Genomic DNA, 72089 nt, shown 5'->3' with positions numbered 1-72089 from the left:
GGTTACATCAGTGACTACAAATTGTATCACACTCATTGAGACGTAGCTGCCCAAATTTGAAATAAAAAAGATATCTGGCTTACCTGGATGCTTATGGAAACTAATGCAAACATTTGAATTAGTTTCCATAAGCATCCAGGTGGCTCATAATAAGGCAAAACTTAATTCCATTTCCCTACTAGTTAAGCAGAACCGGATAAAAGGATATGTCTTCCTCCTCTGTATGCTCCTGCTACCTATTATAAGCACTGATACAAAAGAATAACGTAATATATATTCCATAAGTGATCTGCTCATCCTTTAACTTTCAGAAGTGCTTTTCCAAGAGAGCTATAAGACAGAAGGCAGAAAGACAATCTTGCTTCACATTCAGTTGTTGTGTTTAGTCATTAACTTATGTTTGATGCTTTTGCAACCCCATGGACTGTAGCCCGCCAGGATCCTCTATCCATGGGATTTCCCAGGCAAGAATACTGGAGTGGGTTGCCATTTCCTTCTCCAGGGGATCTTCCCTATCCAGGGATTGAACTTGTGTCTCCTGCACTGGCAGGCACATTCTTAACCGCTGAACTACCAGGAAAGCCCCTCTCATTCAGCACCATAAGCTAAATATACCCATTATTTGAGTTGCACCTCCCAGGAATTGCCTGAGGTTAGGTGGCACAGTTGGTCAAGAATCTACCTGCCAGTGCAGGAGACACAAGAGATGTGGGTTCAGTCCCCGGGTCAGGAAGATCCCCCTGGAGAAGGAAACAGCAACCCACTCCAGTATGCTTGCCTGGGAAATTCCAAGGACAGAGGAGTCTGGCAGGCTGCAGTCTATGGGGTCACAAAGAGCCAGACATGGCTGAGTGAGTGAGCGACTGAGTCTGCACGTAGCAGCAGGGAAGGATTGGGTCTTGTGTTCTGAATATGCATCTCAATGTTTATGAGGAGGAGAACTCCGGGAGAACTGCTTGACAAGCAGCTGAAAGTTCTATTTCAATTACAACTGCTATCACTGAGTGTCAAACATGTGAGATATGCCTCTGGAGGTAGCGGACCCCTCACCTCCTCAAACATCAACAGCAGTGACAAGACAGATCAGAAAGAGGCAGTTGCTCTCAGTCTTTTAAAATACATAGGACAGTCACATTCATACCAAATGTTTAAAAAAAAAGATTAATGTTATTCAATTCAGCACCTGGAAATTAATCATTTCAGCAGTATTTTAGGGTTAACAAGACACTTTAGTGGAATCATTTGACAAAGACTATTCACATTAAATTGAGAGGAGAGGCACAGATGTCAAAAGCTAATTAGCAGTGAATGAATTCTACAAAGGATTATGAGCGAAGTCTTAGAAACAGACTTTTCGCTTTTGGAAATCTCTTTACATGACTTTATCTGGTCGTGGCCTTTCTTCTCTCAGTGAGCTATCAAAACCCAGCCAGAATATGTCATCTACCTTGATACTCCTATTTTATAAAAAGGTACATTAGGAATCCAATTAAAAAATCATTATCACAGATACAGTTTTTGAACAATTACAGTGTTATAGGAACTGTGCTTAGAACATTATATTACATTTTAATACCATTATTATCCCCATTTTTAGCTAAAGAAAATACAATGAAGAGAGGTAAAGTAATTTGCTCCAGATCTGGTTATTTAGGCAACAACTGGTTGCTTTCCTATTATAGATGAAAAATTTCACTTCTAATGCTATTTCAGCATTAGGACTGTGTGTACTCAGTAGCTTCTGAGTCTTTGCTACTCCATGGACTGCAGCCCACCAGGCTCCTCTGTATCCTTCTATTAAGACATATTCTATTTTCAGAGGACATCAAACTCAAGTTTCTCAAATAAAATACACAGTGAACCAGTAGGCAAGGTAATTTAATTTTGAGGAAAGAACCACATATTCATGAAATACTGTATTTCTCAGTTCTAGAATTTCCATTTTGTTGTTGTTCTTTTTTTTTTAATCATTGTTCTCTGCTGTGGTTTTCTGACTTTTGATTCATTATGAGCATATTTTTCTTTGTCTCACTGAGCAGTTATAATTGTTACATTAGTTATTGTCTTCTAACTTTAATGTTTAGATAATTTGGATAATTTGGCTTTTTTCCTGATTTTCTTAAACTGAGTATCTGTTTTCTTAAATTGAGTATTTGTTGTATATTTCTGTTTTTTTGTATGCTGAGTAATTTTGAATTATCTCATGGATATTATGGGTGTTATATGTTGGAGTTTCTGGATTCTGCTATGCTATCTGGATTCAGAAGAATGGTAACTTTGTGCTTTAGCAAGTACTTAACTTAGTTGGGATCAAAGTACAAAAGCTGTCTCTTGGACAAGTGAAAACTAATCTTAGTTCTTTTATCCTAATATTGGTTGCTTGGTGTCTGTTCCATTCAGGTATCCTTTGGGGAGGGAGCAGAGATTTGGATAGAAAATTAGCAGATTCTGCTGTCTCTCTCCTTCTCATACTTCACCCCCATTGCTGTTCCAAAACTTTCCAGAGTTTGTGAATGTCCCAAACTCTGTCCTCCAGTTTTTTAGGCAAGAAATACCATGGGTTTTCAATCACAGTTCTAGGTCATCCTCCATGACCCTGAATGTAAACTGCCCTTAGTTTAAAGAGAGAGAGCACATATTGAGTGCTATCCCCAAGTTTTGACTCCTTTCTAGAATATTTTTATTTTGTTCACTCTTAATGCCTTTAGGAAGTCATTTTTTGTATAGCGTCCAGAGTTTACAGTTGTATACGGGTGGGTAGGCACTTGTTTGGCCATACTAGGATTTCCCTTCGAGAACATAAACAAGTTCGAAAATTTTTCCTAATAAATATAAATATGTCCCATGCAAATGGGTATATATACTGACACATATACAACTTAGCAGGCAGTTCTTGGAAGTTAACTGCATCTCTGGAAAATGAACACATGGTAGATCTCAGGTCAAAATTCTCTGATAGGAGGCAGAGTCAAGATGGCAGAGTAGGAGGACATGCGGTTCATGTCTCCTCACAGCTTGCAAGGTCTTGGTTCCCAGGCAGGGGGTGGGGTCTGAGCCCCTGTGGTGTGAGCACCAAGTTTTACCACTGGACTAACAAGAGAACTTCAGACCCTGGGAACATTAATCAGTGTGACCTCTTCCAGAGGTCCTCCTCTTGGGACTGAGACTGGCTCCAACCAATTTCTTGCAAACTTCAGTGCTAGACGCCTCAGGCCAAACAACAGCCAAGACAGGAACACAGTCCCATTCATCAACAAAAATGAGACAACAGAGGAGTGTTTACAGACAAATGAGCCAAGTAAAAACCTACAAGACCAAACAGACCAAATAAATGAAGGGGAAATAAGCAATCTACCTGAAAAATAATTCATAACAATGATAGTAAAGATGATTAAAACATCTTAGAAATAGAATGGAGGCATGGACTGAGAAAATGTAAGAAATGTTTAACAAGGACCCAGAAGAACTAAAGAACAAGCAAACTGTGGTGAACGACACAATAACTGAAATGAAAAGTATACCAGAAGAAATCAATAGCAGAATAACTGAGGCAAAAGAACAAATAAGTGAGCTGGAAGACAGAATGCTGGAAATAACTACTGAGGAGCAGAATACACAGAAAAGAATGAAAAGAAATGAGGACAGTCTCAAAGACCTCTGGGACAACATTATATGCATCACCCTTCAAATTATAGAGGTCCCAGAAGAAGAAAAGAGAGAGGATCTGAAAAAATATTTGAAGAAATTATAGTCAAAAACATAACTAACATGTGAAAGGAAATAGCCACTCAAGTCTAAGGAAGCAGAGAGAGTCCCACACAGGATAAACCCAAGAAGAAACATGCCAAGACACATATTAATCAAACTAACTTCATCAAAAATTAAATTCAAAGAAAAAGTATTTAAAAGCAGTAAGGGAAAAGCAACAAATAGCATATAAGGGAAACCCCATAAGGTTATCAGGTGCTTTTTCTGCAGAAATACTTCAGGTCAGAAGAGAGTGGAAGGATATATTTAAAATGATGAAAGATGAAATCTACAACCAAGATTACTCTACCCAGTGAAGATCTTACTCAGATTCTACAGAGAAATCAAAAGCTTTACAGACAAGCAAAAGAGAACTCAGCACCACCAAATCAGCTTTACAGTAAATGCTAAAGGAACTTCTCTAGGTGGGAAACAGAAGAAAAAGACCTACAAAAACAAACCTAAAACAATTAAGAAAATAGTAATAGGAATATACATATCAGTAAGTGCCTTAAATGCTAATGGATTAATTACTCCAACCAAAAGACACAAGCTGGCTGAAAGGTTAAAAAAGTGAGACCCATATGTATGTTGTTCACAAGAGACCTCTTTCAGACCTAGGGATACACATAGACTGAAAGTGAGGGGAGGAAAAAGATATCCCATGTAAATGGAAATCAAAAGAAAGCAACACTCCTATCAGATAAAACAGACTTCAAAATAAAGATTGTTACAAGAGAAAAGGAAGGACACCAAATAATGATCAAGGGATCAATCCAAGAAGATATAACAGCTATAAATATTTCTACACCCAATGTAGCAATACCTCAATACATAAGCCAATTTCTAACAGCCATAAAAGGGTAAATCAACAGTCACACAGTAACAGTAGGGGACTTTAACACCACAGTTACACCAATGGACACATCATTCAGACAGAAAATTAACAAGGAAACACAAACATTAAATGACACATTAGACCAGAAAGACTTAACTGCTATTTATAGGACATTCCATCTGAAAGTAGGAGGATACACTTTCTTCTCAAGTGCACACAGAACATTCTGCAGGACAGATCACATCTTGGGTCACAAATCAAGCCCCAGTGAATTTAATAAATTGAGATAATATCAAAGATCTTTTCTGACCACAATGCTATATGAAACTAGATATCAAATGCAGGGGAAAAAATAGTAAAAAACACAAATACATGGAGGTTAAACATTATGCTACTAAATAACCAAGAGTTCCCTGAAGAAATTTAAAAATTACATAGAACCAAATGACAATAGAAACACGATGACCCAAAATCCATGCAATGCAGCAAAAGTTGTGAGTTCTAAAAGGAAAGTTTACAGCAATACAATTCCACCTCAACAAATGAGAAAAATCTCAAATAAACAATCAAACCTTACACCTAAAGCAGCCAGAGAAAGAACAAATAAAGCCCATAATTAGTAGAAGGAAAGAAAGAAAGAAAAAATAAAGCAGAAATAAATGAAACAGAAATGAAGAAAACAATGGCAAGGATCAATGAAACTAAAAGCTGGTTCTTTGAGAAGATAAATAAAACTGATAAACCTTTCACCAGACTCATCAAGAAAAAAGGGAGGAAACTCAAACCAATGAAATGAGAAATGAAAAAGGAGAAATTACAACTGATGCTACCAAAATACAAAGGATCATAAGAGACTCCTACAAGCAAATATATGCTAAAAAAATGGACAACCTGGAAGAAATGGACAAATTCTTAGAAAGGTATAACCTTCCAAGACTGAACCAGGAAGGAATAGAAAATATGAAACAGACCAAACACAAGGACTGAAATTGAAACTGTGATTTAAAAACTTACAGCAAACAAAGTCCAGGACCAGGTGGCTTCACAGGTGAATTCTAACAAACATTTAGAGAATAGTTGACACCTATCCTATGAAACTGTTCCAAAAACTGTAGAGGAATGAACACTCCCAAACTTATTGTACTACAACTCTGATACCAAAACCAGACAAAAATACTGCAAAAAAGGAAGATTACAGGCCAGTGTCACTGATGAACACGGATGCAAAAATCCTCAAAAGAATACTAGCAAACAGAATCCAACAATATAGTAAAAGGATCAAACACCATGATCAAGTGGGATTTATCCTAGGGATGCAAGGATTCTTCAGCATTTTATCTGCAAATCAATCGGTGTAATACAACACATCAACAAATTAACGAATAAAAACCATATGATAATCTCAACAGATGTGGGAAAAGCATTTAAATATTTTCAAGTATTTATGATAGTATAAATATTCATGATATTTTATTTATGATAGTATAGTTACCTATTTATGATAAAAACACTCTAGAAAGTGGGCATAGAGGGAATCTACTTCAACACAATAAAGGTCATATATGACAAGCACACAGCTGACGTCATAATGGTGAAAAGTTAAAAGCATTTCTTCTAAGACTTGTTCCTCTAAGGAACGAGTCAAGGATATCTACTCTCACCACTTTTATTCAACATAGCTTTGGAAGAAATAGCCACAGCAATCTAAGAAGAAACAGAAATAAAAGAAATACCAATTGGAAAAGAAGCAAAACTTTTACTGTTTGCAGATGACATCATACTATTCATAGAAAATCCTAAAGATGCCACCAGAAAACTACTGGTGCTCATAAATGAATTTGATAAAATTGTAGGATACAAAATTAATGAGTAGCAATTTCTTATATTCCTGTATACTAGCAACAAAAGATCAGAAAGAAAAATTAAGGAAACAACCTCATTTAACACTGAAACAAAAAGAATAAAATACCTAAGAATAAATCTAGATTATCAGGCAAAAGATCTGTACTCAGAAAACTCTAAGATATTGATGAGAGAAATCAAAGATGATGCAAACAGATGGAGAAATACACCATGTTCCTGGGTTGGAGGAATCAAGATTGTGAAAATGACTGTATTACCCAAAGCAATCTTTTTTTTCCCCTCTTAAAAAAAATGAGCTTTATTGAGATGCAATTTAAATATAGCAAAATTTACTGTACAAACACAAATTTTCATTTAATCCTTGGAATAATTAGGAAAAAAACCAAATCACTCAAGTATTTCCCTGTTACACTTTAGAAAACTGAGTCTCCCACGGTCTTGCTAAGACATGGGGGCAAGCCAAGACTAGAAATCCCAAATCTAATGGAATCAGTTCAGTTCAGTCGCTCAGTCAGGTCCAACTCTTTGCGACCCCATGGACTGCAGCATGACATGCTTCCCTGTTAATCACCAACTCCTGGAGCTTACTCAAACTCATGTCCATCGAGTCAGTGATGCCATCCAACAATCTCATCCTCTGTCATCCCCTTCTCCTCCTGCCTTTAATCTTTCCTGGCACCAGGGTCTTTTCCAGTGAGTCAGTTCTTCACGTTAGGTGGCCAAAGTATTGCAGTTTCAGCTTCAGCCTCAGTCCTTCCAATGAATATTCAGGACTGATTTCCTTTAGGATGGACTATTTGGATCTCCTTGCAGTCCAAGGGCCTCTCAAGAGTCTTCTGCAACACCACAGTTCAAAAGCATGAATTCTTTGGTGCTCAGCTTTCTTTATAGTCCAACTCTCACATCCATACATGACAACTACTAGAAAAACCATAGCTTTGACTAGACAGACTTTTGTGGCAAAGTAATGTCTCTGCTTTTTAATATGATGTCTAGGTTGGTCATAGCTTTTCTGCCAAGGAGCAAGCGTCTTTTAATTTCATGGCTGCAGTCACCATCTGCAGTGATTTTGGAGTCCAAGAAAATAAAGTCTGTCACTGTTTCTATTGTTTCCCCGTCTATTTACCATGAAGTGATGGGACCGGATGCCATGATTTTAGTTTTCTGAATGTTAGGTTTTAAGCCAACTTTTTCACTCTCCTCTTTCACTTTCATTGAGAGGCTCTTTAGTTCTTCTTCACTTTCTGCTATAAGGGTGGTATTATCTGCATATCTGAGATGATATCTGATATTTCTCCTGGCAATCTTGATTCCAGCTTGTGCTTCATTCAGCCTGGAATTTTGCATCATGCACTCTGAATGTAAGTTAAATAAGCAGGATTATAATATACAGCCTTGATGTACTCCTTTCCTGATTTGGAACCAGTCTGTTTTTCCATATCCAGTTCTAACTGTTGCTTCTTGACCTGCACTCAAATTTCTCAGGAGGCTAATGGAATAGACTGTCTCAAAGTAACATCTTCCCATCTCTAGATGTATACATGCATACAACCAAAGGACCAGCTATCAGAACTGTTGGCCAAAATATTCTAAAACTTCTTCCAAATCTAACCATTGAGAAATGCCATGAAAAGATTCAGTAATGAACAGTCCTCTAGAACAGAAGTCTCATGAGGGCATGGACCCTGTCTGTCTTCATTGCTACATTCCATTCCCTAAAACAGTATCTAGCATATAATACTTGCTCCATAAATATTTGCTAAATACAAACAATCCTAAGTACACATATCACTGCTCTGTAATAAATATAAAATATATGTAGCACTATTAGATAACAAAGGACCTCACCAAAGTATCCAGCAACTAAAAAGCCCAATAAACAGAAAATCCATTCTTAAAATTGCATCATACAGTTAAAATTGCTACCTAAAGCACCAAAATTTTGATCAGTCAAAGATAAATTCATCTGCAAAAAATGCAAATCTTTTTGGCAAACATATTTTAATTAAAATAAAATATAAACACTTGCAAGATATAGATATGGTAGATATGGTGAAATGAGTTTTCAATGTTGATATTCTTTGCTTAAGGCATCAACTAGCACTGAAAGTGTGCTCGAACCCTGCAAGAATGAAGAGATTTATACAGCTCTTTTGATTTAAAGACAAACACACACAAATCTCTACTCATATCACATCTTCACAAACACTACAGTGATACTTCAAAGAGATCTAATTTTATAGGTATGTATATTGTATGGAGATTCAACATGACTGTGCTTAGAGGTACTCTTAGCTGCTTGGTATTACTGAAAAGTAAGACTAATAGGGAAAAAATGCAAATATTTTGTAATACCCTAAACTATAATGCCTAGAATTTCTAGATATCAAAAGAAAGTTAAGAACCTGCAATATCCTCAAAAGTGACTTTTATTTCATTTTGCTTAATAAATATCTACTAATGCACACACTTTTTTGGGAGAAAAGTATTATATAACAGATAACGACTACATAAAAGATTTACTCCATTTCACTAGAGTAAATTAAACCTTTCAAAGACATCTGAACAAAGATCCTGATACTTAAAGTCTAGTTAACTTTAAAGTGTGAATACTAATTTAAAGTAATAGCAGTGCTTCCCTGTGGCCTAGTGGTTGGGAATCCGCTGGCCACTGCAGGACTGCAGGGGACACAGGTTTGACCTCTGGTTCACGAAGATCCCACATGCCATGGAGCAACTAAGCCTGTGAGCCATAATTACTGAGCCTGTGCTCTAGAGCCCATGAGCTGCAACTACTGAAGCCCATGTACATAGAGCCATGCTCTGGAACAAGAAAAACTACTGCCATGAGAAACCTGTGCACCACAATGAAAAGCAGACTCACTCACCGCAACTAGAGAAAGACTGCATGAAGCACAGAAAAAATAATATAAATAAGTAAATCTTTAAAAAAGTAAAAGCAAATAGTATCTTAATGTAAGAGACATCCAATACTAAACCATTCACTTAGTCATTATACTGCATTATACCAACTGAACTGTACTTATATTACCTTATTAGCAACTGTGTGTCATCACTAACACAGAAGCCATAATCTTGTCAACTTTTTTCAACTTTTAAAACATGACTTTGGAAGATCATGTAAAAAACTACTCCACACAAGAATACCATAAAGTGGGTTTCTTCCTTACCTTCAGAATTTAGAACCATAAGCTTCCACATCAGTTTTTTCACATATTGAAAGAATGAACTTTATGCAAAGGGTGCTTTTCCCATCACTGCACTAATCATATGCAACATTTGAGACCCACATCTAACTCTGATGTCAGTTCCCGGTGCCAAAGCAATCTCTAGAAAGAAAAATGGAGGTGGAGGTATCAGGCTCCCTGACCTCAGAGTATACTACAAAGCTACAGTAATCAAGATAGTATGGTATTGCCAGAAAAAAAACAGAAATGTACATCAATGGAATAGGATAGAAAGCCAGAGATAAAATCGTGCACATACGGTCACCTAACCTGTGAGAAAGGAGGCAAAGGAGAAAAGACAAGTCTCTTTAATAAGTGGTGCTGGAAAAACTGGAGAGCTACATGTAAAAGAACACTTCCTAACACCATACACAAAAATAAACTCACAATGGATTAAAGAGCTAAAGGTAAGGCTGGATACTACAAAGATCTTAGAGGAAAGGATAGGCAGAACACTCCTTGACATAAATTTCAGCAGATCTTTTTTAACCCACTTCCTAGAGTAATGAAAATAAAAGCAAAACTAAACAAATGGGACCTAATTAAACTTGAAAGCTTTTGCACAGCAAAGGAAACCATAAGCAAGATGAAAAGAAGACCATCAGAATGGGAGAAAATACATGCAAACAGAAGCAATGGACAAGAGATTAATCTCCAAAGTACACAAACAGCTCATGGAGCTTATCATCAAAACAAACAAACAAAAAAACAATCAAACAATGGGTGGAAGACCTAAATAGACATCTCTTCAAAGCAGACATACAGATGGCCAAAATACACTTAAAAGATGCTCCACATCACTAATTATTAAAGACATGCAAATGAAAATTACAATGAGGTAGCTACCACCTCACACTGGTCAGAATGACCATCATCACAAAACCTACAAACAAAAAATAATGGAGAGGGCGTGGAGAAAAGAAAACCCTTTACGCTGTTGGTGGGAAAGAGATGGGAATACCAGACCACCTGACCTGCCTCCTGAGGAATCTGTATGCAGGTCAAGAAGCAACAGTTAGAACTGGACATGGAACAACAGATTGGTTCCAAATCAGGAAAGGAGTACATCAAGGTTGTATATTGTCATCCTGCTTATTTAAATTATATGCAGAGTACGCCATGAGAAATAACCAGGCTGGATGAAGCACAAGCTGGAATCAAGATTGCTGGGAGAAATATCAATAACTTCAGATATGCAGATGACACCACCCTTATAGCAGAAAGTGAAGAAGAACTAAAGAGTCTCTCGATGAAAGTGAAAAGAGAGTGAAAAAGTTGGCTTAAAGCTCAACATTCAGAAAACTAAGATCATGGCATCTGCTCCCATCACTTCATGGCAAATAGATGGTGAAACAAAGGAAACAGTGTCAGACTTTATTTTTTTGGGCTCCAAAATCACTGCAGATGGTGACTGCAGCCATGAAATTAAAAGACGCTTGCTCCTTGGCAGAAAAGCTATGACCAACCCAGACATTTTAAAAATTAGAGACACTACCTTGCCAAAAAAAGTCCATCTAGTCAAAGCTATGGTTTTTCCAGTAGTCATGTATGGATGTGAGAGTTGGACTATAAAGAAAGCTGAGCACCAAAGAATTGATGCTTTTGAACTGTGGTGGTGAAGACTCTTGAGAGTCCCTTGGACTGCAAGGAGATCCAACCAGTCCATTCTAAAGGAAATCAGTCCTGAATATTCACTGGAAGGACTGAGGCTGAAACTGAAACTCCAATACTTTGGCCACCTGATGTGAAGAACTGACTCACTGGGAAAGACCCTGATGCTGGGAAAGGCTGAAGGCAGGAGGAGAAGGGGATGACAGAGGATGAGATGGTGGGATGGTATAATCAACTCGTTGGACATGAGTTTGAATAAGCTCGGGGAGTTGGTGATGTACAGGGAAGCATGGCATGCTATAGTCCATGGGGTCGCAAAGAGTTGGACACAACTGAGCGATTTAACCAAACTGAGCACCCACTATGGAGAACAGTATGGGGATTCCTTAAAAAACTAAAACAGAACTACTATATGGCCCAGCAACCCCATTCCTGGGCATATACCCAGAGAAAACCATAATTCAAAAAGATATATGTACCCCAGTGATCACAGCAGTACTATTTACATGAGTCAGGAAGCAACCCAAATTTCTATCAACAGATAAACTGATAAAGACGTGGTACATATAAACAATGGAATAGTATTTAGTCATAAAAAGGAACGAAATTGTGTAATTTGCAGAAACATGGATGAACCTATAGACTGTCATGCAGAGTGAAGTCAGTCAGAAAATGAAAAATAAATTTTGTATATTAATGCATATATGGAATCTAGAAACATAATACAGATGATCCTACTTGCAAAGCACAAATAGTGACACAGGCGTAGAGAAAAAAAATGTAGAGAGCAAACATATGGACACCAAGAGAGAAAAGGGTGTATGGGATAAATTTTGAGTGACATATATACACTACTATGTGTAAAACAGATCACTAATGAGAACCTACTGTATAGCATGGTGGCGGGAGGTGGGGTAGGGGGGACGATACTATTTATTTCTAGGATATATATTAAGTCTTACCTTTAAAATGCATTCCAATTTACATTAGGTATAGATAAATATGGTTTGATTTCACTTAAACGAAATACCTAGAATAGTCAAATTTAGAGGGTCAGAAAGTAGATGCCAGGGGCTGGGGGTAGGTGGGGTGGGTGACTGGGGAGTTACTGTGTAATGGAAACAGAGTTTCAGTTTAAGAAGGTGAAAAATCTGAGGGATGGATGATCCAGAGAGTTCCACAACTATGTGAATGTACTTAGTGGCACTGAACTGAACAGTTAAATATGGTTAAAACAGTATGCTGTCTATTACATGACTTTTATCATAATTTAAAAAAAAATTTAAAAAGGATTTCCTGATGGCCATGCTTGATACTAAGATCACAAAAATAGACCAAGATGTAGTCTCTGCTCTCAGAGTCCTTGTTCTTGACCATGTGAGTGCTCACTCAGTCATGTCTGACTCTCTGCATGCCAGTCTCCTCTGTTTATGGGATTTTCTAGGCAAGAATACTGGAGTGGGTTGCCATTTCCTCCTCCAGGGGATCTTCCTGATCCAGGGATTGAACCCGGGTCTCCTGGACTCCTGCACTGCAGGCAAATTCTTTACTGCTAAGCCACGGGGTCAGAAAAGCAGCAAACTTTTTTTTAAACAGCAAGATGGTAAAAATGTTAGAATTGGGGGTTGGTCATTTGACCTCTGTCACCACTTCTTAACACTGTCATTACAATGTAAAAGCAGCCATAGACAATGTATAAATAGTGGCCATGGTATATTCCAGTAGGATTTTTCAACAGAAAAACAGGCTACAAGCTAATGGGCAATAAATAGTTCACTGGTCCCTTTTCTAGAAGAGAGAGGGAATACAAAGAAAAATCATAAGAGATTAAGTGTTAATGAGAAATACAAAATAATAAAGCAAGAGACACTAACTATTGGAGGAGGATGCTGACATTGTATCCTAGTTAAAAAAGTGAAAGAAAATAGCAGAAACTTCATTTAAAAATGTTTTATCTCCTTAGAGGCAAGACCCAGACATCAAACAATCAACTCTCCCCTGGTTTACGTACAGAAGTCACATCTTCATCAGTTCTGCAAAACTCAAACTCCAAATCTAGTTGTGAATTAGCTTTGACATTCAATTTCTCAGTGTTTGTAGCTATTAATTGACAGTCCTTTTTCCCACTGGAACATGGGTTTATGGTAAGGGTGCAGGGTGACTTGTCATTTACTAATTTGCTTATGTGGCCTTATATTCAGTGTGATAATCACATAGTACTCACTAAATATAGAAAATAACTTACTAATAAATTAATATCCATACTGCAGGGTAGTAATCACTTCTTAAAAGACATACACAGTGCATTAATGTTTCACTAGGATGAAAATCACAAGATCATGCCTAAGCATAAGTACAAATTCCATTGGGAAAAAATATTTGTTTTGTTCTGAAGGATGGATAGATTAAAAAAAAAACATCATTTTTATTTTCTTCTCTGTCAATTAAAAGGGCACATGTTTACATGGGGAAGAAGATTCCTCAATTCTGTCTTTATAACCCAAAAATATTTCTATTCTTTGTTGACTTCTGTTTTTCTCATCTCTCATTCCACTCAAGGAAGAGGAAATAATAATTGGATGTGCGAGCTAAGCTGCTCAGTCATGTCTGACTCTTTGCAGCCCTATGGACTGTAGCCTGCCAGGCTTATCTGTCCATGGGATTCTCCCAGCAAGAATACTGGAGGGGATGCCATGCCTTCCTCCAGGGTATCTTCCCGACCCAGGGATCAAACCTGTGTCTCTTGTCTCCCCTGCACTGCAGGCAAGTTCTTTACCACTAGCGCCACCTGGGAAGCCCCATAGACATCTACCATGTATTAGTATCATCCAACTGTGGAGCTTCTACTAGGGCTACTTTGAACCTGTAGCAGTCACCATGGAGCATCTTTAAATAACAGTGTGGGAAAACTCCACAGAAAATTTAAACAATAAGAAAATGGTGGGAATCACAGAAGCAAAATTTTCAATGTAAAACTTACTCTAAATTTACTAGAAGTCTCTTGAAAAATCATTAGTTGTATGCATGAGAATATGTATGCAATAGATCAGCAATCACATCTTCCCTAGCAGCAGATAAGGCTGTATAAAGAACAGTCTGAGAAACTCAAAGAGATTTGGCTTCTCTCTCTCTCTTTTTTTTTATCTCCTGGAGACTAGAAAAGTAAGTATATCAGCTAAGATATAAGAAGTACCGAGAAATGAGTCCCTTTCAGAGAAAACAACTGATTTTCATAAGATCTGGGGAAATATCAGCTTGTTACAACCTTAAATCCAAATACTCTTGCATTTCTAGCAGTCGAAGTATTCAGTGACAAGAAGTTTGGTGATATTTTGTAAGAGTTACTGAAAGTCAATGCTAACTTCTCTCCCGATTCTAGTCCATAAAAGGCTTATACATACTTTGATCAGTTGATCAAACTGTGGTGTATGAATTGCCTGCATCTGAGATACTTGTTAAAAACGCTGACATCTATTTGTCATCCTAGTCCTCCTGAATAAAATCTCAAGGTGGAGGTGCAGTGTATAAGAATCCAAACATTTTAACAAGCATAGGAGAGGATTTTAAAACCTAGGAACACTGGCAGCAACTGTTTAGACCTGTGCTTACACTTTGTCAGTTTTGTTGCACCATATATTCTCGAAAAATCATTGGAATACAGGTTAATGTATTAAGCTTGGGCTAATAAGGTGTTGTAACCAACTGGAATCTAGAGAAATGTTAAATCTAAAGCATGTTAAAGAAATTAAAGCTTTCTTTTCTTTTCTCTGCCCAAGATAAAACATGTAGCATTGTAAAATATAAGTTTTTGTTTCATTAAATGTAAAATGGGTGTCTTGTATAGCAAGCTTATTTTATTGTCAAATAATCGCCAATTTGAAGCTGCAAGTAAGCAAGTGGGAACGTGCAGCACCGTCTGCAGGAAGATGACAACCTAAAAATTTAATCATCTCACATGATGACATCCATTAATACCACTGTGGTGATATCATTGCTTATTGGGATGTCTGTATAAATATGGTGTGGTGAATACTTCTGCAAGTCTTAAAGCTCCCATTTAACTTTGCCTTGGCAGAATAAAATAGGAACTTACAACATCTGATACAAATGCACTTAGAGTTTGATAACACACTTTTAAACATGACTGTCAAAGAATCAAATGAGAGTATAGATAAGTGACTTTATGGTGGTACCTGCAAAGGCAAATTAAAGTGGGAGGGAGTGAGAATTTTCTGAATAATTTAGTCAAGTGAGAGAAATATATAGTTTGGGTTCTGAATTATTTATTCAGCTTTCTATGTTGATCTAATTTATCATGGTTATTGCTCAATTCTACTTTTCCTATGGTATATTCCTTCTAGTATGATTCACAGTTAATGGTGTGATTGGATATTCCTGAGCGCCTCATTTGTATGCAGTGATAATTATGGTCGTAGTAAACAGTTATTGAAACGTTAATGTGACAATCATAGCTCTCATTACTTTACTTCCCATTCATCCTTTGTAACAGTTCTATAAGGTGTATATTAATTTTTCTATTTTAGAGATTTATGAAAGGAACTAAGGCACAGAGCATTTAAATAACTTGCACATCGAGCAAGTAGAAGATCCAAGACCAAAACTGCTCCTCTAATTATAAAGACTTGCTTCTGTCAACTACACTAGGCTGAGAGCTTTGAAAAAGAGGTTTGAGTCAAAGGCAACCTTGATATTGCTTTTGCTTCCCATTGTATGGCTTGATTAATAACAACCAGAATGTAAGAGAAAAAGACTGGGACAAAATACAAAATACTGGGTATGGGATCTAGTTTCCTGAGAGACCTCAGAGGAAGACACTTTGCAAATATGTGAGGAATGGAGGAGGTGGAAGGAACCAAGCAGATTAATTTCCCTTCCTTTCTATCTACCATGGATGATGTCCTGAAGAAAGTGCATGGGGCAAGCAAACATATTTGACTGTCCTGCTGATCTCTTAGCAACCTGTAGTGAAGTGGTCCCTGGCATTTCACATCATTTTCTTTGCTTACCAAGGTTCTTTTTTCAACCTCACCCTCACTGTCCTGGCTTTACAGTTCACAAATGAAATATCAACATCTGAATGGGGCCACTTAATAGCTTGACTCAGGTAACGCTTCTTAGAGGTGCTGGGTTAAAACAATGGTCAATATATTCATAGACTTTCCATGTGCCAGACTCTGTTCTCAATGCTTCAGACACTTTAACTCATTTAATCTTGGCAACCACGCAGTGAGATATTATCATCACCATTTTACAGTTAAGGAAATCAAGATAAAGCAAGATTAAGTCCTTCTATGGGATCCTGCTTTAAAAAAAAAAAAGGTTCTGTACATGTTTGTCACACATGAATACATAAATGAGTAAATGAATGTAAACTTGCTTAAGAGAAATGAAATAATTTGGAAATTTTCCCTTTTAATATTCACTGGGTGTTGCCACCTACATTATTCTACTTGTTGGAAAAATAATTTCCGCCACGCATCTAGCAAAATGCATTGTACAAGACAGATATTCAACATTTATTTGTTAAAGTAATATATTCAGTATTTCCTAGTTCAGGGTTGTGTTTTTTTTTTTTTTGACAACATGCAAAAATATTTCTCTATGCACAAACATTAAGGAAATTGAATAGCCATGCTGTTGTATGGTTCAAGGAGCTCAGAATACGAGGAAAAATAATAGTTTGCAAACTCACTTGGGAAATACCTTGCCACACCATTGTTTTACCTGAAATAGAGCCAAGGTGCTGGAATTCCAAGTTTCTTAGCGTTTCAAGACCAATGATAAATAAATTATAAATTAAAGATACTGCCATGAAAATCAGTGTGGTACCCAGAAAAATGAACAGCCAAGAAATGAGCATGTATTTTGTGCTCCATGAATCTCCTAGGCATGAACTGATTTTTGTTAATGGTATTTGATTCTTCATTGTGACTGCTTATGGTGCAGCAGCTTCTGTTCGACTATCGGCAAGAGTTTCAAGACACTGGAAAAAGGTAAAAGATTTGATGAGGACTAGGGGACTGGAATGGAGAAAGCAACGGCACCCCACTCCAGTACTCTTGCCTGGAAAATCCCAGGGACAGAGGAGCCTAGTAGGCTGCAGTCCATGGGGTCGCTAGGAGTCGGACACGACTGAACGACTTCACTTTCCCTTTTCACTTTCATGCATTTGAGAAGGAAATGGCAACCCACTCCAGTGTTCTTGCCTGGAGAATCCCAGGGACAGGGGAGCCAGGTGGGCTGCCGTCTATGGGGTCGCACAGAGTCGGACACAACTGAAGCGACTTAGCAGCAGCAGCTGGGGACGGGAATGCAAAAGTAGGAAGTCAAGAAACACCTGGAGTAACAGGCAAATTTGGCCTTGGAGTACGGAATGAAGCAGGGCAAAGGCTAGTAGAGTTTTGCCAAGAGAACACACTGGTCATAGCAAACACCCTCTTCCAACAACATAAGGGAAGACTCTACACATGAACATCACCGGATGGTCAACACCGAAATCAGATTGATTATATTCTTTGCAGCCAAAGATGGAGAAGCTCTATACAGTCAGTAAAAAAAAGACCAGGAGCTGGCTGTGTGCTCATCATGAACTCCTTATTGCCAAATTCAGACTTAATCTGAAAAAGGAGGGAAAACCACTAGACCATTCAGGTATGACCTAAATCAAATCCCTTATGACTATACAGTGGAAGTGAGAAATAGATTTAAGGGACTAGATCTGATAGACAGAGTGCCTATTGAACTATCGACAGAGGTTCATGACATTGTACAGGAGACAGGGATCAAGACCATCCCCATGGAAAAGAAATGCAAAAAGGCAAAATGATTGTCTGAGGAGGCCTTACAAATAGCTGTGCAAAGAACAGAAGTGAAAAGCAAAGGAGAAAAGGAAACATATTCCCATTTGAATGCAGAGTTCCAAAGAATAGCAAGGAGAGATAAGAAAGCCTTCCTCAGAGATCAATGCAAAGAAGTAGAGGAAAACAGCAGAATGGGAAAGACTAGAGATCTCTTCAAGAAAATTAGAGATACCAAGGGAACATTTCATGCAAAGATGGGTTCGATAAAGGACAGAAATGGTATGGACCTAACAGAAGCAGAAGATATTAAGAAGAGGTGGCAAGAATACACAGAAGAACTGTACAAAAAAGATCTTCATGACCCAGATAATCACAATGGTATGATCACTCACCTAGAGCCAGACATCCTGGAATGTGAAGTCATGTAGGCCTTAAAAAGCATCACTATGAACAAAGCTAGTGGATGTGATGGAATTCCAGTTGAGCTATTTCAAATCCCGAAAGATGATGCTGTGAAAGTGCTGCACTCAGTATGCCAGCAAATTTGGAAAGCTCAGCAGTGGCCACAGGACTGGAAAAAGTCAGTTTTCATTCCAATCCCTAAGAAAGGCAATCCCAAAGAATGCTCGAACTACCACACAATTGCACTCATCTTACACGCTAGTAAAGTAATGCTCAAAGTTCTCCAAGCCAGGTTTCAGCAAAACGTGAACTGTGAACTTCCAGATCTTCAAGCTGGTTTTCGAAAAGGCAGAGGAACCAGAGATCAAATTACCAACATCTGCTGGATCATGGAAAAAGCAAAAGAGTTCCAGAAAAACATCTATTTCTGCTTTATTGACTATGCCAAAGCCTTTGACTGTGTGGGTCACAATAAAATTCTGAAAGGGATGGGCAGACCACCTGACCTGCCTCTTGAGAAACCTGTATGCAGGTCAGGAAGCAGTATTAGAATTGGACATGGAACAACAGACTGGTTCCAAATAGGAAAAGGAGTGCATCAAGGTTGTATATTGTCACCTTGCTTATTTAACTTATATGCAGAGCACATCATGAGAAATGTTAGGCTGGAGGAAGCACAAACTGGAATCAAGATTGCCAGGAGAAATATCAATAACCTCAGATATGCAGATGACACCACCCTTATGGCAGAAAGTGAAGAGGAACTAAAAAGCCTCTTGGTGAAAGTGAAAGAGGAGAGTGAAAAAGTTGGCTTAAAGCTCAACATTCAGAAAACTAAGATCATGGCATCTGGTCCCATCACTTCATGGGAAATAGATGGGGAGACAGTGGAAACAGTGTCAGACTTTATTTTTTGGGGCTCCAAAATCACTGCAGATGGTGACTGCAGCCATGAAATTAAAAGACGCTTACTCCTTGGAAGAAAATCTATGACCAACCTAAACAGCATATTAAAAAGCAGAGACATTACTTTGCCAACAAAGGTCCATCTGGTCAAGGCTGAGGTTTTTCCAGTGGTCATGTATGGATGTGAGAGTTGGACTGTGAAGAAGTCTGAGCGCCGAAAAATTGATGCTTTTGAACTATGGTGTTCGAGAAGACTCTTGAGAGTCCCTTGGACTGCAAGGAGATCCAACCAGTCCATCCTAAAGGAGATCAGTCCTGGGTGTTCATTGGAAGGACTGATGCTGAAGCTGAAACTCCAGTACTTTGGCCACCTCATGCGAAGAGCTGACTCATTGGAAAAGACCCTGATGCTGGGAGGGATTGGGGGCAGGAGGAGAAGGGGATGACAGAGGATGAGATGGCTGGATGGCATCACCAACTCGATGCACATGGGTTTGAGTAAACTCCAGGAGTTGGTGATGGACAGGGAGGCCTGGCGTGCTGCAGTTCATGGTGTCACAAAGAGTCGGACACAACTGAGAGACTGAACTGACTGACTGATTGAACTGAGAAACAAATAACTAATGAATTAAAATGTTACAACACTGTGGATTTTTAACCCAAAGATCTGGGTCTCTAAAATGGATGGTGTCTCAGATTTCCTTAAGTATTTCTGCATTTTTCTTCCTTTTTCCAGGTATAGATATTTTTGAAACAGCAAACTGGTCTATAAATAAATTGATTTTATGTGAAGAATAGAACAGCAGAGTTTGGTATTCATTAAGCTCCATTTATTTCACTATACTATAGACTGTTTCTTGAAAAATCTTTACAGCCTAATATTAAAGTTTCAAAATCACACTATTTTTGATTGCAGGTCTTCACAAGTGGCTTAATGGTAAAGAATCTACCTGCCAAGCAGAAGATATGGTTTCGATCCGTAGGTCGGGAAGATCACCTGGAGGAAGAAATGGCAACCCACTCCAGTATCTTGCCTGGGAAAGCCCATGGACAGAAAGCCTGGTGGGCTATACAGTTCATGGAGTTGCAAAGAGTCAGACACGATTTAGCAACTAAATAACAACAACATTTTTCACTGCACTGTAATCAAACATCCAACTGACAACCACTTCTACCCTGATGTGTATGGGAAACTTTGAGTGTTTTCGTTTTACTTTTGGGGAGCTCTCACATACATCTATTATTAACTTTCAGTTGTATCTTATAGTTTTAACACAGGAATATGAATGTGAGTGGGGGTGATCTATAAGTCTTTGGATGATTACAACAAACTTCCTCACCCCTTCTTGGAATGTTTGAGAAATGGCTTACCTACTGATAATGGTGATAGTAGTTGTAACTCCTTCAACTGACTGCTACAGTCTGGTTCCAGGGACCGATACGAGGCTTATTTGTGTGACTGCATTATTCCATTGTTCTGGTGACTGATTTGACAATTGGCAAACATCCAAAATTACAAGCCATCATAGCCTAACTGCTATTATTCTGCTCAAGTTAGTAGAAAAGGCTGTAGAATATTCTTATAACCATATGTCCATCCTTGAATTCAGTCATCTGTCATTAAAATTTTCCCATTTATTCAGGCAATTTCTCTTATTTCTATTTGTCTAGGTATTTATTTTATTCAAGTTTCAAATTGGTTGGCATACATGGTTCAAATTATTTCTTATTATTTTTAATGTCTGCAGGATCTGTAGTTGTGCTTTTCTTTCAGTACCCATAGCATTTAAATACACCTCCCTACTCTCTTTTCTGATTTTGAAACAGAAATTTGTTAATTTCAATTGTCGTTGTAAAGAACCAAATTTTGGCTTTGTTGAGAATTTTATCACTTTGTATACCATTTCCATGCTCTAAATTCTGTTACTTTTTATTTTTACTTTTACTAGTTTTATGCAATATCTTATTTGGTAACATTTGCATGGATACTTAATATATTTATATTTAGGTCTTTTTATTTTCTACAGTACATAAAGCTAAAGATTTATCTCTAAGCACAGACTAACATGACATCATTTTTTCTATGCTATTAACATGCAGTGAAATTTTTTCTGATTTCCATTATGATTTCTTATTTAGCTTATTAATTACCTAAAGACTGATTCTTAATTTCCAAAACTACATATTTTTCCAAGTTTCATTTTTTTGGTTGATATTTTGTTTATATTGCCATTTACATGTGTGAGTGTATAATATGTTAATGATTTAAGTGTGTTTTAAAAGAATATATATATATACACTGTTACTTTAGTTCTGTGTCCACCATTTATATTTCCATAAAACAAGGGTTTTAACTGAGTTGTTCAAATCTTATGTATCTTTTTTCTTCTTTTTGGTTTTCTTGTTCTAGCAGTTATTAATAGAAATGAGAAAAAGCTTTCCACTATGATGGTGGATTTGCCTAGTCTATATTTTAACTTTTTATTTTAAAATAATTATAGGTTCACAGGAAGTTGCAAAAATAGAATAGAGAGATCCCACCTATACTTGACCCAGTTTCCTCGATGGTTACATTTTCATAACTATAGAATATTATCAGAACCAGAAAACAGACTGTGGTGCAAGATGTGCATAAAGACCTATGGTGTACAATCACATGTATAGATTCCTGTAACATTGATTCCACTGCAATCAAGTTACAAAACTATCTTAGCACAACTTAACTCTCTGCCTTAAGAAACTAGAAAAAGAACAAACGGAGACCAAAGTTAGTGTAACAAAAGAAAAACTAACAAATTTTCAGCCTTACTAACCAAGAAGGAGAGGACTCAAACCAACAAAATAATAAATAAAAAAGGAGAAATTACAACTAATATCACAGAAATACAAAGGGTAATAAGATACCATGAACTTCTATGTGCCAACAAATTGGATAATAGAAGAAATGGAAAAACAAATTCTTAGAAATATACAACCTACCAAGACTGAAACAGGAAGAAATACAAAACCTAAACAGACTAGTTACTAGTAAGAAGATGGAATCAATAATCAGACACCTCTCAAGAAAGAAAAGCCCAAGACCAGGTGATTTTAGTGATGAATTTTACTTAATATTTAAAGCTATCTACAGATTCAATGAAATTCCTATTGAACTACCAATGGCATTTTTCATTGAATTAGAACAAAATTTTTACAATCTGTATAAAAACACAAGAGATCCTGATTATCCAAAGCCGTCTTGAGACAGAAAAGCAGAGCTGGAGGAGTCAGGTGCCCTGACTTCAGACTATACTACAAAGCTACCATCATCAAGACAGTATGATACTGGAGGAAAAACAGAAACATAGATTTGGTTTTGGTACAGGATAGAAAGAGCAGAGATAAACACATGCACTTATGGTCACCTGATCTGTGACAAAGGAGGCAAGAAGCTACAACAGAGAAATGACAATCCCTTCAATAAGTGGTTCTGGGAAAACCAGAGAGCTTCATGTAAAATAATGAAATTAGAAGACTTCCTGGGCTTCCCAGGTGGCACTAGTGGTAAAAGAATCTGCCTGCCAGTGCAAGAAATGGAAGAGATGTGGGTTCAATCTCTGGGTCGGAAAGATCCTCTGGAAAAGAAAATGGCAATCCATTCTAGTATTCTTGCCTGTGAAATTCCATGGACAGAGGAGCCTAGTGGGCTACAGTCCATGGGGCTGCAAAGAGTCAGACATGACTGACTGACTCAGTACACACACACACAGAACAATTCCTAACACCATACACAAAAATAAACTCAAAATGGATTAAAGGCCTAAATGTCAGACTGGACACTATAAAACTATGACAGGAAAGCAGGAAAAACATTCTTTGACATGAATCATAGCAACGACTTTTTTTACTCACCTCCTAGAAAAAAATAGACAGATGAGACTTAATTAAACTTAAAAGCTTCGGCACAGTGAAGGAAACCATAAACAAGATGAAAATACAACCCACAGAACTAAAGAAAATATTTGCAAACAAAGCAACTGACAAGTGATTGATCTCCAAAATATACAAACAACTCATGCAACTCAATATCAAAACAACAAAACACCCAGTCAAAAAATGGGTGAAACACCTAAATAGATATTTCTCCAAACAAGACATACAGATGGCCAACATGCACAAGAAAATATGCTAAACATCCCTACTTATCAGAGAAAGGCAAATCAAAACTACAATGAAGTATCACCTTACATTGGTCAGAATGGTCATCATCAAAAAATCTGCAAATAAGTGCTGGAGAGGGTGTGGAGAAAAGGGAAGCTTCTTATACTGCTGGTGGGAATGTAAATTGATACAGGCACTATGAAGAATAGTATGGAGGCTCCTTTAAAAAATAAAAATAGACTTGCCATATGACCCAGAAATCTCACTATGGGGAATATACCCTGGGAAAACCATAACAGAAAAATACACATGTACACCAATGTTCATTGCAGCACTATTTACAATAGCCAGCACACAGAAGCAACCTAGCTGTCCATCAACAGAAGATTGGATAAAGATGTGATACATGTATACAATGGAATATTACTCAGCCATAAAAAGGAAGGGACTTGAGACAATTGTGGGGATTGGATGGACCTAGAGTCTGTCATACAGACTGAAGTCAGTCAGTGAAAAACAATCATCATATATTAACTCACACATCTGGAATCTAGAAAAGTGGTACAGACGAACTTATCTGCAGGGCAGGAATAGAGATGCAAGTGTAGATAATGGGCATGTGGATAAAGGTGGGGGAGAGGAGGGTGAGACCAACTGGGAGACAAGGACTGACATATACATACTACCACGTGTATGTGGGATGGGTAGTGGGACCCCGCTGTAAAGTGCAGTGAGCTCAGCTCAGTGCTCTGTGAGGACCTGGAGGGATGGGAAGGCGGTCCAAGAGGGAGGGGACACATGTGTACATACTGCTGATTCACTTCTTTGTACAGCAGAAACTAATGCAACATCATAAAGCAATTACACTCTGATAAAATTAATTTCTTAAAAAGAACAGTAATGCCAGTCCTTTTCAAACTTCCAAAAAATTGAAGAAGTGGGATGATGATGATGAAGGTTGCTCAGTCGTGTCTGACTCTTTGCGACCCACGGACTATATAGTCCATGGAATTCTCCAGGCCAGAACACTGGAGTGGGTAGCCTTTCTTTTCTCCAGGGGATCTTCCCAACCCAGAGATAGAACCCAGGTCTCCTGCATTGCAGGCAGATTCTTTACCAGCTGAGCCACAAGGTAAGAGGTTGGAGTACTCCAAAATTCACTATATAGGCTAAAACACTTCCATGATATCAAAGCCAGAAAAGGCCATTATCCCAAAGAACTACAGGCCAACATCCCTAATGAATATAGATGCATAAATTCTCAATAAAATACTGCAAACTCACTTTAGCAGCACAGTAAAAGGATCATTCACCATGATCTCCAGAATGCAAGAATGGTTTAACAAATATAAATCAATAAATATGATATTCATGGGTCCCCAACCTCTGGGCTGTGGACCAGTATCTCCTGTCTCCTGTCAGATCAGAGATGACATTAGATTAGAAATAAAGTGCATGCTAAATGCTATGTGCTTGAATTATCCTGAACCCTCCCACCCCAGTTCCTGGAAAAACTGTCTTCCATGAAATTTGTATCTGGTGCCAAAAAGGTTGGGGGCCACTGTAATATATCACATTATTAGAATTAAGGAAAAAAATCTTATGATTATCTCAATATATTCAGAAAAAGCATTTGACAAAATTCCAAATTTCTTTATGATAAAAAAAATTCTCTTAACAAATTAGGTACAGAAGGAGGATAACTCAACATAATAAAGGTCACATATGACAAGGCCACAGCTAACATACTCACAGGTAAAAAGCTGAAAAGCTTTTACTCTATGATCAAAAACAACAAAAGTGTACCCACTCTCTCTCCTCCTATTTTCCATAGTACTGGAAGTTTTGCCATAACGGGTAAGAAAAAAGAAACAAAGGCATAAGCAAATTGGAAAGTAAAACTGTCTTAATTTGTAACTGAGAGGATTTTATATATAGAAGATAGGTAAAAACTCCAAAAAACCTGATAGATATAACCAATGAATTCAGTAAAGTTGCAGTACACAAAATTGCAGTACACAAAATATAAAAATCGGTAGCATCTCTTCATGAGAACAACAAATTGTCTGAAAAAGAAATACGGAAAACTATCCCACTTACAATAGATCAAAACCAACAAAATGCATAGGGAAAATTTCATCAAGGACTGGACAAGATCTACTCTGAAAAGTAGACATTGATTAAAGAAATCAAAGAATAAACAAATAAATGCAAAAATCTCATGTTCATGGATTGCTAGAAATATTTTTAAAATGTCCTCACTAATTAAGCCACCTATAGATTCAATGTGATCCTTATCAAGATATCGATGGCACTTTTTTATAGCAATACAACAAACCATCCTAAAATCTATATGAAACCACAAAAGACCCCAAACAACCAAAACAGTCTTGAGAAACAACAAAACCAGAGTCATCACAATTTCTGATTTCAACCTATATTACTATACAGCAATAATAATCAAAACAATGTGGTGCTGGTATAAAAACAGACACATAGACCTGTGGAACAGATCATTAGCCAGAAATAAGCCCAAGCATATGTGGTCAACTAATATTTGACAAAGGAGCCAAGAACACTGTATGGAGAAAAAATGTCCTCAATAAATGTACCAGGAGAATTGGATATTTACATCTTAAAGGACGAAACTAGGCCCCCATATTATGCCACTCGTAAAAATTAACTTGAAATTGATTAAAAACTTAAGTGTAACACCAGAAACTATGAAACTCCTAGAAAAAAGCTAAGGGAAAAAAATCCTTAACATGGGTCTTGGTAATGATTTTTTGGACATAACAGCAAAATATAAGCAATGAAATATAAAATACATTAGCTGTATTATATCCAACTAAAAAGCTTCTGCACGGCAAAAAAATTATCAGCAAAAATGAGAAAGCAGCCTATGGAATGGGAGAAAATTTTGCAAATCACATATAGGATAAGGGACTAATATCAAAAATACATAAACAACTCATACAACTCAACAGCAAAGAAACAAAATATCCAATTTAAAAATGGGCAGAGGAATAAACATTCTTTGAAAGAAGATATACAAATGGGCAACAGGTAAATAAGAGGACGCTCAGCATCATTATTCATCAGGGAAATGCAAATCAAAACCATAACAAAATACCACCTCATGCCCATTAGACTGGCCATTATCAAGAAGACAAGAAATAACAAACCTTGAGGATGTGGAGGAAAGGTAACTCTTGAGCATTCTTGGTAGGACTGTAGATTGGCACAGCTACTATGGAAAACAGTATGAAGGGTCCTTGAAAAATTAAATGTAGATCCAGTAGTTCCATTTCTGATAACATACCTGAAAGAAACAAAAATACTATGTTGAAAAGATAACCAAACACTCACAGTCATGACCTTATTATTTAGAACAGCCAAGGCATGGAAACAGCTAAGTGTCCATCAATGGATGAATAGATACATACAATGGAAAACTACTCACTCATAAAAAGACGAAAGTTTGCTACTTGTGATAGTGAAAGTCACTCAGTCGTGTCTGACTCTTTGCGACCCCATGGACTATATAGTCCATGGAATTCTCCAGGCCAGAATACTGGAGTGGGTAACCTTTCCCTTCTCCAGGGTATCTTCCCAACCCAGGGATCGAACCCAGCTCTCTCACATTGCAGGCAGAGTCTTTTACCAGCGTTGAGATAGTATGGATGGATTCTAAGGGAACTTTAAGTGAAGTTGGACAGGGAAAGACAAATTCCGTAAGATCTCACTTGTTTGTGAAATTTAAAACAAAAACAAACCAGACTCATACAAAAACAGATCAGATTCAGTGGTTGTCAAAGTCAGGATTGGGGGAAAGGGTAATTAGAAGGGGTCGTCAAAAGGCACAAACTTATAAGAGAAATATGTACTAAGGACATAATGTACATGATGACTACAGTCACACTGGTATAAGACACATACAAAAAAATTTTGAGTAAATTGTAAGAATTCTTATCACAAGGAAAAATACATCTCTGTAATTATATCTATATGAGATGTTGGTTGATAACTAAATTTATTATGGCAATCATTTCATAATACATGTAAATCAGATTTTCATGCTGTACATACTAAACTTATTAAGTGTCATGTATCATTTCAATAAATCTGGAAAAAAGAAAAACTTTTATTACTACTAAGATCTTTCCCCTGCTATTCCTTTATAGACAAGCCAACCCTAACCCCTGGCAACCAGTAAACTGTTTTCTAATCTAAACAATTTTTTCCATTTTGAGAATGTTGTACAGCTTGAATCTTAAAGTACACAACATTAAGAGATTAGCTTTTTAAATTCAGCTTAATGTCTCTGAGGTCCAACCAAATTGAATGAATTAACACTGCTATTTTTCTGCTGAGTAGTATTTTTTGGTGAGGATTTATTACATTTTGTTTAACCATGCAAGTATTGAGGAGCATGCTGTCAGTTTTTGACTGTTCCAACTAGAGCTATTATGAGTATTTGTGTGAATCTTTTTGTATGAATATACATTTCTTTCTGATAAATGCCCAGAATTGTGATTACTGGATTATATGATAGTTTTTAAAGAAACTATATAGTTTCTATAGTTTCCAAAGAAACTGTCAAAATATTTTCCAGAGTATAGTTTCATTTTGCATTCCATGAGAAAATGGATGAGAGATCCAATTTCTTAGTATCATTCTCATAATTTTATATTGTCAATATTTTTAAGTTTAGCTGTTCAAATTAAATCTAATCATGGCCTTTAACATATAGTGACATTTAACATTTGTTTCATGTGCTCATTTGCCATTTGTATAACCTCTTTGGTGAAATATCTCTTCATGTTATCTGTTGATGTTCTAATTGGATTGTTTGATTTTTACTGCTGAGTCTCAAGAATTCTTTATATGTTCTAGACATGAGTTCTTTGTCAGATATATAGACCATATGTAGTTTCTTCCAGTCTGTACCTTATCTTTTCATCCTCTTAATATGGTCTTTGGAAGGTCAGATTTTTAAAATTTTGATGAAATACAATTTTTAAACTTTTTTCTTTCTTTTATGGAAGATATTTTTGTTTCTATGGCTAAGAATTCCTCACTGCACTATAGGTCTCAAAGATTTTTTTCCATGTTTTCCTCTAGTAACATTATAGTTTAGTTTGACATAAAGATCTGTAATCCATTCTGAATTAATTTTGCAATAATGTGTGGGTTTCAGATTGAGAGTTTTTGTTTGTTTGCCTATAGATATACAACTGCTCCAGTTCAGTTCAGTTGCTCAGTCATGTCCGACTCTTTTCGACCCCGTGAATCTCAGCACGCCAGGCCTCCCTGTCCATCACCAACTCCTGGAGTTTACTCAAACTCATGTCCATCGAGTTGGTGACGCCATCCAACCATCTCATCCTCTGTCGTCCCTTCCTCCTCCTGCCCCAATCCCTCCCAGCATCAGGGCTCTTTCCAATGAGTCAACTCTTCGCATGAGGTGGCCAAAGTACTGGAGTTTCAGTTTCAGCATCAGTCCTTCCAATGAACACCTAGGACTGATCTCCTTTAGGATGGACTGGTTGGATCTCCTTGCAGTCCAAGGGACTCTCAAGAGTCTTCTCCAACACCATAGTTCAAAAGCATCAATTTTTCAGCGCTCAGCTTGCTCCAGTACCAGCTGTTAAAAAGACCATTCCTCCACTGAATTGCTTTCGCATCTCTTCGAAAAATCAGTTGGTTTTACTTGTGTGGGTCTCTTCTGGGTTTTCTTGTTATAATTCCATTAATTTTGGCTTTAATATATTTGAAGGTAGATTTGGAATTGTTATGTCATCCTATGTAATTACCCATTTTCTTCCATATACTAGTCACTGTCTTAATTTCAGATATTTTTTGTTTTAATGTTCAATTTGTTTTATAGTGATATAGGTATTTTAGCATTTTAAGTTTTATGCTTTCTCAATAAATCTTTCTCCTTTTCTTAGTTAATAACTTTTGTTTCTAATTAGTTTAGATCTGCATCTTATAAACACATGTGTGCACGTGCTCAGTCATGTCTGAATCTACAACCCTATGGACTGTAGCCCACCAGGCTCCTCTGTCCAGGGGATTTTCCCGGCAAGAAAACTGGAGTGGGTTGCCATTTTCTTCTCCAGGTGATCTTCCTGACCTAGGGATCGAAGGCGCATCCCTGGTGTCTTCCGCATTCCAGGCAGATTCTTTACTATGAGCCACTTGAAATCCCCTATAAACACCATGCTTCCCTGGTAGCTCAGCTGGTAAAGAATCTACCTGCAATGCAGGAGACCCTGGTTTGATTCCTGGATTGGTAAGATCCCCTGGAGAAGGGATAGGCTACCCACTCCAGTATTCTTGGACTTCTCTGGTGGCTCAGACGGTGAAGAACCTGCCTGCAATTCAGGAGACCTGGGTTATATCCCTGGGTTGGGAAGAACCCCTGGAGAAGGGCATGGCAACCCACTCCAGTATTCTTACCTGGAGAATCCCCAGTGGACAGAGGAGCCTGACAGGCTACAGTCCATGGGGATCACAAAGAGCCAGAAATAACTGAGTGACTAACACTTTTCATTTGCATAAACACCATACAACCAAATTTTTTTTTTATTAATTCACTTGGACAATCTGTGTTTTTAAACTAAAACATTTAATCCATTTATAAATTGCTGATATTTGAGGATTTTTTTCTATGATCTTATTTTACATTTTCTACTTTGCCTTACATTTTGTTTTCAATTCTTGTTTTCTTTGCCTTCTTTTATATTGAATTTTCTTTCCTGATTTAATTTTTCCTTCTACTTGTTTGCAAGTTAAAAGTTTTCATTCTGTTACTCTATAGATTTTAACATCTACACTAGTTCATTAAACATTAAGGTCATGATTATCTTTACCCCTTCCCCCAAACACTAAGTCCTTAGAACATTTAAACAATTTTTTTCTCTCTCAATTTACACACTATTGCTTCATTTTGCTATTATTTTTTAACTATATAAGATTTTATTGCATACAATCAATGCTTTGTTTAGATTTATTTGCTATTTACATCATTCATTACTCACAATTTCTATAGTACAGTACATTTTTGTGAATTCTCCTGAATACAGGTTTGCAGGTAGCAAACTCATCTTTTTATCCATTTCAAAAGATGTTGGTTTCATCTATGTTTAAAATATGTTTTTCCTTAATTGAAGTATAGCTGACTTAAAATATTATGTTAATTTCGGGTGTACAAGACAGTGATCCGATTTTATACATTACAAAATTATCACCACTGTGTGTCTAGGTAAAATCTGTCACCACACAGTTATTGCAGTAGTATTGACTATATTCCTTACACTGTATTTTACATCTCCATGACTCATTTATTTTATAAATGTAAGTCTGTACCTCTTAATCCCCCTCATCTATTCGAATCTCTCTACTCCCTTCCTAACAACCACCTCTTTGTGAGTCTGTTCGTTTCACTTATTTTGCTTTTCAGTTTTCACATATAAGTGAAATCATATGGTACTTGTATTTGTCTGACTCATTTCACTTAGCATAATACCCTCTAGGTCCATCCACATTGTCACAAATTTCTATATCCTGGCTATTGTAAATAATGCTGCAATGAAGACATATCTTTTTGAATTAGTGTTTTGGTTTCTTTGGAAAAATACCAAAAGTGGGCTTCCTGGATCATACGGTAGTCCTATTTTTAATTTTTTGAGGAGTCTCCATACTGTTTTCTACAGTGGCTGTACCAGTTTACATTTCCACCAACAGTACAAGGTTTCCCTTTGTTCCACATCCTCACCAGCACTGATTTTCTTTTTTTTCTTTTTTACAACAGCCATCCTGACAGGCGTGAAGTGATACCTCACTGTGGTTTTGATTTGCTTTTCTCTAATGAGTAGAGATACTGAGCATTTCTCAGGTATCTGTTGGGCATTTGTATTCATTCTTGGAGGAAAAAATGTCTTTTCAGATCTTCTGTCCATTTTTAAATTGGATTAAAAATTTGTTTTTGCCATTGAGTCTTACAAATTATTTATATATTAATATGTGGGACATTAGCACCTTATAAGATACATGATTTCCAAATATTTCATTGCATGCAACAGGTCATCTTTCATTCTGTTGATAGTGTTCCTCATTGTTAAAAAGCTTTTTAGTCTGATGTAGTCACAAAACTTTATTATTGCTTCTATTTTTCTTTCCAGATGAGACATACCCTCCCCCTCCAAATATTGCTAAGACTAATGTCAAAGAGAGAGCTGCCTATGTCAACTTTTAGCAACTCTACAGTTTCAGGTCTTACACTTAAATATTTAATCTATTTTCAGTTTATTTTTATATATGATGAGAAAGTAGTCCAGTTTGACATTTTTGCATAATAGCTGTTCTGTTTTCCCAACACCATCTATTGAACAGCCTGTTTTCTTTTTTCCCAGTGTATATTTCTTACCTCTTTTGTTGTAGACTAACTAACCAGATAACTGTGGGTTTATTTCTGGGATCTCTATTCTGTTGTATTGATTTATGTATCTGTTTTGTGCTAGTACCATACTGTTCTGATTGCTGTAGCTTTGAGTATAATTCCAAACCAGGGAGCTACATGCCTTCAGGTTTGCTCCTTTTTCTCAAAATTGCTTTGGCTATTCAGGATTTTTCATGTTTCCATACAGATTTCATAATTATTTGTTCCAGTTCTGGGAAAAAATCTCACTAGTATTTTAATAGGAATTACATTTCCACTGTAGGTTGCCTTGAGGAGTATGGTTATTTTAACATTATTTCACCACACGAGCAGGGCATATCTTTCCATTTGTTTCGTCTTCAACTTCTTTCACTCTGGCTTCTATTTTCCCAGGTATAGGTCTTTTTACCTCCTTTGTTATATTCTTCCTAGGTATTCTTGATGTAACTGAATTGGAAGGTTTTCTTAATTTCTCTATAGTTTGTTGTTAGTATACCAAAATGTAACAGTGTTGAAGATGTGGAGAAAATAAAGCCCTTGGTCACTGTTGATGGGCTTGTCAGTTGATGCAACCACTATGGAAAACAATATGAAGGCTTTTTAAAACTTAAAACAGAACTACCATTTGACCAGCAATTCTACTTCTGGCAACGTATCTGAAGGATGTGAAAACACTACGCTGAAGACATTATCTGAATCAGCCCATGTTCATAGCCGAGACATGGAAACACCCTAAGTGTTCATTGATGGATGAATGGATAAAGAAGATATGGTATGTATACCTAAACACATATACATACGCGTGTGTGTGTATATACATATAATGTGTATATATGTATGTATATTCATACATGCATATGCATACAATGGAATATTATTCAGCCCTAAGAAAGAAGGAAGTTATGCCATTTGCAATGACATGGATGGACCTTCAGATCATTATGCTAAGAAAGTAAAGTACGGGATCATCTCATTTATATATGGAATATAAAACAAAAACAAAACAAGCATAATGAGCAGAGACAAAAGCAAAGCAGCTCATGGATATAGGGAATGCATACGTGGTTACTAGAAGTTGCAGGGTAGAGATTACGGGTGGGTGAAGAGTATTTAAAAGTAAGAACTCCCAGGTACAAAACATAATCCATGTTAATGTAAAGAATAGCATGGGGATTACTATTAATAATAGTCCTACATTATTGAAAGTTTTTAAGAGAGTAGATTTGAAAAGACTGCATCACAAGAAAAGAACTGCAACTACATATGTTGATAGATGGAAACTAGATTTGTTACGGTGACTATTCCACAATATACACAAATATCAAAGCATTATGTTGTACATGTGAAACTCATTTAATGTTACAAGTCAAGTATATCTAAAAAAAAGGCATTTTTGATGAACATACCATTCTAACTACTCTCTAAATATTCATTCTGAAGATATTATTACACTCCTTCTAGGTTCCTTCTTTGCTTCCAAGATATATCAACTGCTAGTTCAATTGCCATTCATTGAAAATGTGTCTTTTCTCTCTAACTGAATTAGGTGCTTCTCTTTGTCTTTGCATTCTGCAATTTTCAATATGATGTATAAACAGATGTGGACTCTATTAAATATTTTTCTTTCTTTTTTTGGCATTATAGAATCAATTGTCTTTTGTTTAGTCTGAAAAATTATTTGCTATAATCTCCTCTAATATTGTCTTTTTCATCATCCTTTACCTCCTCTCCTTTTGGAACTCTGATGAAATGTAATTTATATATTTCAATTCAAATATTTGGTCCTCTTTTTAATTATTTTCTATTACCAAAAATTCTATTAGGTTCTGTTTTTTTTTCTCAAAAATTAAACTTTCTGAGGTCTCTTATACTGACTCATTTTCAGTTTCTTACTTCATTCAGCATATTTATCATTCTCTTTTATTATCTATATTTTGTCATTGCAATACAGGTTTCTGCTGGTTCTTGTTCTAGTGCGATCCTTCCTGTTTCATGATCTTTCCTCAACTTTATGAAAGCTTTTGAAGCTTTAGTTGAAAGTGAATCATCTTAGAAAATTCGAATTTGTTTCATAAAAGTACCTGGATAGCACCAATAGCCTAGGACAATTTTAAATCAAGTTTTAGACTTGAGGATTTTAGGATCAAGCAGGAGGTAAAAACTGGGCTTCAAATTCACACGGGTCTAAGTTGGGTAAATAAAACGTCAGCGTGAATTTCTTTCTCTCCAATACTTTGCAGTTCATTTTAAAATGGGCAGTTTTCTTTGCGGCCCCCTGCAGAGTTAGGCCAATTTCACCTTGACCCCAATAGGAGGGCTACAGCTTAATAAAGAAGGCTTCTTTTAGATTTTGCTTTGTTCTAATTACTTAGATGGGGCTTATTCTGTCCTGTTAATCTGAGAGGCTGGGACACTTGAATCTCAGGTTCACCAAGTTTAGTAAAAGACCCTTAAGTTTAAAGTCAACTTTTGGTCTCTGCTTTTATTTAGATTTTGGTCTTTTGAATATTCTTTACTTTGTTTCAGTTTATTGATACCTTTTTAAAGGTTTTATTAAAGTATTTGATCACTACTTCAAAAACTGGAAACAACCCAAGTACCCTTCACCAAAGGAATGGATAAATACACTGTTGTATACATACAATATAAACACACCATTAACAATGAAAAGGAATTAACCATGCACAACAGTCAATTACACACAGCAACAAAGAGTAATTTTACATTTTGTTCAGTGGGGAAAACAAACCCTGAACACAAAGAGTATGTACTGCATAATTCTACTTATATGACATCCAAGAGCAGGCAAAAGGAATCAGTGTTAATAGAAGCCACATTAGTAGTTAGTAGGATTAGGTAGATTGGTATTAGTCACTCAGTCCAACTCTTTACAGCTTCTTGGACTGCAGCCAGCCAAGCTTACCTGTCGATTGAATTATCCAGGCAAGAATACTAGAGGGGGTTCCCACTCCCTTCTCCAGGGGCTTTTCCTGACCCAGGGATCGAACCTGGGTCTTCTGCATTGCAGGCAGATTCTTTACCATCTGAGACACCAGGGAAACCCTTTGGGGGTTGTGGGGCTGGTTATTGACTAGAGAGGGCTATGAAGGGACTTTGTGGCGCTCTGGAAATGTTCCATATCTAGATCTGGGTGGTGATTACACAGGGATTAAAAACTCATCTAGCCCAAGATTAGTGCATTTTACATGCTGCAATGTATGCACGTTACACCTCAATAAAGTAAAATTATCCTCCAATTTTAGTTGCTTGGGCCAGGGTACCTCACCTGTCTTACTACTGCAAATAAAAACCCAAGTGCTTTACAAATATATAAGGGATTTATATTCATTACCTACATTACCAGCGTGAAGTAGAAGGTCGGGCAGTTATTTAGAGAAGGCAATGAAAATATAAAACTGCCACTTCTCCCTGTTTGCCAATAAGGTTTTAAATTTTTTTTATCATAACTTAAACTCCACATTTCATATTGCTTTTATAGTCAGTATCTGAATGAGTGGAAACATCTCATAGAGAAAATGTATTGGAACAAAATATTAAGTAATATAATTGCAGATATAATTTCTAAGGGTATACTAAAACTATCATTTTTGTAACAAAAGTCCTGAAAATAAATGTGCTTTTAATTCTTTAATAAACACCACCATGAAGACCATGAAGTTAGATCTGAAGGATTGTGATCAATTTCTCTAGTGTCTCACTTCTAGACTTCTAGATACCTATATCATTTTTAGCACTGCACACTCGGGGCGTGTTTTTCATGTCTAAGTGCAATTCAACTATAAACTACATTTGCGCATAGAAGTTTATTAATAGAGAAGATTTATTTTATTAGCAAAAGGAAAGAGGTAGTGAAATGGATGTATTTATGCTTTAATAGCCACTGTTTACATATTTACTAACAGAATCATTGTCTTTGCAAATGAAGAGAATGAAGTGGATAACAAATTACAGATGACTCAAGATATTTATCCTCCACATAGTGAATTTTGCAATTAACATTGTACTGATGGAATGACTCCTATGTCTTTATACATCTTTGCTTTCTCCAGCAAGTTTAGCCAAGCCCTAACATAAAACAGGATCCCACCAATATTTGTCAGATAAATAAACAATAATGATGACTTACCCCTCTTTTTAAATCACATTAAAACAACCATATCCTCATTCTTTAATTCCTCTCAAGTAAGTTTCACAGTACTGTGATGGGAAAAAGAGTAATACTGTAACCATTGTTCTGACGAGTTTGCTATATTTTTCTCTAATACAAAAAATGCTTCAGTGGGTATGAGAGAATGTGTATAATGATTGGAAACTAATTGTTAACCACTTGATTCCTAAGCATCAAAAACTGAAATAAATAAATATCCACTAAGTGCAATATTCACAAGGTACTCCCCTGGAATGGGTAGATCCTAAAACTCCTAAGACATTACCTCAATCTACTTGGGAACTGGCTCCTTGATATTAAATGCTTTGAAGCACACTTTTGGTGTGATGCTTTAAGGGGACCCTAGAAAAAACAGATGAAGCTCTTTGATTTAGCAATTAGATGGCTAGGACAGACCCCAAGGACTTCTGCAAATGTGTTAATGGAAGTATTCAGTATTTTCCCCCTTAATTTGTTTACTTCTCTTTGGTTATTTCCTCACACTACTCCAGGCAAACAGGGCTATCCTTTGTGTTTTGCTACATAATTTCTTCATATTCCATTCATTCCTCAGAAGCCAAAGATGGATATGGTACCTGCCCGGTGAAAACTTAGAAGTACTGGTTCTGATGTAGTAGAAGGACTCACTGTGTTCAAGCAGAACACATCAAACGACCATTCATAAGACATAATTTGTGGGACTTCTCTGGTGGTACAGAGATTAAGCATCCGCCTTACAATGCAAGAGAACTAAGGTCCCACATGCTGCAGAGTGATAAGCCCATGGGCTGCAGCTACTGAGCCCACACACTCTGCAACCAGAGTGCCACAACTAAAGCCCAAACTGTATTAATTTTTATTTCTACATCCCTTGGTATTCATCATCTAATATTAAAAATTTGGGTTGACAACAGTATTGATCTCGCAGAGTAGTTATTCTAATGGAACAAGATTATAATCTTTGTCAAGTATCGTGCACTTTGCTTGAAACACACACACGCAAAATGCCAAACACACATTGCCTATCATCGCTATTGTCTTTCTCTTCATCATCATTTATATTATTAAGTACTGGTTAAAGGAAAGGCAAAAGAATGCTCAAACTACCGCAGAATTGCACTCATCTCACATGCCAGTAAAGTAATGCTCAAAATTCTCCAAACCAGGCTGCAGCAATATGTGAACCGTGAACTTCCAGATGTTCAAGCTTGTTGTAGAAAAGGCAGAGGAACCAGAGATCAAATTGCCAACATCCTCTGGATCATCGAAAAAGCAAGAGAGTTCCAGAAAAATATCTATTTCTGCTTTATTGACTAGGCCAAAGCCTTTGACTGTGTGGATCACAACAAACTGTGGAAAATTCTGAAAGAGATGGGAATACCAGAATACCTGACCTGCCTCTTGAGAAACCTGTATGCAGGTCAGGAAGCAACAGTTAGAACTGGACATGGAACAACAGACTGGTTCCAAATAGGAAAAGGAGTACGTAAAGGCTGTATATTGTCACCCTGCTTATTTAACTTATATGCAGAGTATGCCATGAGAAATGCTGGGCTGGAAGAAGCACAAGCTGGAATCAAGATTGCCGGGAGAAATATCAATAACCACAGATATGCAGATGACACCACTCTTACAGCAGAAAGCGAAGAGGAACTAAAAAGCCTCTTGAGAAAAGTGAAAGAGGAGAGTGGAAAAGTTGGCTTAAAGCTCAACAATCAGAAAACTATCATGGCATCTGGTCCCATCACTTCATGGGAAATAGATGGGGAAACAGTGGAAACAGTGGCTGACTTTATTTTTCTGGGCTCCAAAAATCACTGCAGATGGTGATTGCAGCCATGAAGTTAAAAGATGCTTACTCCTTGGAAGGAAAGTTATGACCAACCTGGATAGCATATTAAAAAGCAGAGACATTACTTTGCCAACAAAGGTCCGTCTAGTCAAGGCTATGGTTTTTCCAGTGGTCATGTATGGATGTGAGAGTTGGACTGTGAAGAAAGCTGAGTGCCAAAGAACTGATGATTTTGAACTGTGGTGTTGCAGAAGACTCTTGAGAGTCCCTTGGACTGCAAGGAGATCCAACCAGTCCATCCTAAAGATCAGTACTGGGTATTCATTGGAAGGACTGATGTTGAAGCTGAAACTCCAATACTTTGGCCACCTGATGTGAAGATCTGACTCATTGGAAAAGACCCTGATGCTGGGAAAGATTGAGGGCAGGAGGAGAAGGGGATGACAGAGGATGAGACGGTTAGATGGCATCACCAACTCGATGGACATGGGTTTGGGTGGACTCCGGGAGTTGGTGATGGACAGGGAGGCCTGGCATGCTGCGGTTCATGGGGTCGCATAGAGTTGGACACGACTGAGTGACTGAACTGAGCTACTTGGAAGAAAAGTTATGACCAACCTAGACAGCATATTAAAAAGCAGAGACATCACTTTGCCAACAAAGGTCTGTCTAGTCAAGGCCTGCCACAGAGTAACTGTCTAATCAATGTACATGATGATCATGCCATCTCTCTACAGGACGGTATCTCCAGGGCACACTATTCACCTCTATTATACGGTTTATGTGTGATTTCACAAGGCAAGGCACTGATGAAGAGATTTAGAAGGGATATGAAATGTGAGACAGCATTTTTTATCATAGGAGCAGACTTTAACATCAAGGAAATAAGGGAAGGAGAGGAGGCGAGAGCTTGATTTGAGTGACAGGGCCTTGTAAAGGATTATTTATTATGACTTTTTCTAGTCCAAGGAAGCATTGCAGGGTCCTTCACTAGAGGAGTTTCCCAAATCAGCCAGGCTTAGAAAATATTAGTGATAAATTCAATTTCAGTAGCTTGTTGGAAAAACATACCTAAGGATCAATACATCTGTGAGGCCATTTTATTTTTTTATTTTATTTTTTTTTGCACTTCTTTTTTTTTCCATTTATTTTTATTAGTTGGAGGCTAATTACTTTACAATATTGTAGTAGTTTTTGTCATACATTGATATGAATCAGTCATGGATTTACATGTATTCCCCATCCCGATCCCCTCTCCCACCTCCCTCTCTACCAGATCCTTCTGGGTCTTCCCAGAGCACCAGGCCCATTTTAAATTCAAGAGTAACTTAGCTTGAATTACCTAGATATCTGCCCTAGTATCTCACTTAAAATCTCCACATTCTGGATGAGAGCCCTGTGAACTAGCTAAGCATAAGTGTACTTTGAACCTGCGGAAATACTGGCACTGAAGACTCTGCCAAAGGCAACAGAAAAACAAGGAATAATGAACTCAAATCCGTGGATTCAGTCATTCCTGCCAGTCCCCAGTCTTTCATTATCCTAGCAAAAGGCAATTTACATAAAATTTTAGTTGTCCTTTTTGTTTACATTCTTTGCTTGAAACTATTCCCCAGTAAAGAATCTTCTGGGTTTTTGTCTTGATGGCAAAATGCCCTCTTCAGTGGCTTTAATAACCCTCCTGTCTTTTATTCCTCTAAATATGCTTCCATTTTCCTCTCACTCTACTTGTTTGATAGCCGGCAGCTTTGCAGACAATTTCAGGTGGTCATGCAAATAGGATTACTCCTGCCTTATCCCCAAACATGCAAGAATAAACTCGACAGGACACTGAGCAATGAGGAGGAGAGATTCATTCTTGGAGGGCTGAATTCTCTTATCCGTGTCAATATCCTTCCCTGATTTACAGGTTTTTCCTCCCTCCTCGCTGTCACATTTTCTCATGTACAAAGGCAAACCTGAAAAGAGACACACTATCGAGGGTGTCTCACTATCCTGTGTAGGTGATCTTTTTGAAGAAATTAAATCACTTGGAAAATGAGTGGAGAGGAACAGCAGTCATTCTGCAACTCCTGAAAGCATCGTGCACCCTAGGCATTTTGTTCTGGGGGGAAAATGGGTTACACAAATTAAAGCACTTTTTTTTTTCCTTTTTACTACTTGACTGCTGAATGCTTCACAGCTTTGTAATTTGGAAAGAGTGGTTCAACTCTTTTTGTGCCTTACTTTATCATGCTATATAATTACATCTGCTAGAGCCCAGAATCTAATTCTGCTTTTCAAGTATGCGTACCATGTATCATTGCAAACGACATTTCTTTTAGATGTTGCTGGTTGCTTAGCTCTTTCATTTTGTATTTTTTATATCAGTACCAACTCCAGTTAACAGTTTTACAAGGCATCTTCTCATTGTGACTTGCCTTACTTCCACAGAGAAAAAATTACTGCAGATAATACATTATTAAGTCTGTATACAGAGGTTTCAAACCAATTGTTCATTTCCTGTCTTCTGTCCTTCCTTCCTCACTCCCTCCTGTATGCTTTATACATAATAAATTTGAACTAGTGGCCAACATTTTGAAATCAGGACATTTCAGCTGGACCTGAGTAGAGATGATTCTATAAGATGGGGATGGACAGGGCAGATAGTGCTTTCACACTCCATTTTTTGTATAGTTTCTATTTCTTCTTACAGGCTCCCTGATAACCTTGCTTGATTAATCTGCACTCCCTGCAAGAACTATGAGGGCATAGTGTGATCCCTACTATATAAAGAGATGAGAATTGCTGTTCCTGTGAGTTTTCCTCAAGCTGAGGAACCACCATACATGCTTGCTATCCTCAAACAGTTGAAACTCAACTGACAGACTTCATGCTTTCCTTAACAGTGCGATTCAACCTTAAGTTGAAATCATTGTACTCTGCTCTGTGACCAGGGAAGTAAATTACCTGGCATTTTGGAAGACAAAATAATATTACAGAGTCACAACCATAAGGGGTGGTTGGTTTGATTGGTACAGATAACCTACCCCAAAGAACTTGAAGCATGAATTCAAAATCAAAAATATATAGATAAAAAGATACTCATTGGAATGTCCATTTAAGCCAGGAAAATTTCAAAATGCTAATTAGGAAGACTGTATTGAAACATGAAAAACATGTTAAGCAAAAAATGGCAAATGCAAAATGGCATACACACTGTTACTAAGCCTCTAGAGATATATGAAAATACAGGGCAGCCATGTACAACTTTAGGAACTGTTGCTTTTTAAAATAAATTGTCACAAAATGTATCAATTATTTAGTGAAACAACCTTGAATTAACATATTTTATCAAAGGAGAAATATGCTTCTTAGAGTCATTTCCATCTTGGAAAATTTGGCATAATAATATTTATGTTTTAAAGAGAAATTCAGACCTTGGTAACTTTCATCTCCTCAGTTGGACCCCTCTTTCTTCGTACCTTCTCTCCTTACCCCAAAGACAGGGAAAGCCCTGTGTCTAAATGAAACCACTCAGTGATCACCAAGCCTATAATTCTTCACCCAGAAACCACTTCACTTTGTCACTTCTTTGAACATGGATATGCAATTGCTTTATGTCAAAAGAAAATTGCAGGAGATCTAAATGTAAAAAATGCTCCAAGAGAATTGGAAACTGCAGAAGCCCTCTGAATCTTACCCACCAAATTCATACAAGTAGATTGGTAAGCATGGGATCTCTCATCCTATAAGTCTTGGCATCCCAGAGGATACTGTGTAGATTGGCATTTTCGAATTGTAAATGTACTCAAGACTTTCACAGAATGGAAAAACAAGGAAATTTTATATAATCACCTTAATAGATGTGTAAAATATATTTGATAAAATTCAACATCTGTTCATGATAAAAACTTTTAACAAATTATGTATAGATGGACCATACTTCAACGTGATAAAGGCTTTAAGTGTAAAACAAAAAGCTAACATCATACTCAATGGTGAAAGGGTTGAGAGTTTTTCCTCTAACATCAGGAATGCGACAGGATGTCCCCTTTCACTAGTGCTACACAACACAGTACTGGTAGTCCTAGCTGAAGCATTCAGATGGTAATAAGAAATAAAAGGCATCAGAATTTGAAAGGAAGAAGTAAAACTGTCCCAATTTGCAGATGACAATTTTATGTATAGGAAATAATCAACAAATTCAGTAAGGTTGCAGGATACAAAATTAACATACAAAAATCGGTAGCATGTCTACACAAAAACCACACCTGATCTGAAAAATAAATAAGGACAACAATCTCATTCACAATAGCATAAAAAATAATATAATATTTAGGAGTAAATTTAACCAAGGAGGTGAAGGATCTATACTGAAAACTATAAAACACTGATGAAAGACTGAAGAAGATACAAATAAATGGAAATATATCCATGTTCATGTACTGTAAAAATTAATGTTGTTAAAGTGTTCATCTATAGGTCAATGCAACCCCTATCAAGATTCCAATGGCGTTTTTTTTTTTTTTACAGAAATAGGAAAAATAATTCTAAAATTTATATGGAACTATCAAAGACCCGCAAATAGTCAAAGCAATCTGGAGAAAGAAAAATAAAGCAGGAGACATTACACTTCCTGATTTCAAACTATACTATAAAGCTACAGTAATCAGTAAACAGTACAATACTGGCATTAAAGAGACACATAGACCAATGGAAAAGAATGAAGAGCTGAGAAATAAACCCATACATATCAAGTTAACTAATATTTGGCAAAGAATACTCATTGAGGAAAAGATAGTCTCTTTAAAAAATGTGCTGGGAAAATTGGATTTTCACATGTAAAATAATGAAACTGAACTCCTACTTTATACCACTCACAAAAGTTAACTCAAAATGTATGAAAGAATTAAACATAAGTCCAGAAACCATAAAACTCCTAGAATAAAATCTAACAAAAATCTTATCGACATGGGTCTTAGCAATGCTTTTTTGGATATAACCCCTAAAGTGTAAGCAACAAAATAAGAATTAAACAAGTGAGACTACATCAAAATGAAAGGTTCTGCAGAGCAAACTACATGATCAATGAGAAAAAAAAGATAACCAATGGAATGGGAAAACATAGTTGCAGATCATGAATCTGATAAGAAGTTAATATCCAGAACATATGGAACTCAACAGCAAACCAAGAAATAATCCAAATTTTAAAATGGGCGAAAGCCCTGAATAGTCATTTTTCCAAAGAAGATATACAAATGGCCAAAAGCTACATGAAAAGGTGTTGAAATCACTATCATTAGAGAAGATTCAGTCAAAATAACAATGACTTATCACTTCATGCCTGTTAGAATGGCTATCATCAAAAAGACAACAAATTCTGGCAAGTATGTAGAGAAAAGGAAACCTGTGTGCACCGTAGATGGGATTGTGTACTGGTGGAGCCACTATGGAAAACAGCATGAGTGTCCCTGAAAAAATTACAAAAATCCAGCAATTCTACTTCTGGGAATATATGCGAAGAAAATAAAAATACTATGTTGGAAGTATCTGCACCTCCATATTTGTAGCAGCATCATTTACAATGGGGAAGACATAGAAACAAAAGTATCTATTGACAGACAAATGGATAAAGGAGTTGTGGTATCTATATACAGTGGAATACTACTCAGCCACAAAAGATGAAATTTTGCCATTTGAGCTAACATGGATAGACCCTGTTAAACTTGTAAAAAAAAAAAATATATATATATATATCAGATTTGAGGTTACTACCAGAAGTGGAAGATAAGTAAGCAGGATTTGGATGAAGGTGGTCAGAAGGTATAAACTTCTAGTTATAAGACAAATAAGTACTAGAGATGTAATATACAACATGATACCTATAGCTAACACTAGAATCCAGTGTAAATGAGTTATTGAAAGCAGAGCCTAAGGGTTCTCAAAACAAGGAAAAAATTTTGTTTTATTTTCTTTTTGTATTCCTAGGAGATAATGATATTAACAGAAGTTACTGTGGTAAATTTATTTCACAATATATTTAAGTCAAGACATTATGCTATATGCCTTATATAATTCTATCAATTCTATCATATATTCTATCAATTATATGTCTGTAAAACTGGAGGAAAATCCAGCCTCACAGAATAATCCCTAATACTCACTTGATATTCTTGGCTTTTAAGACAATAATAAAAACTTATTCATAGCATTTTATAGTTTTGTTTTTTAAAGACACTTCAACATATGTTCCTTTTAGCAAGTTTCCATGAGTCCTTAGACATGCTTACCACAAAACTACTGTGGATTTCCTCACCAATTCTGAATTCTAGTTTTCATACATGGAGTCAGTATCTTTAAGGTTTTTATGGCTTAAAATTGAATTTCTATGTAACACACCTTTTTGGTAATAAACTATGAGCTTAAAAAAATATATAGAGAGAGAACTTGGGGAAAGTCAAATCCCAGAAAAAAAGTGGAATCTTGGTTTGTAAATAAAAGCAGGGTGGCTACAATCTTTTTCTGTAAGACTATGTTTAAATCAGGAAATGAAATTACTATCAGAAGGAAAGAGTATGATCTGTGGGGAAAAGCATTTAGAGTAGAGTTGAAGTCACTTCAATGAAGCAAATACAATATAATCATTGAGTGTGCATTATATTCTAGATGTCTGAGATAAATTGTCCACAAAAACATGAAACAAAAGACTTTTTTCCCCTTGTTTTCTAGTAGAAATCTGTCATTGAAAAGTCTTGTTCCCAAGGTTGGATGGAGCTCATCTCAGAGGTCTTGCCTTGCCGATTGAGCCTCCTCTCAGCAGCTGCCTATTAGGTCAGGCTTGTGGTTTATTTATTTATTTATTTTTTTACAGTTTCATTCAAAGAGTCTTTATGGTAATAATACAGCAAACATTCTTCTCAGCATGAATCTGTGCCAGGCACTGATCTAAATACATTTGCTAGGGCCTGTAATCCTCAAAGCAACCCTTTATAGCAGATACTGCCCTTAACTTCCTATACAGGCAAGAATCTGAAGATTCAGACAAGTGACGTGACTTGTCCAAGGTCACACAGCTAGTCAGGACCTGTATGACTGCAGCAGGGATCTGACAGACTTTATTTTCTTGGGCTCCAAAATCACTCTGGACAGTGACTGCAGCCATGAAATTAAAAGATGCTTACTCCTTGAAAGAAAAGCTATGAAAAACCTACACAGTGTGTTAAAAAGCAGAGACATCACTTTGCTGACAAAGGTACCTATAGTTAAAGCTTTTTTTTTCAGTAGTCATGTACAGATGTGAAAGTTGGACCATAAAGAAGGCTGAGCACCAAAGAACTGATGCTCTTGAACTGTGGTGTTGGAGAAGACTTTTGAGAATCCCTTGGACTACAAGGAGATCCAAACAGTCCATCCTAAAGGAGATCAGTCCTGAATATTCATTGGAAGGACTGATACTGAAGCTCTAATACTTCAGCCACCTGATGCAAAGAGCCAACTCATTAGAAAAGACCCCGATGCTGGGAAAGATCGAGGGCAGAAGGAGAAGGTGGTGACAGAGGATGAGACAGTTGGATGGCATCATCGACTCAGACACCAGCTTGAGCAAACTCTGGGAGATAGTAAAGGACAGGGAATCCTGGTGTGATGCCGTCTATGGCTCGCAAAGAGTCATATACAACTGAGTAACCAAACAACAAAAAAGATCAGTTAAGTATTTTCAAGACACTTAGATACATTTAAAAAAATCCTTAACATATTTTCAAAAAAGTATCAGATAATTATTTCTTTTAAAATCAGCCAACATTCAGGGATGGCATTTTATATCTACTGATTACTGGGAATGGTTTTAATACCCACCATCACTGACGGGAGCAGGATGGTTACTCATACAAATATTGTGTAACAAGTGTGAAGCAGCCTCATTTTAAAAACTCTTATCTTCATGTATAATGCTTATCTGGAGAGTGAAAACTGACAGCAGCCAGTGTGAAAATGAAAAAAGCAACCAAAAATGTGAATGACTCACAAATTATCTTTGCCAATCTCTTGATGTTTAGTAAGTTTCTGGAAGAAAGGAAAGAAAAGCTTTGTAACTTAATTTTATGTGAGTATCTGGAAGTATTAAGAGAAGGGCTAAGTCAGCTGGATAAAGCAGAGTAGAGTACTGAGAATTATTTGGATGATTAATTCCTAAAGAAAGTTATTATGGAACAGGAATATTAATTTTGGAGACAATTAAACTAGCTATGCATATTAAATTATCTGTGTAACTTCTCTACTACTTTGCCAGAAAGAGCTCACGGTTTGTGAATTTTCCAACAAAGCCTGATACAGTAAAGGCTTCATAATTAAGGACTTAGAACATTAGATCATAATTAAGGACTTAGATTATTCTTACTATTGCAGATAGGTTGATCAGGTGAAGAAAAAGGGTATAACCCAATGTAGGTATTGTAATATATATATATATATACACACACACACATATATATAAAGATCATATATTATATATAAATATAATATATGTATACAACAAAGATCCATCTAGTCACAGGTATGGTTTTTCCAGTAGTCATGTATGGATGTGAGAGTTGGACTATAAAGAAAGCTGAGCACAGAATTGATGCTTTTGAACTGTGGTGTTGGAGAAGACTCTTGAGAGTCCCATGGACTGCAAGGAGATCCAACCAGTCAATCCTAAAGGAAATCAACCCTGAATATTCATTGGAAGGACTGATGCTGATGCTGAAGTTCAGTTCAGTTCAGTCGCTCAGTCGTGTCCAACTCTCTGCGACCCCATGAACTGCAGCACGCCAGGCCTCCCTGTCCATCACCAACTCCTGGAGTTTACTCAAACTCAATGTCCATCAAGTCGGTGATGCTGAAGACTGATATCCAATACTTTGGCCCCCTGATGCAAAGAACTGACTCATTGGAAAAGACCCTGATGCTGGGGAAGATTGAAGTTGGGAGGAGAAGGAGATGACAGAGGATGAGATGATTGGATGGCATCACCAACTTGATTGATGTTGAGTTTGAGTAAACTCCAGGTGATGGACAGGGAGGCCTGGCATGCTGTAGTCCATGGAGTCACATAGAGTCGGACAAGACTGAGCAACTGAACTGAACTGAAACACATACTGGGGCTAGTGGTAAAGAATCCATCTGCCAATGCAGGAGACACAGGAGATGCTACTTTGATCCCTGGGTCGGTAACATACCCTGGAGTATGAAATGGCAACCCACTCCAGTATTTTTGCCTGGAGAATCCCATGGACAGAGGAGCCTGGTGGGCTACGGTCCATGGGGTCTCAAAGAGCTGGACATGACTAAAGCAACATAGCACAGTACAGCATGTATAATTTTGAAGTAAGATATATATATAAATAAAATATGTGTACATGGATATATATTATACATAGATTATCTATTTTATATATACACATATAAAATTTTCAAGATATACATATAAAATGTATACACATCCTAAAGTATACATATAGTACATATATATAGATATCTATTGTACATATTCATGTAATATACACAAGCATATTAGATGTACACATATATGTATTTTATATGTACACATTATTTCCAGGGAAGGTTCACATGGCTATGATTTACAGGCTAATGCACAGGGAAGTAAAAGCTGGAGTAACTGGTAGTGGGTGGAGAGGATGCAAAGGCAAAAAGGTCTGGACCAACCACCATGGGATGTTTGCTCTTTGGGTCTGCATGCATGAGACTGTGTCAGCTTCATCTCTCTGCGATGTACAGAATCTCTGCTCAGAGATCTTTCTCCTGCATGCAAGGTCCATTATTCAGAGCTGACCAATCTCCAAGGGAAATGACAATTTATCATTCAAGCATTATTAATTCTTCACTACTACAAAAAAAAAATTAATGTCATATTACTCATCCCCCTTTAGGGCCCTTAAGTAGACTCCCTCCCTGAGCCTCATGTACTGATTCATTGTCAAAGTACATTTTTCTCATCTGCAAAACAGTGAATCATTATTTAAGGGGTTTGCAATAAAAGTTACAGGTGTTTCTCTTAATCTTTAAGGTGTTTTCATTTATATAGTTTCAAGAACACTATACTTTCTATATTTTTTGTTTGTTGTTGTTGTTATTCTTTTCCTAGCTCACTTGTTATTTTCTGTATCCTTTGCTGGTTCTCTGCTCAATTTTTACTTTGGAGTGCTTCAGGGTTCAGTCTTAGAACTGATGATTGTTCTCTGACTAAGTGAACTCATCAGACTTCAGGGCTATAATGTCATTAGTAGGCTGACATTCAAACACATTTCCTTCTTCATGACTGCTCTCTATCTCAGGGCTCAATTGCTCACTTGACCCTGCCACTTGACTATTTTAACAGGCACCCAGAACAGATATAAAACATAACTATTGATTTCCAAGATCCATACTCCTTCACCTATTAGGTTGGTACAAAAATAACTGCACTTTTACTCTGTTGAATTTTCCTGTTCGATATTGGAATATATTCTTAAATAAACGTTATGTTATACTATGCATGTGTGCACAGTTGGGTCCAACTCTTTGCAACCCCATGGACAATACACCATTTTAATGCACACTTTTCACTTTTTTTTTTGCTTATGACTTATTACTTTATTTTTTAGAAATGATGTTAGACAGAAAGCAAATTCAAGTGATTTTTTAAATCGATTTCAAAATGGGTCATAAAGCAGCAAAGACAACTTGCAACATCAACAATACATTTGGCCCAGGAACTGCTAATGAACGTACAGTTCAGTGGTGGCTCAAGAAGTTTCGCAAAGGAGACGAGAGCCTTAAAGATAAGGAGTGTAATGTGCATCCGTGGCTGATTCATGTAGATGCATGACAAAAACAACCACAATACTGTAATTACCCTTCAATTAAAATAAATAAATTAATTTTTAAAAAGTGAAATAAAATTCAGGTGAAGGAAAATATTAAAAAAAAGGTGAGGAGTATAGTGGTCAATTATTGGAAGCTGACAACAACCAAATGAAGGGATAATCCAAGCTGATTCTCTTACAAGTACAGAAAAAGTTGCCAAAGACTTCAATGTCAACCATTCTATGGAGGTTTGACATTTGAAGCAAATTGGAAAGGTGAAAAAGCTTGATAAGTGTGTGCCTCATGAGTTGGTCGAAAAATCAAAAAAATAATTTTTTTGAAGTGTTGTCTTCTCTTATTGTATGTAACAACAACAAACCATTTGTCAATTGGATTGTGATGTTTGACTAAAAGTGGATTTTCTATGACAACTGGAGATGACCAGCTCAGTGGCTGGACCGAGAAGCTTGAAAGCACTTCCCAAAGCCAAACTCATACCAAAAAATGGGCACTGTTTGACTGTCAGCTGCTGGTCTAATCCACTACAGCTTTCTGAATCCTGGTGAAACCATTACATCTGAGAAGTATGCTCAGCATATCAATGAGATTCACTGACAACTGCAATGCCTGCAGCCAGCATTAGTCAACAGAATGAGCCCAGTTCTTTCCCATGACAACACCTGACCTCACGTTGTACAACCAACGCTTCCAAAGTTGAACGAATTGGGCTACCAAGTTTTGTCTCATCTGCCATATTCACCTGACCTCTTGCCAACCAACTACCACTTCTTCAGGCACCTCAATAACTTTTTGCAGCCAGTTGCTTCCACACCAGCAGGAGTCAGAAAATGCTTTCCAAGAGTTCATCGAATCCTGAAGCATGCATTTTTATGCAAAAGGAATAAACAAACTTATTTTTTGCTGGCAAAAATGTGTTGATTGCAATGGTTCCTCTTTTGATTAATAAAGATGTTTTTGAGCCTACTTATAATGATTTAATATTCAGTATAAAATCGCAATTACTTTTTGACCAAGCTAAAACATCTTCCCTAGAATTCCCCATCTTAGAAAATGGCAACGCCTGTGCTCCCACCAAAACCCAAAGAATTTAGATTCCTTTATTTTATCCTTTCACATCTTTTCAGGGACTGGTGTCCTGGAAGACAATTTCTCCACAGATTGGGGGGAGTAGTAGGGGGATGGCTTCAGGATGATTCAAGTACGTTACATTTGTTGTGCATTTTATTTCTATTATTATTACATCGGCCCCATCTCAGATCATCAGGCATTAGATTATGTAGGCTGGGGACCCCTGTTTTAAGGCATTAGGAAGTTCTGTTGATTCAATTTCCAAATTACATCCCAATTTCCAGTGCTTTCTTTCATGTATACTGTTATACTTCAAGGAGAGCCATTGTCTCTTAACTTGATTAAAAACTTGAATGGAACTACTTCTAATGGGTCTTACTGTCTCACTATTGCCCTGGAAACTATGCTCTCAGCTGCCAATGACTTCTTAAAATGTTCATAAGGTCAAGTAATCTTATTTAAAACTTTCCACTGACTTTCTACCACTCCCAGAATAAAACCATGATTCCATTTCTGATAAACAATAAAAGTCATCTGGGCTCAACCTCCACCCACAGCCTCCCATATTTCCGTGCTCTATGTCTACTGGCTATACCTTCTTTCTCTGCCTCAAAGGTACCTCAGTAGTTCCTCTACTCCTGTCAGGGCCTTTACACCTGATTTTTCCCTCCTGGGTTCACTTCAGTTCTTCCCATTGCTGTGTTCTCATGTTCCAGCTCTCAATCAACCATTACTTCCTCAGGGAGGCTTTCACAATGACTCCACCTAAATTAAGAACATAGTGATGCTCCAACACATTACCATATTTTATTCATTTCATGTAACATTAGTGTAACCCGAGAAGTGATTTTATTGGAGTGTAATTGCTTTACAATATTGTGTTAATTTCTGCTGTACAATGAAGTGAATCAGCCAAGTGTATAGATATATTCCCTTCCACCCCACCCTCATCCCATCTCCCCAGGTAATCACAAAGCACTGAGCTAAGCTCCCTGTACTACACAGCAGCTTACCACTAGGTATCTATTTTACACATGGTAATTTATACAGGTCAGTCCTAATCTCCCAGTTCATCCCACCCTTCTCTTCCCTCCCAGTGCTTACATGTCTATTCTTCATATCTGTGCCTCTTACAGTGATCAATGCTCAGTCGCCCAGTTGTGTCTGCATTTTTGTGGCCTCACTGACTGTAGCCTGCCAGGCTCCTCTGCCCATGGAATTTTCCAGACAGTACAGTGCCAGTGCCTACTCCAGGGGATCTCCCCAACCCAGGGATCGAATCTGTGTCTCTTGTGTCATGGGCAGGCAGATTCTTCACCACAAGCGCCACTCAAGAAACCTAATTATTCATTATTCAGCTTAGCAGTGAAACAGAGCAGGACCCTATGGTCCTTACCCCACCCCCATCCCCATCCTCCACTTGCCTTAAAAAAAAAAAATTGTTGAAGTATAGTTGATTTATAGTGTTGTGTTTCTGCTGTACACAAAGTGAATTAGTTATACATATATCCACTTTTAGATTTTTTCCCCATATAGGTCATTACAGAGTATTCAGTCATGTTTCCTGTGGTATACAATAGGTTCTTATCAGTTAGCTATTTTATATATAGTACTGTAAATATGTTAGTCCCAGTCTGCTTGCCTTTTGCTTGTAGAAAAACTTTAGCCAAAAGATAAGTTTCACTGGAGAAGTGAGAAAACACAGAAGCAAAGGGGAGTAGTTAAATAGGACAAAATAATAATAACTTAATCAATAAGCAAATTCAAGTGAATTTGATTGGTTCCTCCTCCTGTGAGCTGTCTTGTAGATACTAAAACCCCCACCAGGTGGAAGGAGTTAACTACATGATAATCAGACTATAGCCATGACATGAGCTGTCTGCCACAATTCTAAGAACTGGCCTCAACGAAATGGAAATCAACAGACCCTGGAATGAAGACTAACTGTACTTACAGCGATAAAGTTGATGCTGAGCAGACCACACTGTGACCAATTTCAAGACAAATGTCAAAGTTGATTGTATGCAACCCCCTCCCTCCATCCACAAAAGCTCTTGCCCACTTTTTGTGGGCAAGATTGTCCGTGGGGCAGGTGGGGGTGGGGGTGGGGGAGTTGACCTTTGGACAGGAGTCTGCCCTGACCCCTCATCACGTTGCTGGCCTCTAAAATAAAGCAAACATTCTTTTCCACCAACTTTGCCTCTTTAGCGTGGCTTCAGAGGGGTAAGCAGCTGGACCCCACTTTCGATAACAGCACAGTGGAAAATATTATCATGTTAAGAGGAGAGACCTTGTTTGTTACATATCATGTGTTCCTGATGTAAAGAACTGCACCTAATACAAGGAAGGAGTTAAAAATAGATGTACTGCAAAATGAATGAATGGAGACTATATGAATTAAGAGTAGGGGGATTTGTCCTCCTCAGAGAAGTCAGAAGGGCTACCATTAGGAGGTGACATTGATGACTTGGTGGGAATGATGTAGCTTTCCTTCTGAGAGTGAGTTGCAGGGGAGCATGAGGTTGGGGAGTTGAACACTTTTGGCAGGGGGATGGCATATGTCAAGACTCAGTGGCAAGAGGAACACTGGTGCACCACAGCAGGGATCTCCAACCTCTGGGCCACAGACCTGTATGTCCTGTCAGATCAGCAGCAGCATTAGATTAGAAATAAAGTGCACAATAAATATAATGTGCTTCAATCATCCTAAAACCATTCCCCTCACCTGCAGTCTGTGAAAAATTGTCTTCAATTAAATTGGTCCCTGGTGCCAAAACAGCTGGGTAGTGCTGCTCCAGAGAAATAAACAAAGGCTTGTGTGCCAAGAGGGCTGGTGTACAGGTGGTGAATGAAAGTCGCTCATTCGGGTCCAACTATTTTTGACCCCATGGACTGTATAGTCCATGGAATTCTCTAGGCCAGACCACTGGAGTGGGTAGTCTTTCCTTTCTCCAGGGGATCTTCTTAACCCAGAGATTGAACCCAGGTTTCCCACATTACAGGCAGATTCTTTACCAGCTGAGCCACAAGGGAAGCTCATAGGTGGTGATCTCTGAGTAAATTGCTTCTTTCTTCATTCATAAGCAAAACTTTATGTGGAATTATAAAACATTCTCAAGGGCCACGCACACTTCCTGTCCCTTTTGTTCTGTAAGGATCCCCAGAAATCTGTACAGCCTACCAATTAAAAATTGCTAATTTGAAAAAGCATAAATTGTACTAGTGGGGAAGACTTCCCGGGATTCATTTATTGGGCTATACTCCTCTGTAAGGGAGGTGCTCTCTCTATGAACAGTGCCAAGCCTAGGTCTGACATGCTGGTAATTTGATATTAGAATCCTCTCGGGGAGCTGAGGTGGCAGTCCTTAACTGGGAGTTAGAACATGTGGGCCTTCACCCCAGGGTTGTTATGCAAGATCAGGACTCTCATGACTTGATGACATTGAAACCACTGATCTGCTTTACCTCTATGACATCATGCAAACCCTATCTTGCAGAACTTCAACTTTCTCAAAAAAAACATTTTTTAAAAAGGGCACAGTAGGGACTTCCCTGGTGGTCCAGTGGCTAAGAATCTGCACTCCAACTGCAGGGGGGCCCAGGTTCAATTCCTGGTTGAGGAATTAGATCCTACATGCCACTACTAATGAGCAATAAGATCAAAGATCCCAAGTGTCACAAGATGCTGCAGGGGCAAATACATAGATAAAGATAAATATTAAAAAAAAAAAAAAAGGCACAGTATAGAGACAATTATTCCAAAGAAAGAGAATGGAACACCAGCTGTCAGTTATTATCAATACAACCATGAGTGAATTATCTCAACTCTCTGAGCGATGAGAATTAAGTATAATCATATACTCCCAATCCTGAAGCAGTGCCTGGCACACAGTGATAGCATAATTGAAACTATTATTCATTAGTTATGGTGGTTATTAATATCAATTTTCTATAAAACTGCTACAGTTGAGAACCCCTATCCTAAAAAATCAGTCCTTGTAACGTTTTGATGGGAGCAGAAAGCTTGAGTATTTGTTTTCATATTTGTTTACCTTGTTTCCTACTAACTCAAAAAACAATACTTTGCCTGGCACATAGGAGGTAGCCAATAATATTTTAATCATATGAAGCAAAAGGCATGCTTTGTAACTCCTATCCCAACCCAGTTACCTTTGGCAAAGAATACTTGACAAACTGAGACTACATCTGTAATTAGAACTCATATTACAAGGTTTCAGAATTAAGTTAAATTGGTCTCTGTGCCTCTTAACTCTTCTAAGTATTTAGAAACAGGAGTAAATCTTAATAAATGCAAAGCTTGTGGACAAAATTTTCATCTCTTGTGTGTGTCATCAATGTAACTATAGGGTTAAACTGCTTTGTGTTTGCTTCAGAGCCCTGCAAGAAAGGCACATTTGGAAGAGAATTTATGCCGGAGAGACTGTTACAAAAGTGGCCTGTCATACTCTTGAAGGGGAAGATGCTGACTTAAGGAAAATGGCAATTTCATGTGCTGCACCTGAGGCTTAAAATCTCACCTGAAATCAAGTGAGAAGCCTATTTTCATGAAGCAAAGAGACGCAGATAGATATCAATGAGGCTCTGGTACCACGTGCTGTGGTGGGTGCTTCTCAGACCTGGCTGCGCATGAGAATCACCTGGGGAAATTAAAAACCATGCAGATACCTAACCCTCTAACCCTCAGGATTTTCAACAAAACCTCTGAGTTGAGCTAGGTAGATTACAAAGTTCTGGTGTCACTTGTATACACTGCTGGGGCTGAGAACCTCTGGTTAGGTGAAGAAATAAAGGACCATTATAATATGTGAGCTGTTTGGGAGAGCTACATCAGGGCTGGCTTTTCACTTTGCAATATTAATAGGTGTCCTAATATGTAGGCTGCCAACAAATCTTATACAACATCCTTAGAACAACACGTGACATTCGTGCTTTTGTCAATTTCCAGAGACATGTATATATTATGTTTAATTCTCAAAACTGCCCTTAAAAATAACCAGCAAATATATTCATTTTTTTTAAGGTAAAAAAAAAAAAAAGGCTCAGAAAGCTCACTTGACTCACCCAAATTTCAGTCGGTTGGGTCCTTCTTTTTCACCACTTATTTCTTCAATAATATACTAAGTTTGCAGAATGTGCTGGAGGTTTATGCGTTAACTAGTTCTGGGATGCCAGCAGCAGGATGCAGAATTCCAGGCAAGAGGAGGCTCCATGGCAACAGGAACATGGCATCCCCAAAGAAGGGAAAGACTGTCTCATGGTAAGAGTTTTGTCCGAGGGTGCTGGGGTAAGGACCTTGTACAGGTTTGAAATCACAGGAACTGGAGTCCATTGTTCTTCTGATCTCAGTTCCTTGTCTTCAGCACTCAGACTCTTCTCGCTCCAGCCCAGGCATTTAATCTCCATTTCAACCCACAGTCTTCTTTGTTAGATACTATGTTTTTCTGTCGTGGTGCCGACTACCCCTACACATGTACTTCAGGGGCACCTTCACGCAAAGCCTTTTCTCGCAGCCAGTATATGAACATGTGACCAAGGGTTGGCCAACCCCGTGCCTGCTCACTCTCTTCAGTGATTGGTCTAGAATATGGGCGTTACCAGTAATGGCCAACATAGACCTTTGGCGTTATTTCATTCGAGGGTACTGGAAGACAGTGCATCTCTCTCCCTGGTGGATCATGAGCTGTGAGATACCTTCTCTTTTGCCTCTTGAAGAGAGAGCTGTCTGTCGCAGGAGACACGAATGAAATCTCGGGCCATATTGTGTTGTGCCTTGAAACCACCTGTCTTGGATTTCCCAATTACTTACGACAATAAATTACTTATGCTGCGTCAAGATGTATGAGTTGTATTTGTCAGTTTTGCAACAGAAAATAATCTGGTCATTACACCATATGTCTCAATAAAGACTTGGGGCATTTGAATGTGTTTTTGATGAACAAGTTTTAGCTCAGAATGGGGCTGTTAATGCATACTTGAACAATCTTAAGGACCATTCCTCTCCAATCATAGCCTTTGGCCTTGGCTACAAAGGACATTTCACAGAGCATCATGGAGTGTGATCCTACATCAGTGCAGTGCTTCTTGAGGTGTACTTCTGGACGAACAGCTTCAGCATCACAGGGGAACTTGTTAGAAAGGCAAATTCTCAGGCCCTTTCTAAGACTTACAGTAGCAGAAACTCTAGGTGGAGCCTGGCAATCTGGGCTTTAATAAGCCCTCCAGGTGATCTCAATGCAAGCTAAAAATAGAGAACTACTACTGTAGAGTCCAAACATGCCCCTCTCTTTTAATCAGAGGTAGCTACAGCATATTTTTGCATTTATTACATACACACACCTCTTCCTTGTCTAAACAATTTGCCAGATCTAGAGAATCCGAAAGTGTCTTAACCTGTTTCTGTTAACGACAATAAACAGTAAAAGTCATAGTAGCTGTGAGTTGAATGCTTCATTCAATGCTTCTAATAGACAAGGAATCAAACCACTTTCTGTACACGTATTACTTCCTTTTTGACTGTTGGCACTGTGCGATTTTTTTGGTTGCAGTGTTTCCCCAAATGAATAATTCACAACACCCTGGGAAACCGTTCCTGGATTAGGACTCAGGAGGTACATCTCCTGTATTTATTTGTGGGATGCATTTTTGTGGCCCTTTTTAGTCTTTAAGGAGAGATAACATCATTTGAAAGAATCAGCAAGAAACTTCTGATGGTAAAATGAGACACTTTCGCAAGGAGGTTAGGGATAGGAAGTTTTTGCAAATAATTAATTATTTGTTATCACAAAAGCATGTCTAACCCAGGTGGAATGTTGCACAATTTACAAGTCATTTGTTTTCAGTATGGCAACTTGAAGCCAGTGAAAGTCCTCTGGTACTCTGGGGAGGGAATCATAAGCTATTTAGTGGTGCAGATTGTTTTGAGCACTTGAAGGACTATTAGACAGATTCAACTGTAGTAGTTTCGAATGCTGATTCATATCAGCCAACTGGGCACCTTAAGAATTATCCAGGGGCTTATGGAAAGTATGGTTTTCTGAGGTTCTGAGTCTGATGATCTGGAAGACAGCCCAGGAATCCATAATATATGCAAAGGCTTTGAAGCTAGATCAGGGTCCTCTCTAAATCAAGACCATTGGTTTACAAACTATGCATTAATTATTTGGAGGAACTGTCCTAAGGCCTATGGGCAATCCTTCAGTGAGGTGCCACTTTTATCTGCTTTATATTCTGAATTTTGGTGTAAGGTTTCATTTAAAGAAAGGAGTATGCTATGATTTTTTTAAATGACTATTTTGATTTACTCTTTTGCTTAATGTTGTAGGAGCTTTGGGACTGGTGTCCAGGCCTCTCTCTACCATTACAAGGCTCCTTCTGCCTGCACCAAAGGGCCAACAAGGATCCAGGACTCTTGAGGGGAAAAGAGTTTGCTCAGAACTGTCTAGCTTTCGGCTACAAAGCAGGTTTAGGGTTATGATAGTATGATCAGGTCCTCTGTGTCTTCTAACTCATGATACTCACCATTTAAAGGCTGGCTCTTTTTGAACTCAGCTTGTTCATTCACAGAAATCTGCAGAGAGGCGATGATGACTCTGTGTCAGTTTGCTGAGGTCCTGTGAGTGACAATTAGAGAGAGAATGGTTAAAGTTGTCATAGGCTTTCGGTTTAAAGTAGAGAAACCTGAAACTGTCTTTCTTCTTCTTTGAGGGAATCTCCCATTGCTTCTGATTGTGCATCTTTTTGGTTTTAAGATTTAAGACAGGCTTTAAGATTCTTGTTATGGAAATAAAGAAGCACTATTTTATCTGACACTAACACTATACATCTAAACACTATTTTATAAACTCTGAGGGAGGGGGGCAATTTATGATTATGAGACCTCGACACAGATTTTGGAGAAGAATAGAAAAGTATTCATTAACAAATAAGTATTTAAGGCATAGGCTGAGAAACTGAGGTTCATGGGAAAGCAAGGAAGAGATTGTGCAAACATGTATATATAGTATGTGTAGAACCAACTACCCCCACAATCACACATAAAACACATTCTGTCTCATAGGGATTGTTTCTAAGTTTCCTTTGTAAATATGAGGCAAGCCACAGGAAAAAAAATATTGTGTAGTCCCCCTTACTCACTGGGATACAATCTGCTGGTGGCTACATCCGTCCTTCTAATAATCCACAAAAGGCTGGTTTTGTGCTCAAAGGATGACCACGGAGTAACGTGATACTCCTTTTCATATAGAGCATAGAACTTTGATAGTTCTGTTTAGTTGTTTTTTTTTTTTAAGAAAAAACAAAAGTAAAAACCTTTTTCTTTTTAAACCTGAAGTAAAGAATTAACAAGTTATTTTACCAAAAAATGTTCAAGTTCTTGCCCCACACAGTTCCAAGTCAGGGTGTTAGGAACTGTGCTCCTATAGACAACATGTTCCATTATTACCCGAAAGAGGGGGTACTTAGGATTCTTCAGAGAAACAGAGCCAACAGGATGTGCATCTACAGAAAGAGATTTATTATAAGAAATTGGTTCATGTAATTAGGAAGGTGGACAAGTCCCAAGACTGCTGGGTGATCTAGAGACTATTGTTGAGTCAGAGTCAGTGGTGTAGTTCCTGTTCTAATCCAAGCTGAGAACCAGGCCTTACAGGGAGGGTGTAGGGAGTGAATCTTTAATAGGCATGCAGCCCAGTAGAGACTGATCAGACCTGGACATTAGAAAGACTCAAAGGTTAAGTGATACTGTAGGAAGTGTTCTAAATTATACTCTTCAATCCCCATTATTAACAGAGTAAGGTCACAATAGCATTTAAACTATTTTCTGCATACTTTGTATTCATGAGTTGGGCTTTAAATGGTTGGACACAACTTTTGAAATAAGCTTATGGAATCAAAACAAATCACTTTTGTCTTTAAACTGTCACAGAGTCAAGAAATACGATGTTAAGAGGAAGGGTAAGAGGAAGACTTGGTTCCCTCATAGCACAGTAATTCAATTTTACTTTGACCTGTAATAGTAATACATTTTCCTTCTAAGGACCCCCCAACCACATATTCCAGTATAGAGCCCATTATGTAGTCAGGGTGCTTGTATCTGACAAAATTCTCTGTTGTTTTAGGAGATTATATCTAAACACCTTTATTCTTTTGTGCCAGCGTCAGAAATCCTCATGCTGCCAGACTTGAATGTGATATAAGTATCAACCCCCAAATAAGAAAGTAGATTCCGACAGAGCTATATAATCAAAAGTAATTTTCCTTTTGCAACCATTTCACAAAGAAATAGAAAACATTTGAAGTTCTTCAACTACTTCCACTGTCTTACATTAGTATTCTTTTTCGAGAGTTGTCATATGAAGCTAGGTCAAAGCTGAAATAATAATATCTTGCATCATTTTATTTTTTATTTTGGTACTTCTCCCCTAACTTGCAGCCTGTCTCTTTTCAATATTCCCACTATCCTTTCATTTTGCCTTCTGGGCAATCTTTTCTCACATCAAAGACTGGAATTTTCTTGTTATGTTTTAAATACTTTAGAGCCACCCCTGTATTTCTAGGCAACAGTCTCACGAGCTCCAGTCTATACAAGGAAAAGCAAAACGTATAGTCTGGGGGATTTGGGAAAGGAAGTGAAGACACCAGTGCTGGGATCATCCATCTGCTGCCTTTGACTTTGAAAATGAGTGAGCCCAAGGTGAAGACCAAGACAGGCCATATATAATAAAGGCATCTGGAAATTTTCAAACGGTGCAAATTTATCTTCCAATTAAAACTAGAAACCTAAGTTTTAAAAAATAAGCCTTTGGAGAGGAAGTATCTCGCCTCACCTCTAAACCAGAGCACAGCACATTCTAAGTTCAAAGATAGAGATACATCTGTGGTGCTTTTTAGAGGCGACAGAAGAGGTGATAAACCAGAGAAGCACCGATAGTTGAGGATTTGCCTGGTTCGAAGTGTGGGTACCGGTGCTACTGGGAAGCAGAGGAAGAAGGCTTAGGGAATTTTTTCAAGCATCCAGAGGGCTGTGAGGGAAGATTTCATTGAGCAAGAGGTATTTGCCTTATGGCCTAGATCATATATTCTGTATACTGCTGCCCAAATTCTTTGACTAGGGAACTATGCAGCTGTAAGTATAGATGTAATCTGCCCGCCTAACACTCAGGATAGCTAGTGGCAGTCTCCTGTGTTTCAGCACCCTGCATAACCAGAAATAACGACAAAGGCCAGGCTTCACTGCATGCTTAATACTTCTCAGGCACATGGGTAAGTGCTTTGCATACATTATCTCACTGACTCTTCCTGGAAATAGAGTGAACTGTCACCATGACCACTTTACACATGAGGAGATGAAGTTGAAACTTATAAAGTATTTTGGCCATTCAGCTAGAGTGTGAGGAAAGGAACACAATTCCAACAGAACCAGTGACATAATCTGTGAGGCCCTCTGTTTATAAAGCTTATTATTTTCATTATTTATAAAACTGCTTTTAAAACAAAAAGCTACATATATTTAATGTATATAATTTTATGTGTTTGGACAAATGCCTATACCCACAAAATTATTACCTCCAAAATTTTCCTTGTGTCTCTTTGTTTTTGGTTGTGTGTATATATGGGTGTGTATGTATTAACACTTGACATGAGATCTACTTTGCTAACAAATGTTTAAGTGCTCACTGCTATATTTTCAACTATAGGCAGGATGTTGTACAACCAATTTCTAGGACTTACTCATTCTTGCATAACTGAGACTTTATACATGTTGAACAACAACATCTCATTTTCCTTTTCTCACAGCTTCTGGCAAATGCCAATCTATTCTTCCTTCTATGCTACTGCTGCTGCTAAGTTGCTTTAGTCATGTCCAACTCTGTGTGACCCAATAGACGGCAGCCCACCAGGCTCCTCTGTCCACAGGATTCTCCAAGTAAGAACACTGGAGTGGGTTGCCACTTCCTTCCCCCTTTCTTCTATGAGTTTGCCTATTTTGGATACCGAAGTGGAACCATGCAATATTTGGCCTTCTGTGACTGACTTAGGAGCAAGCATCTTTTAATTTTAAGGTTGGAGTCAACATCTGCAGTGATCTTGGAGCCCAAGAAAATAAAGTCTGTCACTGTTTCCATTATTTCCCCATCGATTTGCCATGAAATTATGGGACTGGATGACATGATCTTTGTTTTTTTAATGTTGAGTTTTAAGCCAGCTTTTTCACTCTCTTCTTTCATCAAGAGAATCTAGTTTGTCTTTGCTTTTTGCCATAAGGATGATGTCATCTGCATATCTGAGGTTATTGCTATTTCTCATGGCAATCCTGATTCTAGTTTGTGCTTCATCCTGTCCAGCATTTTGTATGATGTACACTGCATAGAAGTTAAATAAGCAAGGTGACAATATATAGCCTTGACGTACTCCTTTGCCAATTTGGAACCAGTCTGTTGTTCCATGTCTGGTTATAACTGTTGTTTCTTGACCTGTATATAGGTTTCTCAGGAGGCAGGTAAGGTGGTCTTGTATTCCCATCTCTTGAAGAATTTTCCACAGTTTGTTGTGATCCACACAGTCAAAGGTTTTAGCATAGTCAATGATGCAGATGTTTTTTTCTGGAATTCTCTTGCTTTTTCTATGATCCAATGGATGTTGGCAATTTGATCTCTGGTTCCTCTGCCTTTTCTAAATCCAGCTTGAACATCTGGAAGTTCTTGGTTTATGTTCTGTTGAAGCCTGGCTTGGAGAATTTTAAGCATTACTTTGCTAGCATGTGAGATGAGTGCAATTGTGTAGTAGTTTTAACATTCTTTGCCATTGCCTTTCTTTGGGATTGGAATGAAAACTGACCTTTTCCTGTAGCTTTGTTACATAGTTTGAAATGAAAGAAGTGTGATGGCCCTAGTTCTGCTTTTGTTTCTCAAGACTTACTTTGTCTATTTGTGGTCTTTTGTGATACCACATGAAATTTTGGATTCGTTTTCTCTTTGCCTCAGAATAATGCCATTGGGATTTTGATTTAGGATAGTATTGAATCTTTAGATCACTTAAGGTAGCATGGGCTTTTTAATAACAATAATAATTCCAGTCCATGAATGTCAGATGTATTCTCATTTATTCAAGTTTCTTTAATTTCTTTTATCAATGTTTTATAGTTTTCAGCATACAGACCTTTTAACACCTTGTTTACATTTATTCCTGGGTATTTCATTCTTTTTGAGACTATGATAAATAGAATTGTTTTCTTCATTTCCTTCTTGGGTAGTTTATTGTCATTGTGTAGACATAAAACTGATGTTTGTATGTTGATCTTGTATCCTGCAACTTTACTGAATTTGTTTGTTAGTTCTAACAGGTGTGTATGTGTAACATTTTGAGTTTTCCATGCATTAAAAGTGTGTTATCTGCAAACAGAGATAATTTTATTTCTTTACTTCTGATTTGCCTGTCTTTCATTTCTTGATCTTGCCTAATTACTCTGGTTAGGAATTCCACTGCCTATATTGAATAGAAGCTGCAACAGTGGGCATCCATGGTTCGATCCAGATCTCTGAGGAAAAGTCTTCAGCATGTTATCATTGAGTGTAATGCTAATTGTGGACTTGTTTTATAAGGCCTTTATTATGTTGAGTTAAATTCCATCTATGTTTCCTTTGTTGAGTGTTTCTATTATAAAGGTGTGAGTTAGTCAAATGCTATTTTTTGCCTCTATTGAGATAATCATATGATTTTTATTCTTCATTATGTTAATATGATAGATAGTATTTGCCAATTTGCATACGTTGAACAATTCTTGCCTCCTAGAAATAAATCCTACTTGATCATGGTGTATGATTCTTTTAATGTTCTGTTGAATTTGGTTTAGCTAGTATTTTGTTTGAGATTGGCTGCATTTATGTTCATCAAGGATATTGGTCTGTAATGGTCTTACTTTTATTTTCTTAGAGTGTCCTTATTGGCTTTGCTATGGGGGTAGGTAATGCTGACCTAGTAAAATGAGTTTGACTCTAATAAGGATTGTTTCTAATTCTTCTTTAAATGTTTGGTAGAATTCACCAAACAGGCTTAGTGGAACCTTCTGATCCTGAGGTGGTGGTTGCCATTGTTGTTGTTGTTGTTGGGAGGCTTTTGATTCCTGATTCAAAGTTCTTCTTTGTTATTGATATGTTCAATTTTCCATTTCTTCATGATTCAGTCCAGGTAAGTTGTATATTACTAGGTATTTGTCCACTTTTTTTTCTAGGTTATCTAATTTGTTGGCATGTAATTGTTAATGGTAGCCCTTTCGTATCCTTTTATTTCTGTCACATCAGTTGTAAAGTTTCCTTCTTCTTCATAAAATTGTATTTATTTGGTCTTCCAACTCTTTCTTTTTTAGTTAGTATAACTAAAGGTTTGTCAATTTTTTTGGTCTTTTCAAAAAGCCAACTCTTTATTTCAGTGATTTTTTTTTATATTGCTTTTATAGTCTATTTCATTTATGGCTTCTGTGATTTTTATTTCCTTCCTCCACTAACTTTGCACTTGGTTTCTTCTTCTTTTTCTAGTTCCTTGAGGTTTAAAGATAGGTTGTTTATTTTAGAGTTTTCTTATTCTTAAATGTATATAAAGTGAGTTCTTCAGGTTGAAACAAACAGTATTAAACAGCAACATGAAAGCATATAATAGTATAAAATACAGACAAATATGAAAAACAGTAATACTGGTTTGTAAATCACTTTTAATTTTAATGTAAAATTTAAAAGACAAATGTATTAAAATAAATTGTATACACAAAATTTAATAATAGGTTTATAACATTAAAATGTAAATCTCAACATTAATAATATGATGAGTTATTTTTTTCCACCTCTACTGATCTGTAGTTCTGGCCATTTATTTGCCAACTTGTAAGTCTCTAAGAGAAGATATTCATCTCTAAATTAGAGATCAGTGTTTTACAACTGAGGTATTGTGAAATTTTCCAATGCAGACACGGTAAGGTTTCATGAGATATACCAAAGTGTATGTGCCCTTGAGCTTTCTGAAAGAGAGGCACTGTGTAAATCAAATCAGGTATTAACATCATCAGAACTTTATGTGATAACATAACCAGCAGCAGCTGGTAGCAGCAACCAGCAACAGTCTGCCCCGGAAGTGTTTATTCTCATCTAGGCATGATCATGCATTCATGAGTTGATATTTAACTGTGACAAGGCTCATTTTTAACTTTATTTGAAAATAGTAAATTATTAATGGTTTTACATTTCCATTTCCATTGCAGAGGGGCCACAAGTGGTATATACTGTGGTCCAGACATGCATATTACTGAAATATGTCTGTTGTTTTATAGCTATGGCTTGAAGACCTCTTACATTGCTAATGGAATGAAGTTATATGCTCTCCTTTAGTTTCTGATGTGTAGTGAGTCTCATATCAATTGTGGGGTCTAAAAATACATGCAGGAAGTCATCGGTGAACTGTTGTTCCAAGTAGGTTAGTCTTTTTTACTTTTCTCTTACTCTTATTTTTTTATTTACATATATTAAGCCTCTGTGAGTCAAAAATCTCTCATTGGGGTTAGGTTTGCTCCAAGGAAGGTAAGACTTTTGAAAACAATTATATATCTCAAACTTTGTAGAGAGGGGGCCAGAAGAGAGAGAGGGGAAAGTCAGGAAGAAAAGGAAGGTGGTGATTACATAAATGAATTAGACAGGAGATAAGGAAGATTTCAGAGGAGACAAGGGATCTATCAATCAATTTTCTCTTTCTTTGAAAAGCATAGCAATGTGATTTATGTCTTTTAAATAGCGTCTAAACAGTGTTCTATTCTTCTAAATTTTAAAAAGTTGAAAAATAAAGAAAAAGAAACAGACTAACTTTTTGTATTAAGTACACCTTAGCAACGAGATAACCCTGGGTAGGAGGAAAGGGGTGGAGGAACAGATATTTTAAAACAGCAGTATTCTTAGTTTTGTTTTATAATTGAGCTGTGAGTTAAAATTTTTGAATTGGTTACTAAAGGAATCTATTACTGGCTTTATTGCCATGATCAAATATTCTAGGCATACGTATGCTTAAAGTTTCAATTTTACAGAAAGCACTTTCAATTGCCATCACTGGAAGAGATTAGTTTATGAGACATGAGCAAACTCAATTTGAAAAAAAGTTTTTTTGATCTCTTATTCTGTATAAAGAAGACATCATGACCAGGCATACCATCAGCACACGTGGAGCAATGAAAGGCAGCAGAGGCCGCTCATGGTGGGACTCGAGTGTGGCATCACTGTAAGCACTTAGGGAGATAAGAGGAAGGACCAACTGCCTCAGGTGGAGCGAAGCTTAAACCAATGTTAAAAGAGTAAAAAGGTTTCAAATAAGTCACAAGGGAAAGAAACCTTTCCAAACTGAGGCATGAAAAAGACAACAGGGAAAAGAAAGAGTGGGATGAATTGAGAAAGTAACATTGACACACATATATATACTATCATGTGTAAAATAGGTAACTAGTGGGAAGCTGCATATAACACAGGGAGTCCAGCTTGGTGCTCCATGCTGACCTACAGGGGTGGGATGGGAGAGGGGAGGGAGGCTCAACAGAGAGGGGATATATATATGATTGATTTGCATTGTTGTAGGGCAGAAACCAGCACAATATTGTAAAGCAATGTTCTGCCAATTAAAAAATAAATAAATAAAGATGGATTGACATGAAAAGTAGCCTTGGGCCAATCTGGAGGTGGGTAGATCAGACCTGAGTTTACAGGGCAAAGATAAGATTACTGCTGGGGGTCTTAGAGGATATGAATTAGAGAAAATGGGGAAATGAAGTTATGTATGCATAGGAAACATTTATTAAATGCATAATGTGTGCTGGGCACCACTTTAACATTTGTAGTTACAAAAACAAGGAGGATTTTATACTGCAGAATCTCACTGTCTCATAAAAGAAACAAACATGTAAGTTAATAATCACAAAATTAGTGTAATATACACAATAATGGAGGTGTTAAGATCTTCTAGGGGCAATAAGAAAGGGTATCATCTACGTAGGAGTTGCTAGAAATAAATATAATCTCTTTCCCATTACAGCGTTCCGATCAGAAACTTGGATTCAGGCACTTCTGTGTAGATGTAATGGGAAAAATCCTAAATGCCAAAGATTTGAACTGTCCTTCCTGCAAATCAAGTCTTAGTGTCTTCTGACTTAAAAGCAGTGGTAATTTCATTGGGTGTGTTCAGCCTTAGCATCACCACTGACAATTCAGTGGTTTGACAAACCTAGGAGGGAGAAAAAAGACCTGGAATCAAAGAATGTTTTCAATTCTTTAGGATGTATTTACAATAGAACACACCCCCATTTAGAGCAATATAAGCTCTGCAGACTCAAGCTTCTGTAGTTTGAAAGCCAAATGGATTGTTTGAGAGAATGTGGTTTCTGCTGATAATTGGAAGAAGGATAAGGTTATAAACAATGGCCTAAGAAGTAAATAATGTTTAGGGAACAATTTTACTCGGTATCTCTACTTCTTATAATTAAGTCTCAGCTCAGTAATTTGTTTGGAACTCAATTTTCAGTAATTTTTTGCAAGTCATAGGATGCTAGGTCTCATGGGTATGCTAGTTGTGTTAAACTAACCTACTGAAGTTATGGCTGAAGAAATTTAGAAAAGTCATGGTAAAGTTTTAACTATTACATACTATCTACATTGGAAAACTGTTGTCATATGCAAGTAAGGAGAAATGGGTCACTTTGTTCAGTTCAGTTCAGTTCAGTCGCTCAGTTGTGTCCAACTCTTTGCTACCCCATGAACCGCAGCATGCCAGGCCTCCCTGTCTATCACCAACTCCTGGAGTCCACCCAAACTCATGTCCATTGAGTTGGTGATGCCATCCAACCATCTCATCCTCTGTCGTCCCCTTCTCCTCCTGCCCTCAATCTTTCCCAGCATCAGGGTCTTTTCAAATGAGTCAGCTCTTCACATCAGGTGGCCAAGTGTTGGAGTTTCAGCTTCAGCATCAGTCCTTCCAATGAATATTCAGGACTGATTTCCTTTAGGATGGACTGATTGAATCTCCTTGCAGTCCAATGGACTCTCAAGACTTTGTCTGTAGACTTTACAATAAATTCAATATTCATTCATTTATTCATCCACTCACTAAATTTTACTGAGTATTTTCCATTGACTAGACATTGTGTTGGTTTCTTGTCAAGATTTTAGGATTGGGCAAGTTCCATCTTTTTGTTAAATTGAAATGTAGTGGATTTACAACATTTTGTTAGTTTCAGGTGCACAACTACAGCAAAGTAATTGTTATGCATATATATGAAAAAGAAAAGTGAAACTATTAGTGACTCAGTCATATCTGACTCTTTGAGACCCCATGGACCGTAGCCCACCAGGCTCCTCTGTCTCTGGAATTTTCCATGCAAGAATACTGGAGTAAGGGAACCATTCCCTTCTCCAAGGAAATCTTCCCAACCCAGGGATTGAACCCACATCTCCTGCATTGCAGGTGGATTCTTTATCATCTGAGCCACCAGGGACGCCCATACATATATCTGTATACGTCTATATTCTTTTTTTTATTCTATTCCACTATAGGTTATTACAAGATATTGAATGCAGTTCCCTGTGCTATAGAGTAATTTCTTGTTGCTTATTTTATATATAGTATTATTTCCATTTGTTAATTTCCTATTCCCTGTTTATCACCCCCCTTCCCAATTTGGTAAACATAAGTTTGTTTTCTGTGTCTGTAAGTCTTTTTCTGATTTGTTCCTTTGTTCTGTTTCTTAGATTCTACATATAAACAATATCATACAATGTTTGCCTTTCTTTGTCGGACTTCCTTCATTTAATACAATAATCTTAGGTCCATGTTTCATCTTTGAAATCCCATTAAGCAGTTTGCAATAGTGTATTGTAGTAATAATAAAGCTAGCTAAAATTTATTGTACACTTACTGTGTGCTAGGCTCTTTTTAAAGTAGTAACTCATTAAATAATCATATATATTTTGTGAGTATATTATTATTTTTGTCTTTCTTAAACAATTGAAGCAACTGAAGCTCAAAGGAGTAAGAGACTTGCCAAGATCACAGAGCCATACGGATTCTGATTCAGGCAGCCAGAATCTAATCTCTTAAATATTTTGATAAATATAGTGTGCATCTTTTTCAACAATCAACAAGAATATATTGAGTATGTTCACTGATGTGTGAACATTTCCAGAGAAAAGACTTGTCCTATATCATCTCCTATGCTCAATGACTAGCAAGGAAAGCCATTGTTAAATATTTGCGTATGTGTGTGTGTGTGTATGTGTTAAGTTGCTTCAGTCATTTCTGACTCTTTGCGATCCTATGGACTGTAGCCAGATCCACCAGACTGTCCATAGAATTCTCCAGGAAAGAATACTGGAGTGGATTGCCATGCCCTCCTCCAAGGGATCTTCCTGACCCAGGGATTGAACCTGCATCTTTTAATATCTCCTGGATAGGCAGGTGTGTTCTTTACCACTAGCACTGCCTGGGAAGTCCTTATTAGATATTTATTTAATGTTAATGCATATATACATTAAGGAACACTCAAAACATAGAAGATAGGGTTTCTACTTCAACATATTTATAACCTAACTACCACAGTAACTAGACTTTGTGTTTGTTAACAAAAAGTTTTCAAAACTTGGAATAAGGCAAAAATGTATATAACATGTCCACTGAAAGTTATGCTGCTTCATTATGTAATAGGCCCACCCAAGAATTATCTCATTCTCTAGGAAAACATATCAGTGTTTGAATTTGTTACTTATTGAAATTAATTACATGCAAATACTATGAACTTACCTATTGAATTGTAGATTTATCTATGGTAGACAAGATGACCCCAAAGGTTATAGCTTTATTATTCTGTAGGGAACTAACTCGGAGAAGGAAATGGCAACCCACTCCAGTATTCTTGCCTGGAGAATCCTGTGGATGGAGGAACCTGGTGGGCTGCTGTCCACAGGGTTGCACAGAGTCCGACACGAATGAGGCAACTTAGCATGCATGCATGCATTGGAGAAGGAAATGGCAACCCACTTCAGTATTCTTGCCTGGAGAATCCCAGGGACAGCGGAGTCTGGTGGGCTGCTGTCTATGGGGTCGCACAGAGTCAGACACGACTGAAGCGACTTAGCAGCAGCAGCAGCAGGTCACTAACTGGTTTTCCTAGTGACTGCAGTCTAACATTGATTTTCTAATACTTTGAAATAAATATTCAGTTCCTTACATAATCTTGGGACCAACTTTATCATCTTGTTGTTGTTGTTCAGTCACTAAGTCATGTCTGGGTCTTTGTGACCCATGGACTGTAACTCACCAGGCTCCTCTCTCCATGGGATTTCCCAGGCAAGAATACTGGAGTGGACTGATTTCCTTCTCTAGGGATTCTTCCCAACCCAGGGTTTGAAGTTAGGTTTCTGACATTGCACATATCTTTTGCTCTTACACTGCTAAAATTTTCTCAAAATACAATTCTGTATGGTGAGCCACATGAAGACTCCAAAATCTATTAAAATTACAGAAAGAAACTAGACTGTTCTGAAAGATGCTTACTGTATGGTTGTGGAAAAAAGACATGACTGCATGTGTACACAATGGTGAAGGAAACGGCCTCACAGCAGACTTGGATGTAACTAACTAGGCAGTGGGAAGAAGTGAGTCTTCAACAACTAGTCAGTCTTGCTATCCTTTGACTTTATGGCCCTTATCAGAGTGAATGCTGTTAGACTTACTCTTGAGTATAGAAGTCATGTCACATCCATCTTTGTATCCCTTTGGCCTGAGAGGTTACCTTGATGTTTATGCTTTCAGGAAATGACTGCTGAGTCAATGTCTCAATTAATGCCAATTTGAGCTTTGTGTGAGACCTTCAGTCCTATTTTACTCTCTTACACACACAAAAGGAAGCCGTGGAACCATTTTTGCAAACCAACTTAAAGCTTGTAATGTCATGGAGAATTAAATAGAGATACTATAGCTGTTAAAATAGCCATAGACTTAACAATGCAGAAGAAAAGATGATCACATTAGATGGGACAGAGACCACATAATAGTTCCCTTGAAAGTATGGTATCACTCTACTTTTTCAAAGGGAGACAAAGAAAATTAGTATCACAGCTACTGAATAAAAGAAATTTGATGACATCAACATCACTGCAATTAAGAAAGACAATTCTTAAAGAAGAATGACAGAGAGAAAGAGAGAGGGAATAGAGAAGCATGAGAGAGAAAATATGAAGAAATAAAAGCATTCCCCAGGAATAATTCTTATCCTGGGCACATAGTATATGCAGCCTCTGAAATCGCCTAATTCATCTCTGTCTGTTACTCTGATTTGGATGATAGAGTGGCTCAGTTAAATTGAAATTGAGTTAACTTGACAACCAAAGACTGGCATTGTTACTGGCTGAAAATCATTAATTTTGATGTGATAAACTCCTTTCTAATGGGGGCATTTTTTTATTACCTCTGGTGTTTTTTTGTTTTGGCAACTTTTTCCAATAATGTCAATATTTCAAGTATGCCAGAGGAGAAACAAAACAACCATATACTCCTTTCTCCATTATTATTATATTTAAAAACTCCTTGCTGCCCTTGTTTGCTTAATGTAAAATGAAAAATCAACAAGATTAAGAACAACAAACTGTGATAGTGATGTATTGATTAATTTAGAGGTTTTATCAGCATATAAACATGGAAATAAGTATGAAATATACTAAATCTGGATATCAGGTGGAAGTTTAAACCTACTGGGAATACAAACCAGTCATCTGACAATGCCTTAATCAGTAAATATCTTCCTTTGAGAGCCTGCTGTATGAATAGTGTCTTTGTACCAGAAATTCAAAGAAGCATTTCTTGTTTAGGCACAACGGATCACAACCTTGGCTGCATATTGTCATCTCCAGAACTTTATACATATATATATATATGTATGTATGTATATTGGGCTTCCCAGGTAGCCCATTGGGTAAAGAATCTACCTGCAATGCAGGAGATGCAGAAGACATGAGTTAGATCCTGGGTTGGGAAGATCCCCTGGAGGAGAGCATGACAACCGACTCCAGTGTTCTGGCATGGAGAATCCCATGGGCAGTGGAGCCTGGAGGGCTATAACCCTTAGGGTCGCAGAGTTGGACACGACTGTAGCGATTTACATGCATGCACATATGTAAGTTAACCATATATATATATATATATATATATATATATGATTATTCCTAGAGATTTGTATTTAATTTGTGTGTGGTGCATCTGGATAATCAAATTTATCAAAAATCCCCAGGTGATTTACCACGAGGATAACACGCTAACAGAATGACAGCTTGTCTTAAGATGTGTTCAGTTGTCAACTCAGAAGGGTAGACTCAAAAATATTAAATGAGACTCCTTCACTCCAACATGATGGTGAGCAGGTCACCTCTTGGTAACCTGACAGACTGGCAGTGGCTGCCTGGAATGCAGTATTAAAAAGACATTAAAGCCACCTGTGACCTCAGGAGGACATGTTGCTCTGATGTACTAGGGACAGGAAGAGTAAGCACCATATATTGCCCATTCCTGATTTGGCAAAAATGTGTATGCTTATATTTAATTGAGATGACTTAATATGTGACCTCAACCCAGCAAAGAATCAGCATCCTCTTCTTCCCCTAATTTTGATTTTGTGAAGCAAGTTTCTCTTTGTCCTGATTCTTTTTTGCTTCCTCTTTCTGTTTTCACAATTTCAGCCTTGACTAGGTGGTGACAGAAGATATTGATTAAAAGGGCTCATGTTGCTTCCTTAAGACTGAACTTCTTGAAGTCAGAAATTGTTTTATAATCTTTGTATCCCCAGCACCTAAAACAGGGTTTGGTATGTGGGTGCTAATATAAACAATCAGTGCATTCAAATGGCTTCACTCAAGCCCACTTTTGGAAACACATATCTTCTAATCTTTAAGAACCACTTCTACTTTTTAAAAACTATCCTTATTCTATGTCTTCCTCTGTGTTTAGTTGTTACGGCATTGTCTTGGTGCTGCTGGATGGAAGGTGTCTTTGGTTGGAAAAGCTTTATTTTTAGTCTGATAATCTTCCTGTACCGTTTCCTGTGTGTCCTGCAACACTGCCTCTTAAGACTGTCTGCCTGTAGGGCAGGTTGTCTTTGACAAA

At 37.4% G+C, this 72089-nt stretch overlaps 1 non-coding gene across 1 annotated transcript; it reads right to left on the bottom strand.

Moving 5' to 3' along the window:
- Positions 1-35008: 35008 nt before the first annotated feature.
- TRNAC-GCA lies at positions 35009-35081 on the bottom strand. The gene has a single exon. It is a non-coding gene; the product is annotated as a tRNA-Cys (tRNA).
- Between the last annotated feature and the right edge of the window lie 37008 nt (positions 35082-72089).

This window comes from Cervus elaphus, chromosome 24, assembly GCF_910594005.1.
Source record: "Cervus elaphus chromosome 24, mCerEla1.1, whole genome shotgun sequence".
Taxonomy (NCBI): domain Eukaryota; kingdom Metazoa; phylum Chordata; class Mammalia; order Artiodactyla; family Cervidae; genus Cervus; species Cervus elaphus.
The sequence above is the reverse complement of the archived record's forward strand: the minus strand, read 5'-3'. Positions and strand labels throughout refer to the sequence as shown.